This window comes from Pipistrellus kuhlii, unplaced genomic scaffold, assembly GCF_014108245.1.
Source record: "Pipistrellus kuhlii isolate mPipKuh1 unplaced genomic scaffold, mPipKuh1.p scaffold_m20_p_26, whole genome shotgun sequence".
NCBI lineage: Eukaryota > Metazoa > Chordata > Mammalia > Chiroptera > Vespertilionidae > Pipistrellus > Pipistrellus kuhlii.
The window spans coordinates 8,512,169-8,580,930 of record NW_023425525.1 but is presented as its reverse complement, the minus strand read 5'-3'; the positions used below and the strand labels follow the sequence as shown (position 1 = coordinate 8,580,930).

Here is a 68,762-nt window from a genome sequence, read left to right as displayed (position 1 = left end):
AACAACTCCAGCTGTTGGATATAATGGTGCTGGGAGGCTCTGCCTTCCAAGCTGGGACATGCACCTGGCCAAGAGAACACCGGGTCCTCTCGTTAGTCCCGGTCTCGAACCTGTCCAAATGCTGTAGGCCCTCTGCACCCTCCAAGCCCGTCAAGGCCATTAAACACAAGGACGCCTGGGACACAATACACAGATGGGGCTAAAAGCGGTGCGGGGTTCTGGGTAGATCCTCCAACTGAAAAAGACTATAAGTGAAAGACTAGGAAAACACAAGTCTATTGTCCGGTTCAAGAAGGGCATCAGCACTCACTTGTTAGCTGTGTCGGCGCCGGGTTATGGAAGCTGGGAACAACAGGAGAGACTAGCTGTGCAGACCTGTGCTCAGGAACCCGGGACTCACTATCTGCATGGGATGGGGAAGACAAAGGAGTGTCAGCCCCAGAAGGGGAGGGACAGGGGACAAGCCCCTCCAAGCACAGGTCTGATTGGGCCTCTTCCCCTGGAGCAGGGATGGCTGCACACCTCTCAGCACTGACATCCAGCATGAATCAGACGGGGACACAGCCAGCCGCTCTCGGTTCACGAAACTGAGCGGTGGAAATTGCCCCCGGCCCTCTCCGCCATGTGGCAAACGGAAATCCCCACCTGCTGGAGGTTGTCATTGTCACCCAGGCGGTGTCTGCTCCTGGGGCTGCCTGCAGCCCTGGGGCCTCCCAGCCGCTGCCTGAGCTGTCAGCCGACTCCCAAACAGGCTGATTATCCCCATCTGGGAAAGCAAAACCTGTCAGCCGCCCGCCCGCGCCTGCGAAGAGGCCTGTCTTCTTAGTGAGCAGTCATCGGAGGAGCTCTCCCGCCCTGATCTGCAGTGGGAAGTGAATAAGCTCCCTGGCTTTCTCCTGACGCAGGGGGCAGGCTTCCACCATCACCTCCTCCTCCGAGAAGCCCTCCGGGCCTAGGCCTACCCTGGCCAGGCTCACCGCAGGCTTCACAGAACCCTCCCAGGCATTGGGCGAGTTTCAGTCCATGTTCTCCTGTGCAGCTCGAGAGCTTCGGCCTGCATTTCTAAAAGGGGCTCTTGGTGGTACTGTGTGTGGCTTCAAAGGAAACGGCTCTGGGGTAGAGGATTGCCGACTCCTGCAGTGAGAATTCTGCTCCTGGTGGGACGGGGCGACCTGGGCAAGGGAGGCAGCTTGCCTCTCATGATTCCCGGCCCCTGCACTGGCCCCTGGGTTCCATCCACCTGGGATGGCCTCAGCCTCCCTGGCATGCCTCCATGTCTTCAAACCCAGCCAACCCCAACCAAAGCCCAACCTTCCCCAGCCCCCGGGGCGTCTCTGTATCTGCACCCGGCACGGGGTTCATTTGAGGGGAATCCTCACCCCCTCTCCCAGCCTGGGAGCTCCCAGGGGCAGGGATGTGTATCCCCAGCATCCAGCCCAGGGCCCAGGCCACCTTCATCTCCAGGGAAGGTGCTGAGTGACGGACAAGGTACGTCTCCTCTGTCCCAGCCTGACCTCCCTGCCTGCTTCCATCTGTGTTTGCTGCTGGGGCGCTCCTCCCGGCCTCCTGGGAGGGGAACCAGCCTTCTCTGAATGCCCCCAGCCAGCCGGGTACAGGGACAGCCCACCGTGACCTGGCCTGACACTCATAGCACCACGTGTGTTTGGAGCCAAACTCCCCACTTTACAGATGCAAAAGCTGAGGCTCCCAGAAGACACAGGTCCTCAGTGACAGAGCAAGGACCTGCGTGGGGTCCACGTGGACCCCAGGGCTTTGCCCTCAGCTCCCAGCACCAGCTGCTGGCTGCCTCCCTCCACCACGGGCACGGCTCCGGGACAGATCTTGGATCACTGTGGCCTGCTGGTGGCACAGAGACATCTCTCTTGCTTCCTGGGCCAGGGCTCACTCTTCTCCATTCGACCTGGGTTCCAATGACCAAGCCTCGGGCAAGAAGCACTGCCCCTGGGTTGGCTGTGCGCGGTCGGCACCATCAGCTAAGTGTTAAGGGGCATATGCCAGGTGCCGGGGGGCACTGCTATGTATTTTTACAAGCACGGATGCACGATCAATTTCCCAGCAACTCTGAGATTTGTGCTTCTATAACCTCCACGTCCCAAAGGAGGAAACTAAGGCACAGAGGGGTTAGCAAACTTGCCTAAGGTCACGGCGAGTACGTGGCTGAACCCATATTCTTAACAGCATGCAGGCCAGAAACAGAAGCTGCAGCTAGCCAGCATGGTGCCCTGGGGACAGCTACCAGCCCCCCACCGGATGGCACAGTGCAGAGTGCCAGCTCTCTGCCCAGCCTGCCTACCCCTCCTGAGAGTTCACCACCCTCTTTGCCTCCACTGCCCCCACCCCAACCCCACCTCACTGTGAGTTCATCAAGGGCAGGACCCTGAACCAGCCTTTTACTTCCTCCCCAGGGGGGCAGAGACTAAGCTCAATGAGCCCAACGGAAGGAGCGTGAAGACTTGGCATCTGCATTTACGCTTACCCCGCCTGCTTCCAAGCAGATGCAAGGTGGCTTGGGATCTTGAGATGCATAATTAGGACAACACAAACAGAGCTACAGCAGCCAACCAGCCGCCAGGAGACGGAGTTCTCCAGGCGGCTGCGAGGCCCAGGAACTGGGGTTCACGTCCCTGCTTTGCCACAAGCAACCTCACGGAGGTGGCTCCTTGCTCTGAAGTCTCAGCCAACCTGCCTGCGAAACAGGTGGGCCCAACACTTCACAGAGATTGGGGTCGGAGGGTAGTTTTCCTAACTGTTGGAGCCCTGGGGGTATATCGAGGTCACTGCCATGGCTACTGGGAGTGGGTCGGGGGCACGGGGGTCAATGGTGGGCCCAGCCCATCACCTCTCGGAAAGCAGAGTGACTTGCATGCCTCTCAGGCACTGAGCTCCTGCTAGAACAGTTTGGAAAACCACCCATAGAGGACATTCCCGGAAAGTCCTCACGGGTATAGAGCCAGCTCCTCTCCCCAGCTGCAGGCCCCTGCCCACACCAAGCCTCCGTTCCGGGCATAGCCGGCGGTCCCAGAAGGACACGTGAGCCAGGGGTGACATAGGGTGCCCTTAGGGAGGAGGTACAGTGCACGGGCTCACCCCCAGTGAGGATTACAACAGAAGCTGGGGTCCTTCTTCTCCCTAAACAGGCATTTCCCAGGGCCTCAGGCTGGGACTTGTGGGCTGGTTGGGGAGCTCTGGGATTCAGGCGCCCTCAGCTCCTCAGCTCCTCAGCTCAGCTCACACCCTGGGCTCAGTGAGTGTGAGGACACCGTCTCCTCCAGGGCTTCACATCAGCTATGGGAAGGCGGGCAGCAGCTCTGTTTGGAGGAATTGATTGTGTTGTCCTAATTATGCATCTCAAGATCCTAAGCCACCTTGCATCTGCTTGGAAGCAGGCGGGGTAAACGTAAATGCAGATGCAAAGTCTTCACGCTCCCTTCCGCTCCCTTCCGTTCAGGTCTTTCAGCCTAGGTCTCTGCCCCCCTAGGGAGGAAGTAAAAGGCGGAATCTGGGTCCTGCCCTTGATGAACTCACAGTGAGGTGGGGGTGAAGTGGGAGAGTGGAGGCAGAGAGGGTGGTGAACTCTCCAGGTCGGATCCTGTCCGCCTTCGGGGACTGGATGGCCCCGCCTCAGTGGCTTTGCCTCAGCGCCGCCCGGAGGGCCTGGGGCCGCCCACGCGGACTCAGGGCTGTGCTCTCAGCTCCCAGCACCCAGTGCCAGGGCCTCCCTCCGCCATGGGCACGGCTCGGGGACGGATCTTGGATCGCTGTGGCCTGCTGGTGGCACGGAGCCATCCCCCTCCCAGCCAGTGTCCCTGTGACACACGTGCTGGTGTGCTCCGTCATCTCAAAGTCTCGTCTCAGCCTGAGTCTCCCCCAAAGTCTACACCTTCCCCACCAGCCAGACCATCCACCGATTGGTTATTCACACAAGAGGTCTGAGCTGCAGCATAAGTTCAGGCTCAGTCTGTGAGGCACCCATGGCCCCTGGGAAGGGAGAGTCCTGGGCCCTGGGAGTGGGGTTCAGAACCTGGATGCTCAGGCCCATGCTGGTCTAGTCCTCTGGCTCTGAAAGAGGGAGGGGAACGGAAAGGTGGTAAGAGAGCCAGGAGGACAATGGCCAGGCCCCGGATCAGGGGGCTGGGAGGAGAGAGAGATGCTGGGGGGTCCGCTTCTCCATTCCAAGAGCACAAGATGGAGAGGCTCCCTGGGCTGTGGGGGCCCAGAATAGTGCACCCCACATTTCTCCCAAGACAGCTTACAGACCCCAGCCTGTCTGATGGGTGCCTAGCAACAGCATGCCAGGCTGGGTCCTGGGATCGGGGCTTTTCCACCAGCTAACCCAGGCTGTGACCCCGAGGCTCCGGGACCCCTGCCAGCCTCAGGCCTCGCTGCATTGCCCCTCTGCAACAGGGGGCACCGTGAGCCTCCCTCTGCCTCCCCGACCCCACTCACTGCCACTCCTACTCTGCATCCCCTTAAACGATGGGGGTCCCCACCCTTTTCCCACTCAGCAGAAACTCTCAGGCCGCACTGACCTGTGCCACCCCCTTACTTTGCAGCAGAGAACCAGCAGGACCGAAGGACGTTGCCCAGGGTCTTAACAAGGTCTCACAGCAGGAAAATGGGCCAGGCATAAAGTCTTTGACATAAATCATTGGGATGGTCCCTGTGGTTGGCTGGGAGACTGGCGAGGGGCGGGGGGGTGGAGGGGGGCGCGGAGAAAGCAGGCATTGCTAACCATGACAGGTGCATCCAGCCCCTCCCCAAACCATAGCGTAGCAGGGGTCCTCAAACTTTTTAAAGTGGGGGCCAGATCACGGTCCCTCAGAGAGCTGGAGGGCCGGACTATATGAACTACTAATTCCTACTGTAACACCTCGGCTGCGTTCACTGCCCAAAAAACCTGGCGGGCCGGATCAGACTCCTCTGCGGGCCGCATGTGGCCCGTGGGCCGTAGTTTGAAGACGCCTGGAGAGATACCCAGGCAGGGATTGCAAAGGAGGGGCTGGCTTTCCCTGCCCACCAGGCTCAGAGGGCATAAGCCAGCTCATGATGGGGCCAGCCCCAGCGAGACTTTCCCTCCCCTTGCCAGCCCTCCACCCCCCTCCCTCTGCCCACCCACACCCAAGAGGGGTCCGACACTGGCTTGCAGGCTGAAGGTTGGCAGAAGGAGAGGGAAAACACTAGGAAAGAACAAAGAAGCCAGCCACGGACCCTTCCAGGGCAGGCCTGGGCGAGCTGGCAAGGAGGAAAGTGCTGTGAAATCCATGTCCACGATTTCATGAACGTCTCTGTGGCCTGAGAGTGAGCAGAGGCGGCCTGGGACCTGCAGAGTCTTCATCTAATAAAGCGGAAGGCTTGCCCAATAGCACGTTTTAGAGGAGCTGCAAGCACAAGAATAAAACTGTGTTTTCAGCAGACCAAGACCTGCTGTTCCACACTCTCCTGTAAGACACGAGGCTGGCCCAGGCCCAGTCAACGGGAGCTAACATGGTTCCCCCAGGCAGCTCAGTCCTGGCTGAGCTGGGAGGACCAGGGCAGTGGTCATGTGCTCCCATCAGCACAGGCCTTCTGGGGCTGTCTTTCTGCTCACTGGCCCTGCGTACCTCCAGCTGTGGCCCCGCCGGCCATCCATTCAGTGCCTCTGGCCAAGCAGCTCTCTGCCCTGTCTGAGCCCCAGTGCCCCTCTCTGTAGCAGGCCAAGGTCATTGCTAAAGGCTTGGCCCATGATAACCCTTCAGGGGATAGCAGAGGCTCCCTCATCTGTGACCTTGAGAAGGCCCTGAGTCCAGGGGGGCACAAAAGCATAGTGAGGAAAAGGTGAAATTCGGGAAACTTTATGTAATCTGGGTTCCTGGCTTCTCCTGCACTATTAGCCAGCATAACTACGTGACAACAGTCAGCGGGAGTGGGTAGGAGCAGTGCCTGTCAGCCAGAAAACAAGCTGACCAGGTGGCTACAGTCTCCACCATTCCCTATCGCCCCTCCGTTCCTAATGCCAGCTAGCTGCCGTCTACCACTGGGCAGCGTGCTGTTGTTTTAGTAAAAACCAATGTATTTGTCACTGGGTTGCTGTCAGAAGTGGAGACTTGGACTGGAGGGACATAGGTTTTAAGGAAAAAAAAAAAAAATCAGCAAAGGGAGACTATTTCCTCGGAAAGATGCTTAACCGCCAAATGCCGGATCCTGGATCCTGTTTAACATCTGGGCCCGGGCTTACAGTGGTTGAGTTCGTGTTCTCAGCTTCCCCTGGCCCTGGCCCTGGCCCTGGCCCTGGCCTGGCCGCTGCCCCCACAGGAGTAAGGGGTCAGCACCAGTGCCCAGCCCCTGCATATTCCTCTGGGGGCTCTCCTCTCTCCTCTGCTCACACCCAGAGCCTCAGGTCCCAGGAGGGAAGGCCCACGGCCCCGCAGGAGGAGGAGCCTGTGTGGTGCAGATGCCAACGTGGAGCCAGGCCGGACAGGAGGACGTGGGGGCCCACAGGGCCGTCCTGGACCAGCCCTCCTCTCTTTCACCCCTGAGTCTGCGGCCTCTGCAGATCCCCGCTTGGAGACAGCAGGATAAATTCACCCACCCTGGCCCTCTCCCTCTTTCCCTCTGCTGGAGTTGCCATGACAACCAGAGTTCAACCTCTATGCCAAAAACACTGAGAAAGCAACAACAAAAGCTCCAACCTCAGCCTGGAGAAAAGGGGCCAAGGGAGGGCACGTGGGCCAATGCCTCTCCTTCTCCCACAGCCCCGGAAGGAAATGCGGAACTGAGGGTGGGGGAGGGGGGTGCCACCCACCAGAGGCAGGGAGGGGGAGGGCTGTGATGGTCTGCAGGATTTCTTCCTTTCCTTCATTTTCCATTCACCTGCTCACAGCTCACAGCTGTCCCGGCAGTTTCTCCTCAGGATCCATCTAGTCGGCCTCCACTCCGGGCCGGTGGGCAGAGGACAGAGGGGGCAGTGAGGGGCCCAGGAAACCCTCCCCAGCCCTGGGAGGTAAATACAGAGGGAGCCCAGGCTCCCTGCCTCTGCCTGGCCCACGCTGTGTGACCTCAGACAAAGGCACGTCCCTCTCTGGTGCCCTGAATCCTCCACTTCGTCCCCTTCATCCTCAGCGCCCATCATGGAAAGCCAGCTCAGGAAGGAGCCAGAGGCTCGCTCACACTGCGCATGTGTGACCCTCAGGGCTCTGAGGGATGGTCTCCCCGGGAGGGGCTCCTTAGCACACCGTGCCCCAGGCTCGGAAAGGGGGAGGACAGTTCTGAATGAGAGCCCAGGAAGGTGTGGAGGGCAGCCCCTGCAGGTGGGGACAGGAAGCCCTAAAGGGTATGTCTCCAAAAAGAAAAGAAAAAATGAATTTATAGATGGCCTGAGGAGGCTGACAGAAATGAGAGCAGTTTGGGCGTTTTGGAGAGTTTGGAAAGAATTCATGGCAGGTACCTGAGAACTAAGTAAGCAGCCAACACACAAAATACGTTCAGGAGAGAGCAAGCCCGTCTTCCCTCTTCTGAAACACGTCCTCCTGGGTTCCCGAAGGCCAGCAGCCCCTCAGGCAGGCTGCGGGCCCTGCTCGGGAGACCTGAACTCACCCCACCCCCAACAGGAAAGTCGGTTTGCCATCTGACCACCTCCACCTGACCGTGCCCAGGCACACAGGCTTCTGGTCTGCATCCGAGGGGCCTCTTAGACCGAATGCACAGCCGAGGGTTGCCAGGCACTTGAGAAACCCTCCAAATTAAAGAGCAAGGTCCAAGCCAAGAAAACACAAAACCGCAATGAGAACTCTAGTGCAAACGTTTTTAATGGGGAAAAATTGCCCCCTGGCCAATGTGGCTCAGTTGGTTGGAGCATTGTCCCTTATACCAAAAGGTGATGGGTTCGATTCCTGGTCGAGGCATGTACGGGAGGCGGCCGATTGGTGTTTCTCTATCATGCCAATGTTTCTCTCTCTCCCTTCCTCTCTCTGAAATAAAATTGTTTTAAAAAATAATATACCACTAAAAGAAAAATCGCACCTAGACACAAAGAAGTTTTGAAAAAAGAACAGAGAACAGAAATGAGCTCTGAGAAATTAAAATAAAAAGAGTAATACATTTAAAAATCAATCAAAGGGTGGAACGTTTAAAAAAAAAAAAAAAAAAAAGAACATAGGGGGAAATATTACAAAACAAAATGGATCTCTATTTTAGGCAGTCCAACATCGGACTAAGGAAAATGTGAGAAAGGGAGGACAGAGGAAATGGAGAAGAAAAGTGATCAAAGAAATTACACATAAACACAAAGGAATTGAAGGACGTCCGTTTCCAGAATAGGAAGGTCCACCCTGTGCCCAGCACCACGGATGCAGAAAAACTCAGGGTGAGAATCAGGGCGGTCATGAAGAGATCTTAGGTGCTTCCCATGTGACGAAGCAGGTCACTGGACACCAGAACCTGACTCTGCTGGTCTGGGAAGGGCCTCGAGCTGCAGGGGGAACTAGGCAGGGGGGACCAGGGTCCTGCAGGGGCAGGGGCAGAGCCTGTATTTGAAGCTGTGGCATTTTGTTCATCGTGAATTTTAAAATTCGTATTTATGTTTTTTAAATATATTACATTAAAATGTTATTTACCTTGATGACCCAGTTCAGGTGCCTCTGAAGTTGTGCACCCCAGGCGGGTGCCTCACTCTCCCTACCCTAGTCCTGGCCCTGGAACTGGCATTCTCGCCTGACCACCTGGCCAGGGCCTGAATCCTCTCTCTCAGCCTCCTCGGGCATGGAGCAGGGCTTCCCACAGCACTGGCTGCTCGGCAGGGGCAGGGCGGGCGGCAGGCAGGGCAGCGTGGTTTCTGGACCCCTCCCCTTCCCCGGAACCCAGCAGCAGCCTGCCCTTACTGGCTCCCTCTGCATGGGAGGGTGGGGGGAGATAGGGGGTGGGGGGTTAGGGGGCAGCCTTAAGATGACAGGATGACTGTCCACCCCACTGTGGACCGGGGAACGTCTACGGAGGGAAAACCCACATCCATGCAACCTCCTCTTTCTGGAAAAGCCATCCAGACAGTCCAGCTGCAGAGCCTTCAGCTTCCTGAGAGAGGAAGTTAACGCCTGCTCATGGCGTGACCAGCTGGATGCTGGATGCGTCTCACCCTGGGCTCAGGGACCTTTGAGATCCGGCGCGGCTGCTGTCCTGTGGTGACTAATGACCGCTCACCACGCGCCAGACGCTGTGCTGTGCTGGGGCTTTAGACAAATTATCCCAGTGCGTTCCCACGCCACCTCACGAGGGAGACACAGTTTTCACCTTCACTGTGCAGAGCAGGAAACTGATGTCCAGAGAGGTCAAGCCACTGGCTGGAGGTCACACAGCCGGCAGGGGTGGAGCTGGCATTGGCACTCTGTCTCCCTGGGCCCCAGGCTCGGAAGCATTGCATCATCCCGCCTCTCCCAGCGGAAGTGTCCAGAGTTCGGGCTGCAGTCAGGCCCACTTGTCTTTGATCTGTGACCTCCTGACCATGGCGTGGTCCCCCCTGCCCCCAACCCCTGACTCCCCGTTCCCTCCTTCCCGGCCCTCTCCTTCAGAGCATCTTGGCCCCCCATTACTCAGAGCTGCGGGAGGCCTGCCAGGGAAGAAATTAGAGCTCGCATCCGTTATTCTATATTTACCACCTGACGACCGAGGAGGATCTATCTTCTGCACAATTAAATGAAAAGAGTTTTAATATCGGCAGGCAAAGGACTGGAGCATCAATGGAGAATCAGGTTAGAGCCAGCAATTGGATTAGCACCGAGCTGCAAGTCAAATGAGGTCTCGGACACGGGAGGGTCATCCTTCTCTGGGTGACAGGCCCTGGGTGGGTGGGGGGCCGGGGACTGGGCTCCTGAGACTGGCCTGACCTCCATCCCTCAGGACCACAGGCTGGGAGGGGCCACCTTTCCCAGAATCCTCTGCGAAGAGCAATGAGGGTCAGGTGTGGTAGGAGAGCTGAAACAGCGGTCCTCCCAGTCAGCCAGCACCCCCGCCCCTGAGGATGGGGCCTCATCTGTGTGTCCTCCTCGCTCATTTCCTCTCCTTCCCCTGGAGCTGTTGAAGCCACCCCCGCCTCTTCTGCCCCCTCCACGTAACCTGTAAACGTGCACACACCAGCCCTCCCTAAGCTGCCTCCTGCCCGCAAGTGCAGCAGGGGCTGCAGGGCCAAGTGTGGCCCCAAGTGAGGGAACCGCGAAAACGCCCGTCAAATAACCGTCCCTTCCTTGTTCCCTCCCCCACCCCCCGAGTTTCTTTCTTTAAGTGTATTTGTGTGGATTGCATGAATGCACTCCAGCTTTGCTAGGGGACAATTTGGGGGCCAGTTCCTGCGTGGCTGAGGGAGATTCTGACACTCTTTGCCTTTGCCAGGCACTGTGGCTGCCCGGATGCATGGCTGGAAAGGCAGGCAAGCCCTTCTGGTCAGCTCCCTGGAGGGGGGCACCCTGCCTCCCACCCCAACCAGAGCCCGGGCGTCAGGCAGTCCAGCCCCGCCTCGTGAAACGCGACAGCCGGTCCGCATGTGCAGACCCCGCAACCAAAGACACAGCCGCCATCTGGGGCTCTTCTGGTTGCCGTCCTCCCCTCTCCCTGACAGCAAGAGCTTCCTGCCCGCCTCCTGTCGGTGTGAGGAGTCCGGGCCTGCTGGCACTGACTCAGGAGAAGACAGGAATCAGCTGGTGATTCCGCAGAGAACACCAGCCGTCTTCCCCCAAACTCGCAAATATAAACTATGGGTTCCCGGTCCGTGTCCCCATCACAGAGGGTAAAACTGAGGCCCCAGGAAGTAAAATGACAATCAGAGAACGAGATATAGGACAAGACTGTCCTGGGACTCCCTAATATTGAGACCAGCAAGTGGAAAGTGTACCGCTATTGCCTGTCGGCCCTCCCTATGCCCTGTTTTGGGCCGAGTTGTGGTCAGCAGTGACAAGAACAGTGCAGGGTCTGAGACTTTACCCTGTTTATGAGTTCACAAGTTTGCCTGCTAATGACGACACAGGGCTCCTGCCTGGGTCAGAGGAAAAGGACTATGAGACTCAGGGCAAAAGCAGTAACCAAAGCCACATGTTGATTAACTCTGGTTCTCCCGTGCCACCCAAGTCCCATGAAGGCAGTGCGAGGGGCCCATAGTGGGTGGGCCGCTCAGTGGTTATGTTATAGGAGAGGAATGCTGAGCTTGGGAGGGTCCCCACTTTTATGTTATGTGGAGGAAGTCTGCTCTCTGCTACCTCATCTCTCATGGTTGCTTGTGGCAAACATGACCTTGAGGACTGGCCCAGGTGGAAAGTGACCAGGGCCTTGCATTCTTGGCATACCCAAAAGGAAAGTTCAGGAATGCCCACGGCCCATGGCAAATTGTCTCTCTCAACAGGGGAAAGGTACAGGAGGAGGAACTGGCATTGTCCCCCATTGCACTCCAGATGGCCATACTCATGGGCACTGCCTTATGAATGCACATGAACCTTGAGTCCTTGGAGTTCCCCCTTTTTACCATAGAAGCAACATCATGAATCGGGGCTGGGTTCCCTGGGTATCCCCCAGTAAAAGCAGATAGCCAAAAGGAATTGTCAAATGAGCCTGAGTAAGAGCATACAGAAATATTGGAGAAATAGATCTAAATTCACCAAAAAGCCCAGAGTAAAACTAGACTCATGTTACTTCATGAGTGTATCAGTTAGGATGAGATAAACTGGGCTGCAGTAACAAATACCCCCACCCCCACCCTGCAAATCTCAGAGGTGTAAAACCACGCAGGAATTTTTCTTATTCATGCTACATGGCCATCATGGTTAGTGGGGGCTCTGCTTCAGACCCCAGACTGATCAGACTAATGATCAGCTGATGTCTGGGCCGTTATGCTACATGGCCATCATGGTTAGTGGGGGCTCTGCTTCAGACCCCAGACTGATCAGACTAATGATCAGCTGATGTCTGGGCCGTTGTCTGCCAGGAACCGAGGCTGAATGAAATGAACAGATGGGCAAGCTTGTGCTGGCTCTTAAAGCTTCTGTCAGACGTGACCCCCATCTCGTCTACTTACGCCCATCACCCAGTGTGAGTCCTATGGCATTACCTCACTTCAGGTGGCTGTGGAGAAAGAGCCAGAGAACACACACCGGTGCTCTCACTGCTCCATCAAGGAACCAGAGCAGGAGGTCAAGCATAGACATCCTGGGTGCGGCCTATGAAAAACTGAACAGAACAGAGTTCCCGTCGGCATGCTCCTGCTCTGGCTCTGCATCAAGAGTGGGTGATGGACACACACATTCTCTACGTTCTCCCAAAATATTTAAGATATTCATGTACCCAAGTTTCTGATTCTCTACTTCAGCTGACCATTTCAGTTCTCTCAATAATAGTCTTGAGAGGCTTATCCTAGATTCCCAGGACCCCAGGGGACAGTTAAGTAGCTCTTTACTGAAGGATTCAGATAAATAAATAAAGTTGCTCCAAACAGAGGGCGGGGGCAGATTTTGGAGGGAAGCCCAGGAGGCCTCTCTCTCGCGCCCCAATCTTTCCTTTCTCTTCAACTCTCTTCTCCATCGGACATCACTACTCTTCCCCTTTGCCATGTCAGCTCTTTGTGCCCCAGTTTTCTCATGCATGAAATGGGGGTGCCAGGGGTGCCTACCCCAAAGGTTTTTATGAGGTTTAATTAAGATGACACGTGTAATATGCTTAAAACATACAGCCTAATGTCTAGAGACGGCCTAATGTTTAATGACGGCCTAATGTCTGAGCTAGAAAAGCATCAGCTATTTTTATCATTATTCCTTGGACACACACCGTCCTCCCGAGATTAGGGAGTTTCTTGACGTTATATAAGCCATGCTGCCTCAGCCATTTGCTGGATTTTTGCGATGTCCTCTTTCTGTAGGTTTTCTGCCGACCAGAAGCGGGGAGAAGGCACCTCTGTCCCTTCAACGTCCCTGAGGAAGTCAGGGAGGGCTCTTTTAGTCGGTCTTTCTGTCCAGACAGAGTTGTGTCTGCTTTCCTTCTGCACCCCTGACAGCAGTACAATTCCCCACTGAGGCCCGAGTTCCTGTGTCGTCTCTGTGAAGAATATCAGCTTCTCCAGCTGCCCCCGTTTTGACCTAATCCATGGGAACTAACAAGCCAGGTGTGTGACCCCGAGGGTGTGTTTGTCTCTTTCCTGGGGGAGCACCTGGACACCTGGACACCTGTGGGAACCGATGTCTGTGCTCTAGGAGGCTTCCGGCCTGTCCTTGCTGCTCAGACTGCTGGCACAGGCCAGGCGGCTTACGGACAGCATTTACTTCCTCACGGTTCTGGGGGCTGGAAGTCCCAGGTCCAGGTGTCTGCAGGGCTGGTTGCTTCTGAGGTCTCTGTCCTTGGCTTCTAGATGGCAGTCACCACTCTATGTCTTCAGGCGTCTTCCCCCCATCCCTGTCTGTGTCCAAACTGTCCTTCTTATAAGGACACTGTCAGATTGGATTAGGGCCTCGCCCCAATGGCCTTTTTCAACTTGAGTCGCCTCTTGAAAGGCCTCATCTCCAAATACAGGTGCTGGCGGTTAGGACTTCGCCACATGCATTTGGAGGGCCAATTAGGTCCAATTACATCCATGCTCAAGGATCAACCCCAACAGCAGGGTGGGGGCAAGCTCTGGTCCATCTCAGTCTGCCTGCACTGGTCTGTGCTGTGAGTTGCCCACTCTGTGATCAGCACCTCATTATCTCCTCCATTACCCCAACTATTTCACTCTGCCCAGCCCGGACCTCCTGCAGGAGGCCTCCCCTGCTCCAGCCCACACTTACCTCCCACCTCCAATCTCCACAGCTGGCTCCCCGACTATCCCCAGAGAATGAATTTCCTGGGTCTCAGCCAACATCCCCACCTCCCCACAGAGAGTAACCCACAGAGGGTGTGCAGAGGGTGGGCATGGGCCCCTGGGGGAGGCCAGAGGTTGCAGACAGGAAGAGAAGGGTCTAACGGGGATGCTGTGTGTGTTGGGGGGAGTGGGGAGGGGTGCCAGGCCGCCCTGGCACTAGAAGTGACATGGGATTTGGGAGCAGGAAGAGGCCTATTGGATCTACTTGTCCTCCCGGCCCCACCCCTGGCCCCAGCGAGTCCTGGCCCAGGCTTCCTCAGTGGGAGATGACGGCTCACAGATGTTCCAGAAGCTCCCAAGGGCTCCTCAGCCTCCAAGTGCAGCAGAGGGTCAAAAAGCAGCCTCATCATTTCCTGCAGAGGAACCGTGGCTAACCACGGAGCGTTGTTTGCAAAGTTTCCGTATGCTTCGTCGCACTTCTGTTTTGAATACTTTTCTGGGTGTCTGTCTCCTTATTGCCCTGATCGTCTGCTTTCTGCATGAGGCTCTATAATGCGGAGGGAGGGGCTAAGTCGGAGACACTCAAGTCTTTGTTCTGCTCTGATATTCGTGTGTCTGTACCCCGTGCCTGGAGCAAGTACCCGGTACCTCGGAGAACATGTGTTCAATAAAAAAATGTGGGAAGAAATGTTTGAATGACCAGGCCAAGCACACCTGGTCCCAGGCCCCTGGGTGCTCTTGAGATTAGAGGGGAAATATCCTGTCAACATGGAAAGACAAGGCCCTTCAGAGCACTGGCTGGGAGGACAGGGAACTTGACCTCTAAGGCCTGGGTTCAAAGGTCAGGAGAACAGAAATAGAGAGAGACCAAGAGAAAGAACAGCCTGGTAGTGAGTCCCCTGTCACTGGAGGCATGCAAGGCTAGTGAGCGAGCAGGATGCTACCCAGAGAGAGCAGAGCAGAGGCCCTGAAGGAGCAGATATTCTCAGACTCCAGGCCTGGCCCTGCCTCTGGCCACCGGGGACCAGGCCAGGCCTCTGGCCTCTCTGGATCTTAGCTTCCTGCTCAATAGTATGTATGACCTTGGCAGCCCCTCCGGCCCTGAAGGTCAGTATTATTGAGCCTTGGGAGAGTCAGCCCCGGAAGGGTGGGCTGCGGTCTCCCGAGGAGGGAGCAGGGAGGGAGTAAGGCAGGCGGAAGCCTGGCGGAGGTACACAGGGCCTCGGTGAGAACCGGCTTTGCCCTGACTCCCACGCCTTCGGCCAACCCCAAAGGCCCCCAGCCCTGAATCGGTGGCCCCAATGGTGCTGGAGGACTGGAGGCAGGCTTAGCAGGGTCAGGGGCCACGCATCCTTTGGGGCAGCCTGGGCTGGAGGCAGGGCCTCCAAATAACAGCCATTGGCAGTGGAAGGGCCTGGGGCTAGGAGACAGGAGGCCTGGGCCCAGCCCAGCCCGCACTCAGATGCTCAGTGTGACCGGGTTGCTGTCCTTCTCCGAGTCCCCGTGTCGGAACTGACCAAGGCCAGGTCCGGGCTGTGCCGAGGAAGGTGGGATGGAGGCGAGGGGGACCAGACCAGTCCCAGCCTTCAGGAGCTCTGCATGTGACTAACCTCTGGGAACAGAGCAGGAAGTGACACATGAAAAGGGTAAACTCTGTAAACTGGGTTTGCCGTCTCTGCCCTGCCTTCCTGCCTATTTGTGAGAGCAAACACCTAACAGCCCCCCCCCCCCCCCTGCATGTCACTGCTGATCTGTCATCTCAGTTGATGATGGAGGTGGCTAGAAGCCCCATGTCACCAGGAGGAAGCAGGCTCTAGGAGTTAAGTGGCTCATGCAAGCTACCCCCTCTGTCTGGGGCCCTCTCCCCTCCATGGAGGTCCCATGGTCCCCACTGCTTCCCTGTCAGGCTCATGTCCTTGCTTCCTGCCCCCTCCACAGCCTCCCTGGCAGGCCGTGAGCTCCAGGAGGGCGGGGTGTGTCCGGCTGGTTCGCCTCTGTATTTACAGAGCCTGGCACCCAGCAGGGTGAAGCGGGGGAGAGGGGGGAAGGAGGGAAAGTCCTGAATCTGTGCTGGATCCCACCCCAAGAAAGGCCGAGAGCCGAGCACAAAGGTCAAGGGGAGGTCTCTTTGGATGACTTTGGTCTCCAAGGATTTGGTGCAGAAGCTTCAGGGAAGGCGTGGGGGAAGTCGGCATTCTGGACCTCTTTCCACAGGTTTCAATTCTATTTCAGCTCACGTCCACACACATTTATTTCTTAAAGCCTGGGCTGTGGTGGGCATAGTCAAACAGGCTGAACACAAACCTTACCCTCAGGGAGCTTACATTCCAATGGAGAGAGGAGGTGGCAAACAAGACCGATGCATGTGTCACGCCGTGTTTTAGTAGCCGGTACCATGAGCAAAGACATAAAGCGAGAAAGTGGCGTAGGACACCTGGTGTGGCAGGGCCCCTGTGGGGTCGGAAGGAAGATGCTCCAGGCAGAGAGCACAAGTGCAAAGGCCCTGGGGCAGGGACAGCAAGGAGACAGGCAGCGAGGCCGGGGCCCAGCCAGTGGAGGAACAGGAAAGATGAGTCCAGAGGGGCAGCCCTGCTGGCCTGGGCAGCCCTCAGGGGGCCATGTGAGGCCCTGGTGCTTACTGTGAGGAAATGGGGAGCTCCTGGAGAGGTTGGCAAATAATAGGGTTTCTTTTGAATTACTTTGTTTTGAGGGCTAGGCAGGGACAACCCCCATATTCTTTTCTGAATCCAGCCTCGGCGTGAACCCAGGTCCAGCTAACTCCAAACTCAGCGCTCACTCTGGTCCCCATGCCTCTGAGAAGGGAGCTGTTAGCTTTGGGGGCCAGAGGCCCGGGCAGGCTCTCCTTTATCTGGTCCTCCCTTCCCCTCCTGCGCCCCAGCCAGCCTCCTCAACCACACTGCCTCGGGGAGAGGCCTCAGAGGAACTTGGTGGGAGCCCCACTTGGGGTACAGAAGGGGGAGGGGTGACCATAGAGGTGAGGTGGGGGCATCCGTCTATGATCACCATCCACCCGTGATCAGAACCTTCCTGCCAGCCCTCTCTAGACCCAGATTCGAACGCAGCTCCGATGTGTGTGAGATACTGACTTTGAGCAAGAAGATGAAGCTCCTGAGCCTCAGCTTCCCCATCCGTGGAATAGGGAGAACACGCGACTTAACAGATGGTGCACTCGAAGTGCTTGGCACAGGGCCCAGTGCACGGTGAGCATCCATTCACAGCCGTCCCTTCTGTCATGGCTCAAGGGCACTGCTCTCTCTGCATGACCCCCAGACTGGGCTTGGCTCAGCGGAGGGGGCACAGGGGACTTCTGGGCGCGGCCTGGTGGGAGGTCCTGGGCTGGCGGGGCTGATGCAAGAACCTAAGTAGCACACTGGAAGCGAGACAGCGCCCCGCAGGCCTGTTCTGCAGGCGCGTGGTTTTGCTTCACCCACAGCGAGAAGCGCATTCTTCATTGAGATGCAGCATAAACAAGCGTCGATATGCAAAGTGGAAATTAAAGCTTCATGAGGCAGCACTTGCCCTCACCAGCTCAGATGCACTCTCTTCTCCGTTCTCTCCCATTTCATTAGAATTATTAAATGCTGGTCACAACCCACACAGAGAGAAGATTAACGAGCTAATGGGAAGCACGGGCCCCGGCTCTGGGACTTGGTGGGCCTGCATTCGGCCGGGTTCAGGGCTGCGTGGGCTGGCAGAGCGCGCGTCCACAGCCATGGGACTGTCCTCAGCAGGGCCCCGCATGGCCACCGGAGAGCTGGAGAGAAGAGCTAGGGGCAGGCCCTCTGGAGAGGTGCCCTCGGGGGAGCAGGGGACTGTGTCTAGGCAGCAGAGACCAGATGGCCACCCGCCAGATGGCCTGCACAGTGTGCATCTGGACTGGGAAGGACCGAGGGACTCAAGGGCCAGAGAGAGGCCATGTAGCATGGTGGTTAGCACAGAGCCTTTGCTGCCAGACTGCCTGGGTCCAGGTCCTGCCTCCATGGCCTCCCAGCTCTTCAGCCACTGACAAAGCGCATACCCTCTCTGTGTCTGAGTTTTCTCCGCTGTAAAGTGGGATGATGGTAGCCCCTCAAAGGGTTTTCTGTGTGTCTGTGTGGGGAGACCTGGAACAGCCCCTGGCACTGTGGACATGCTTATTGTTCAGTCAGATGCAGGTGCTTGCTGGGTGTGTGCCGGCATATGCCATAGGAGACCTCTGGGTTGTCTCCCTCCGACGCCCCCACACCAGTAAGCCAGGTGCTCCTTGAACTGGGAGGTTTGAACCCAGAGAGTCCAGCTCAGGCAGCATGGACAAGGGTCCCCCATTACCGCCCTCTGCAGAGGGAGCTCCCTGCACCCCAGTCTTGGCCCTGGAGTCAAACAGCCCTGCATTTAAAGCCCAGCTCTGCTGGCTACAAGCTTTGTGACCTAAAGCTTGTTACCCGACTTCTGGGAGGCCAGGCCTGGCATAGGTGCCCCTGGCACCGGTGCCGCTGGCACGGTCCTGACCTTGCAAGGCTGCTATGAGAGCTGAATATAGTGAACCTGGAATAAACCAGCCACGGGCCTGACACTTCACTGGCTCACCACACACACAGAAGCTGCCCTCCTCCCCGTGGCTTCTCCACCCAGCCCCCACCCCAGGCCGCCCCAGGAGCCCCAGCTCCCAGCACAGCCTCCTCCCGGGCTCTTCTGGGCACAGTTTTGTGAACCAGGCTGTGGCAGCAGCAGCCTTAATTCCAGTTCTGTGCTGGGTAATTTCCCGTGATTACAGGCCTGTCGATGAGCAAGCACTGCAGCTGCTAGGAAGCCAGCGGGCCTTGGCAGGGCAGGGCTGGAGCTGTACACACACACACACACACCACCCCCACCCCACCACACACCACCCACCCACCCACACACACACACACACACACACACGCACATACACCACCACACCCCCACCACACACACACACACACACCACCCCCACCCCCACCACACACACACACACACACACACACCACCCCCACCACACACACACACCACCCCCACCACCCCCACTACACACACACACACACACACACACGCACATACACCACCCCCACCCCCACCACACACACACACACACACACACACCACCCCCACCACACACACACACACATACCACCACCCCCACTACACACACACACACATACACACACACACACACACACACACACACACACGTACCATCTTCCCAGGGGACCTCAGCCACACACTGATTCCTGCGAGAAGGAATTGAAACAGCACGCAGGCTCCTGCGGCCCTCCCTGGGATGGAGGATGGGTCTGGCATAAAGAGACAGGGACAGGGGAGGCCTTAGGACCAGGACTCCCCCCTACACTCTCCCTGCAGAATCTTCCTGCTCCCCCCAGTGAGGAGCGCTGGGAAAAGTGATGGCCCGCCCTCCTGGTTTGGCTCAGTGGACAGAGCGTCAGCCTGCAGACCAAAGGGTCCCAGGTTCAACTCTGGTCAAGGACACATATCCTGGTTGCAGGCTCCTCCCGGTCAGAACTCGTGTAGGAGGCAACCAATCAATGTGTTTCTCTCACATCGCTGTTTCTGTCTTTCCCTATCTCCTCCATTCTCTCTAAAAATCAATGGAAAAATATCCTGGAGTGAGGACTAACAAAAGAAAAAAAAAAAAAAGGAGGGATGGCCCATCTTTTCTGCTTTGAGACCTCTGAGGGCTCCATGTGTGTGTGGGTATGTAAATGTGAGTGTGTGTCTGGGTGGGGGAGGGGGTATGAGTGTGTGTGGATGTGAGGCAGGTCAGCAACTGACAAGTATTTATGAGACCTCTGCGAGTCTTGCCCTTGACCCTGGGGTCAGCAGTGGACAAGAATAAGAGAGGCCTGATCCTACACGTGAACACCTGTAAGGCACAGCTGGTCTTCATTATTTGCAGCTTTCACGCGTGTGAATTTGCCTCCTAGATGACGCGGACTAACTAGTACCCCCGAAGTCAGTACTCACAGGGCGGTCAGTCATCCTGCACAGAGTGGTAAAGACCTTGAGAGGCCCGATGCCCGTGTCCCCGTGCTGCTAACCAGCGTCCTTTACCGGTCTATGCGGTGCCAGGTTTTTCTCACCTGGGGGCTTCTCGGTGGTGGTTTTGCTGATTCCAAGGGCCCCCCCCATCCCACCCCCACCCCCACCCCCCTCCGTGAAGAGCTGAGTGCTGCCCGGTGTTCTAGGTGCAGGAAGCCTGAGATGTGCCTTAAGGATAAAGCGTGTGTTAGATCAGCTCCATTCTGTCACGAGGAGCAGTGCTGTCGGCCACGAGTTTGCTGTCAATGACTCAACCATACACTGATGGTCAATGGTTCAACTTTGCGATTTTTCAACTTTATGACGGTGTGAAAGCGATAGTCATCCAGTAGGAACCGTACTTTGAGCTTTGAATCTTGAGTTTTGATATTTCCCTGGCTAACCACGTGCAGTGTGGCAGTCTCCCGGGACTCGGGGTGGGGACCGGGCACGGAAGCTGCCAGGCAGCCCCGCATGACAGGCCAACAACCCCTCCCCCAACCCCCCCTGGTCTCCTGTGTCAGCATTTCTGGATATTGTGTGTTGTGTTTTCGCATCCCATCAGTCTACAAAACGCCCATCTGTGGCTCCGACCTGAGGTGAGAAGAGGGAGAAGGCGATGTCTCCTGAGATGAAACTCAGTTATGTAACAAGGGAAACAGAAGTGTTCTGAGCAAGTTTGAAGGAGGCCAGGCTGGCCTGGCTGGCTTGGCTCAGTGGTTGACCTATGAATCAGGAGGTCATGGTTCAATTCCCGGTCAGGGCACAGGCCTGGGTTGTGGGCTCGATCCCCAGTGTGGGGTGTGCAGGAGGCAGCCGATCGATCAATGGTTCTCTCTCCTCATTGATATTTCTCTCTCTCTCTTTCTTGCTCTCCTTTCCTCTCTGAAATCACTTCTTGTATAATAAAAGCCTAATATGCTAAGTAGCTAAGTATCTGGTCGTCCATTCAACCAATCAAAGCATAATATGCTAATGGTAGGCTAAGGCTGCTCAACAATTCGCTATGATCTGCACTAACCACCAGGGGGCAAGAGCTCTGGCCGGTTGGTTAGCTTGCTGCTGGGATCCAGCCGATTGGGACAGAGTAAAATGGGCTGGGCATGCTCTGGAGCCCTCCCACTGTCCCTCCCCAGCTGGCCAACCTCCCGCACCCCTCCCCAGCCCCAATTGTGCACCGGTGGGGTCCCTCAGCTTTCCTGCACCCTCTCCCAATCCAGGCTGAGGGATGCCCTCCCCCAAGTGCACAAATTTTGTGCACCAGGCCTCTAGTAAAAATATAAAAAGAAACAAATAAACAAATAAGGAAGCGAGGCTAAGCTGTGACATTCAGTAGATTAAATGTGTCCAACACCCGCTGCCTCTGCCAGGGGACTTCCCTGACTGCTCTGCCCCACGGCCGACCCCTGACATTTGAACCCCCACAGCCCCACTGGCCTGAGCTCAGGCTTGGTGGGGGGCACACATGGGGAGTCTCCTGTGTGCCCTGTGTGAAGATCCCCCCACCCTCTAAGGCACATGTGTCAAACACAAGGCCCGCGGGCCAAATCCGTCCCGCCAGGCCTTGCAATGTGGCCTGCACCTCGCTGTCATCACTGCACTCCTCTGCGTTTCCATCACAATGACAGTTTATGACTGTTCAGTAAACCATTCGGCCCGCGATTTAGGCTGGATTTTAGATTTTGGCCCCTTCTCTGATTGAGCTCGACACCCCTACTCTAAGGGATTCCACGGGGTCCTGCCCACCTCCTCAGCCCTGTCCTCCAGGCCACTTCCTGTGCCCCATCGACCCAGAGCCAAATCCCAAGAAACCCCTTTGCACACAGCTGCTCCTCCAAAGCCCGACCTCAGCCCAGCAGTGTGTGCTCTGGCAGCTGCTCCTCCACCAGATCTTTTCTTTCTTCCAACACTACTCATCCTTTTCGGCCCAACACCCGCTGCCTCTGCCAGGGGACTTCCCTGACTGCTCTGCCCCACGGCTGACCCCTGACATTTGAACCCCACAGCCCGCTGGCCCGAGGCCCACAGCCTCCATGCTCAGCAGCGCACAGCGCCCACGCAGGGCTTAGGCCTCCTGGCTGTCCTGTACCCTGTGGTCCTGGGCCCAGGCCAGCCAGAGGCCGTGCAGGGGACCAGAGGCTGAGGCCAGAGCCCGAGGTGAGGACTGGAGGCTGTGCTCGGTGAGGAGTCCAGTTGGGCCCAAGTTCAGTCGGAGGAAGGGGCTGCAGAAAGAGCTGGGGTTGTGGGTGGGGCTTGGGCTTGGCCCGGGGTCGAGGCCAGGATGGAGCGCCAGGTCGGCCTGTGCTGAGTCAGCCGGTGTTGGAGGCAAGTTTGTTCCCATGGCTGCCGGGCTGAGCGGCTGCCAGGGCCCTTCGCCTCCGCCTGACGCCACAGGCCCACGGACACCAGGAGGGGCCCTGCCTGGCAGGGAGCTGTCCGGCCAGAGCCCAGAGCTGCTCCGTGCCAGCGCCAGGCCGGCCTGAGCTGTGGGCCACAGCGGAGCGTGGTGACGCCACCACAGCCAGCCTTTCCCATCCGGTAACCATGGGAATGCGCGCAGGGCTGCGGATGCTTATGCAACACCTCGAGGCAGGGAAACAGCCTGGCCATCAACACCAGCCCTCTGCCTGCTCGCCCGCCTGCTCCTGGGGACGCCTGCAGGGAGGTCTGTGAAAGGGGGAGGGAGGGTGTCATCCCACCTGCCATCCCAGGATCCACTCACTCTCTCACACACACACACACACACACACACACACACACACACCCTTTCTCTGGAAGGGATGTTGGGGCTAGGATGGCCCTATGGGTCTGGGGGAAGAGGTGGTTGTGGGGGTGGGCAGAAGAAACTAGGGGAGAATTCTGACAGATGGGGAGCTGGCCACGTGAGAAGCTCCAGCCACGTCCTGCCAGCCCTAGGACCAGACGTCCACTCAGAGAGACGGGCCAGCTGCCCGGCAGGCTGCTGTCACTTCCCACAGCTGGAAGCAGGGCCTTGGAAAGAGAAAGACAGTCCGAGACAGGAGCAGAGAGGTAGGGAGTGAGAGAGACAGGGGCACAGAGACAGGGAGAGGGAGACAGAATCTGAGACACACAGACACAGACATACACACAGATACACAGAGACACGAAGAGATACGGAGAGACACAGAGCAGGGAGAGCACCAGAAGAGAAGTATCCACACACACACTCACACAGAAGGGAGAGAACAGACTGTCAAAAAAATAAAAAAATAAATAAATAAATAAATAAATAAATAAAAAACATTGCAGCTCCTTGCTGGTTTCCAAAGCCTGACTCCCCCTGTGAAGACAGCCCAGTTCCTAATGGTCCCACTGCGATTTCGCTTTCCCACCCTCCTCGTTCCTGTCGGGACCCCCATCCCCCCTGCGCCCCCACAGACCAGCCTGCCTGTGGAGGGCAGCAGCCGGCAGCGGGGAGGAGTCAGGCCCTCGGCCAGCCAGGCAGCAGCACAGCGCACCAGGACCTCAGGCGGCCCACCTGTCCGGGGAGCGCCCACCCCTCCAGGGACCGCTGTGCGGTTACTCACTCTGCTACCTTCTGCCGGAGACACAGCAGCTCATACCGTGAGGCTGAGGAGGGAGCACCAGGCACTCTGCACGGTGGTCCTGAGAGCCAAACCCCTTCCCCGCCAACGCTGCCACTGGCCCTGGCTTCCTCGCCTGCCCTCTCCCACACCTGACGCCTCTTGAGTGCGAATATCCTGCGTGTTTGTTTGCAGCTGTGCTTGTGGCTCCAGCGGCTAACTAAGCAAATATTTATCAAGGGGTTGAACGGGCCACTGGCAAATTCAAACAATGGAGATCTCACTTTAGGCCCTTCTGACTTGCAAGCCCACCACCCTCTCCTGCACACCCTTCCTAGAAGCACTACTCCCCAAGCTGAGATGAGCTACACTCTTGCTCCCTGCCCAGCAGATGGTGGTGCTTGGCCTGGGGGAAAGGGGGGAATCTAGGGTCTATTAAACCATCCTGGGCCCCCACCTCCAGGAAGCCTCCCCTGGCTGCTCCTGTCCTCACCCACACCCTGTCCTCTGAGCTTCCACCGCCCAGAGTCTGAGCCCCACACACCTGTTCTTATTCACACCCAGGTTATAGCTCATTGGTGATCTCCCCAACATCTCTGGGGGGGTTCTCCAGGGACAGGAAATGGGCCCCTTATTGTTATTCTTGCCCCCTCTCCTCCCCACAGTGTAGAGGATCCCGGGCTGTCCATAGCAGGAGGGAAGCTTCTTCCTTCCCCTTAGGAAATTCCTTTCAGGACCCGAGTAGAATCTGGCAGGAAGAGGCTGCAGTGGATGATGGGAAACCCTGCTTTCCCGAAACAAAACCAGGGGCCCAGGGAAACCTGTTTCTGCTCTGAACCCTGCATAGACTAGGGCCTCATCCCCGGAGCGGATTCAGCCCAGCCAGGGTCCTTGGCCAGCTCATTCTGCCACCTGGTGGCTAAGTAGGGCATTGCTCATCTCAACTCCCCCACTGCCTGCAGTCCAATGTCCCTTCTGGAGTCATCAGAATCATCTAATGACTGACTCCTTACCGCACAAAGGGGGTGCTGATTCTCCAAAGTGGGGAGAGATTGCCAGTAAAGGGATCAGTCCAGAAACTCTCACTGTAGCCTCAGTCCAGGGATCCCCATGGTGGAAGAGACTAGAAAGTGCAGGAATTTGCGGCTCCAGTCGAACCAGAAAGAAACAAGGAGCCAACCCCAAGCCATGGGTAAAGCTTCTAGAGAAGGGACAGTCACATGAGTGAACTCCCACCACTGCCACCACCACCAACTCACTGCTAACACTGACCGCTAACTTCCCATTAACACTAACCCCTATTGACTGCTAACTAACACTAACCCCTGACAGCCAACTAACCACAAATACTAACCCTTGACTGCTAACTTCCCACTAACACTAACCCCTACTGACTGTTAACTAACGCTAACCCTTGACAGCTAACTACCACAAATACTAACCCCTGATTGCTAACTAACACTAATCCCAGGCTAACTATCCACTAACACTAACCCCTACTGACTGCTAACATGAGTATCAGTAGCAGTTAAACTCTGAGAGACCACTCTATCAGGCAGACAAAGACATTAATGATACTAGCGATGTAGAAACTAGCTTTCTTACTTGGCTTATACAACAATTAGAGGCCTGTTGGATTAAATTTGGGCACAGAAGGAGGGGGTCCCCCAGCCCCGCCTGCACCCTCTCCAATCTGGGACCCCTCCGACATCCCTCTTGCAATCTGGGACTGCTGGCTCCTAACTCCTCAGCTGCCTGCCTGCCTGCCTTATCAGCCCTAACTGCCCTCCCCTGCCAGCCTGACTACCCCTAACTGCTCTCCTCAGCTGGCCTGATCACCCCTAATGACTCCCCCCTGCCGGCCTGATTGCTCTAACCACCTCTACCTCGTCCCCTGCCATTGTGTCTTTGTCCGGAAAGAAGGCTGGATGACTGGAAGATGTCTGGTCAACCGGGTCTAATTAGCATATTACCCTTTTATTAATAGATACTTGGGCCAACTTTTCCTGGAGGAAATTTGCAACCTGGAATTAAAAGACTTGCTATGTGAATGACATTCGCTCAAACGTTTATACTTTTTTGAGATGTGCATGAAGAATTGTATGCAAGAAAATTTATCACAACTTTTATTTAAAAAAATTGGGAGCACCCTCCAGTAATAGATTGGTTGCATAATGATTGGCTAAATAAAGAATATTAGACTTCGGGGGGGGGGGGAGACGGGACATATGTAATACTTCAAAACAATAAAGAATTTAAATTAAAATTCTGCTGCAACCACCCATTTGCTCTTTTTAATAATTTCATTGAGACATAATCCACATGTCATAAATTTCATCCACTTAACGTATCCAATTCAGTGGTTTTCAGTACATTCACCGCAATGGGCAACCATCACCACCACCTAATTGTAGGCCGCTCCATCACCCCTAAAAGAAACTCACAGCCTTCAGCAATCAGTCCCCACTGTCCTTCCTCCCACCCCTGAAAACTTAACTACTGTCTATCTCCATAGATTTGCCTATTCTGGACATTGCACATAAATAGAATCACACACCGTGTGGCCCTTTGTGACTACCTTCTCTCACTGGCATACTGTTTTCAGGCTTCGTCCCTATTGTATTTTGTATCGGTGTTTCTTTTTTTTTTTAACTATAATATTCCATTGTGTTAATGTGCCTCATTTTGTTTACCGATTCACCAAGTGATGGACATCTGGCAAATATGAGTAATGCCGCTATGAATACCCATGTTTGTACATAGACATGTGGCTTCAGTTCTCCTGCCTACACGCCTAGGAGTGGGTCGGCCGGGTCCTATGGCAACTCATTGTTGGACTCTTGGAAGAACTGCCAGACTTTTCACCTAAGCACCGGCACCATGTGACCCTCCTGCCAGCAATATCCACGTTCCAATTCCCCACATCCTCATGAACACTTGTTTTTGCAAATTTTTTTTTCTTCATTTTAGCCATCCATCCTCGTGGGTGTGAAATGGTATGTCATTGTGGTTTTCTTTTGCATTTTCCCAGTGACTAAAGATACTGAGCATCTTTTCATGGGCTCATTGGCCATTTTTAAAAAGCATGTATTTTTATTGATTTCAGAGAGGAAGGGAGAGGGAGAGAGAGATAGAAACTTCAATAATGAGAGAGAATCACTGATTGGCTGCCTCCTGAATTCCCCCCACTGGGGACTGAGCCCACAGCATGGGCATGTGCCCTGACCAGGAATCGAACCGTGGCCTCCTGGTTCATAGGACAATGCTCAACCACTGAGCTACACTGTCTGGGCTCATTGGCCATTTTTAAATTGTGTCTGTTGCCTTGGCCAGTTTGGTTCAGTGATCAGAGTGTCAGCCCAAGGATTGAAGAGTCGAAGGTTCGATTCCTGGTCAAGGGCATGTACCTCAGTTGCAGGCTCCATCCCTGGTGCTGGTGAGGGCCTGTACAGGAAGCAACCAATTGATGTGTCTCTCTCACATTGACAACATTTTTCCTCTCTCTCTCTTTCTCTCTCTCTCTCTCTTCCTCACCCCCCTCTCTCTTGCCTCCACTCTAAAAAATCAATAGAAAAAAAATACCCTCAGATAAAGATTTAAAAAAAAATGTGTATCTTAATCTTAAGCATAAGAAACAAGATACAAATGTATAAATATAATATGACCTCAGGATGTTTTGAAAATGTATAGAAAACCTTTTTTCAGAAAACACAAAAAATATCCATGGTGACTCCTTTGGTAATGAGGTTATGGCTGGTTTTTATTTTCTTTTTTAATCCCTTTCCTAGCTCCCAACACTATGCACTGAGTCTGAATTACTTCCATGACCTGAGACTGAGGGAAGGAATGCATGGTAGGGCGTCAGACGGGGGCTGCACCTTGACCTTGGTGTGACCCTGGCTTTCTGTGGCCGCATCTCCTTTCTCTGGAAGCCCCGAGACTAAAGCAGAGGGTGTCCTGCAGAGGAGGGTGGCGGGAAGGCTCCCTGGCGGCCGGGGAAGGGCCGAGTCTGAGGGCCCATCTGCTCTGGGTGACCAAGACAGGGAGAGGTTTCTCTCTGGTCCGCAGTGCCCGCTCCTGCCTGATCTCTGTCCCGAAATCTCCCTCCACCGCCACCAGCTGACAAAACCCCACAGACAGCGCCCAGGACTCCTTTTCCTCCCTCCTGCCACGGACTAGGGTGGGGGAGGGATGGGCCGTGACAATGCGTGACAGCAGGCTGGGGGCACAGGAAGGCGACCTGGACTGGAGGAAGCGTCACCCTCGAGGAAAACCTTCCCCGGGAACCCAGGCATCCCCAGAAGAACAGCCCAAAAGGCTAACGGGCACAAGGAGAGATGCTCACTCTCTAGTCATCGGAGAAATGCAAATTCAAACCACGGAGATCTCACTTCACGCCCATCTGACTTGCAAACGTTAGAAAGCTGGGTCCCGCCAAGCGCTCCGCGCTGCTGGTGGGAGCCCAGACTCCGCAGGCGCCCTGCAGCGCCATCTGTCACTGCCGTCACTCTCAGAGGAGCCCTCACTGACGGCCGGGGCACGGCTGCTCCCAGGTCCCTGGGCGTTCACCTGGAGGGAGGGGGCGACACCGCGTGGCACCGGACAGCTGCCAAAACACGGGACCAGATGTGCCCACGGCACCCCTGGGGGGAGAGGTCTCTTAAAACCCAGGGCGGCGGGGAGAGGCATTGACGCCAGACGTCAGGCACATAGCCGACCGCGGGTGTGTGAGCTAAAAGGACAGACACACAAAACGCTCCCTGTTTCGCAAGAGCACTCAGAAACACAAACGTTCGCATAAACACGTGGGGATGTTTGCCCGCAGAAGGAGGGAAGGGGAGCGGAGCGGGAAAGCAGGGCGAGTCCGTGTCCCAGGGGATTGAACAAGGCGGTCCCTGCAGACAGGCCACGGGGGTGCGTGGCGTGGACCGAGGAGCGGTGCACGCGCTTCCAGACTCAGGCATTCACGCACACGGGTCTATGCATCACACGTTTATTGGCTCCTCCGGCCTCGACGGACAGCTCGGGCGCTGGGAGGAGGCCCATGAGAAGAACAGAGACAGAGGAACCCGGGGCACCAGAGTCAGACACACAGGGACCCGGGGGAAAGAGCCAGGGCTGGGCAGCAGCGGGGGTGGGGCTGTGAACTTGGGGCTCCCAGGAGGTCCCACTCCTTCGGGACGTGCTGGACCCGCAGTAGCTGCCCAAGGTCAGGTGCAGCCTGCAAGCACGTGACGTGGGCCAGCCTAGCACACAGATGTCACCGCCTTGGTCCTCGGGCGGAAAGCCACTGTCCACTGGGCATGGGTCCTCCGGGCTGGCAGGAGCTCGGGGTTGTGGCCGTGCCATCGTCGTGAGAGCTCGGTCCTCACCTCCAGGGACAAGGGGGAACGTGAGAAAGCTCCCACCGCCGCTCCTCGACTCCACCCCAGGGGCCTGCGAGTGCGGGAGAGGCCACGCAGGAGAGACAGGCAGGCTCCCGACGGGAGAAGCCACAGTTGGCACAGCCACGGCTAAGTACTGCCCCTGACGGGCACTCCTTCCTCCTTCCTGGATGTATTTCTGGCCATGCCCTTTAGCTCCTGTCTCTACTTTTAGCACTGCCTTTGTCCGGGCCCGGATAAAGACACTGATGGGTGCTTTCTCGAGTTTCTGGCCAGGTAACTACTCTGTCCTCCCTGAATAGCTTGGACCCATGGTCGGCAAACTTATCAGTCCACAGAGCCAAATATCAACAGTATGACGATAGAAATTTCTTTTGAGAGCCTAATTTTTTTTTTAACTTAAACTTCTTCTAACGCCACTTCTTCGAAACAGACTCGCCCAGGCCGTGGTATTTTGTGGAAGAGCCACACTCAAGGGGCTAGACCATCCCCCGTGCTGGGGTTCAGCCCGCCATTGCCCACGGAGCTGAGCTGTGGCCCCTGGGAAACCTGCCCAGAGAACATGGCCTCAAGGGAGAGGTGGCCCCTCCCGCCGCCTGAGGACCTGCTGTGCAGAGACTGACAGTCACGGAAAGCTAAGTGGCCTGGGAGGGGAGGGGAGGGGAGGGGAGGGAGGCGGGTAGGGAAAGGTCTGCATCCTCACTTCTCATGGGGCTGTTGGGGCAGAGGGAACTGAGGCTGCGGTGAGGGCCAAAGGGCCACAGATTTCTGTTCAACATCAAGGTGAGCTGTCCGGCCCCAGAAAGGGCTATTCAGAGGGAGCAAGCTCCCCGTCACCAGAAGTATGTAACCATCTGGTTCTCACCACCGCTTCCTGGGAATCGGTGGAATCCCCTTTACAAGTGTCTGTGGAATCCTCCTTCCACAAGCCCCGCTGGCTCAGCCAGAGCCGTTCCTCTCCCTGTAGCCCCAGCCCATCGCCAGGGTCTGGAGTGTGAGCAGAGAGGATCAGAGGAGAGGGGGCCAGTCAGACACAGGGGTTGCAGTGAGGGGAGGGCAGTGCCCCACAGCGGGGGGAGGGGGTTGTGAGGATGGAGGGGGGTGTTGGAGGGGTAAAGGGGGGGTTGTCAGGCACATGCACCCAGGTCTCCAGCAGAAAGCAGAGCCCACTACAAACGCATGGCCACTAGAGGGAGCCCCCAGCTTTGCCTGTGACCACAGGGCCGGGCCTGGCCATCTGGAGCCCTGAGTTCAATCCTCCCACCTCTCCCCACAGAGCCGGTCTGTCCTAAGGAAACTGTGCCAGGTGTCTTCTGCTGGGGTGTTTCGTTGGCTCCTCTGCCATCTCTCCGTGTGTCTACGTGGCAGAGACACCATCTATTTCGTCTGTGCTGTGCGTATCCACCTCTGTCTCGGCTGTTCTCTCCCCATGCCCCTGGCTCTGCTCTCCATCATCCCACCTGTTTCTGCATCCTTTTCTTTTTCCCTAGGTCCCTGTATGTCTACCTCTGACTGTCTTGGTTCCTGCGTCTCTTTTCTCTTCCTCCTCTCTGGATCTGGCTTATTCCCTCTCCCACTCTCCTTTTATTCGGTTTTTAGGAACACAGGGCCCACCCCTGATCCCTCTTCTGATCCTAAAAGGCCTGCCCTGCCCCCTGCTGGATGGCGAGTAAAGGTGGCCCAGCCAGGAAGAGGGATGGGTAAACGATGTTAATGGGAAGCATTCAGGTTCAGCTGGATCCAGCTCAGGACAGATTCCTACCCAGGATCACAGGAGTCAAGGTTTGGCCTGAGCCGGGATGGGCAGGGTCTGAGCAGGAGGCAGGAGTCTTAGGACGGTGGCAGGGAAGTATCGATGAGAACAGCCCGGAAAGTCACCTACCTCTTGGTTGAGGAAGCAATACAGGACGGCCACAATGAAGCCCTGTGGGGCCAAAGAGAAAGGACCCGTCAGAATACCTCTGCCTGGCCTCAAGGTGTTTGTGGTCTTTCTACTCCCTTCCCCTCCCAGGCAGTGGTGTGAGCCGGGTCTTTGAGGAAAAGGGAAGGCAGTTGCGTCACTTACTATGTGCCAGGCCATAGCCTCATGTAATCGTTCTAGCAAGCCTGCCGATTCTGTACTGTTGTCTAATTTCTCAGACTTTCTTATCTGTGCATCCCCTAGTATTGAGCGCAGAGCCTGGCATCTGATGTGTGCTGAGCGAGTACTGAATAGATTGGATGGATGGATGGATGGATGGATGGATGGATGGATAAATGGATGGATGGATGGATGGATGGATGATGGATAAATGATGGATGGATGGATGAATGGATGGAAATTGGATGGAATGGATAAAGGGATAATGGATATATGGATGGATGAATGAAATGGATGGATGGATAAATGGATGGATGGATAAATGGTAGATAAATGGTAGATAAATGGTGGGTAGATAGGTACAGGGGTGGCTGAATGAATAGGGAGATGGACAGATAGAAAAGTGGGCAGATACTGGTAGTTAAATAAATAGATGAGTGGCTGGAAGGAAGAACAGCCAGCTTCGCTGCCCTGGCAGCAGCCTCTTCCTCGCACCAAGGAGGCAGAGTGCCCGTGGGGCCTCACCTGAAAGGAGCCCAGCCCCAGCTCCAGCGGGAGGCGGAGGCCCAGGCCAGCGCTGTCCGGCAGGAAGTTGAAGATGATGTAGTGAATTCCAAACAGTGGGATGAGGAGAAGGGTGGACTTAGAGAGACGCCTGCAGGAGAGGACAAGCCTCAGGCTCCCGAGGCTAGAATTCCAAACTTCCACCTGCCCCCGCCCACTCTCTCTTCTCTTCCCCTCCCCCCCAGCTCCGCATATCAACACTACACCTTGGGGAACACCATGCCCCCTGCATGCACCCTGGACCTCCTTGCTTTGGGCCCCTGGATCCTGCCACTCCCTGTGCCAAATGCTCCTCTCCATTTATTCCAGCCAAAGTCCAAGCATCTTTCAAAGTCCAGCTCGAAGACCACTTCCTCCAGGAAGTCTTCCCTGACCACCCACAACCCCCTCTAGAAAGGATCTCCTTCTGCAGGCTCTTGGAGACATTGATCCCAGCACTCATCAGCCTATCTGGCCTGGAGACTGGCTGTTTGGAGCCTCTGTCCTCCCCACCCTACGATCTCCTGGGAGGCAGGGGCCAGAGCTAGTCTGTCTCGGGGCCCATGGGGAGGAGCACAGGCCAGGTCCGCGAATGGCTCATTGCGGGTAAAACAGAACCACCCTGACTCATGCCCCAGGTATGCCCGGGGATCCCCCATTACGTGCGTGCACGTTACCAGTACTGAGACGGGGCGTGGAGGCTGCCCTGAGCTGGCTCCAGCTTCCTCAGCAGGATGCGAATAATATTGAGGAAAAGCCCAAAGTTCATCTGGAAGCAGAGGTGCGGGAAGGTGGAAGGCGAAGGTCAGGGGTGGCCCCGGGGACCCGGGGTGGAGTCTCTTTGGGGAACCAGAAACCCCGAGTCCTGGAGATGAGTGGCCAGATTACAGAGCTGTGCAGGAGGGCGGGTGCACAAGTCATTGCTCTGGAACGTGGAGCCTGAAGCCCGGGAGGTCCACGTGCCCACTTCTGAGGGAGGGGGCTCAGGGCCCCCCGTCTCCACCCTGGGCCAAGGTGGGAGGTCAGGCCTTGCCATCCTGCGTTCAGCTCCTCCAGGGGCTCCTCCGGCCAAAGCACCGGCCTTCACCTCGCACAGTTGCTGAGTCGGGGGGATGGGCACATTGGCCAAGGCCACACCAACCAGTCCTGGCTGCCCTAGTTCCTCTTGGGAGCAGGTGGGAGGTGTCAGCCGCAGCGGTGCCCCCCTGCCCACCCCACCTCTCACTGCAGATGTAGATGCAACCAGGCACCAGCCCCGTCCCGAGTCTGAGCCAGAAGGGGCCTGAGTGCTGACCGAGATCACCCCCTGGTTTTCCCAGTGGGACTGGGTCCAGAGAGGGCCTCACAGCTGGAGTCCTATTTCCCACTATGTAGGGCCCCTCGGTGGACCGGGGGAGGGGTTGCTGGCTAAAGCAAGAGGACATTGGCCCCAGAAACCAACCCCAACAGAGAGGACGATGGGCCCTTTGATGATCCACCAGTAAGGGGAGCTGTCGTTCAGGTCCCAGCACCTGTGGAGAGGATAGGCCAGGGCTGAGGCTGGTGGCCTTTGCCATGGTAACCCATGCGCCTCCCTCCTCCCCACCCTCTGCCTGCTGGCCTCCTGGCTTCCGGTTCTGGCTCTGGGGCCTCCCGGCCCTCCGTCCCCACCACAGACTATCTTGTTTCTCAGAGTTGGGCCCCTTTCAGAGGGGCGCCCCAATCCATGCCAGGCTCACCCACTGTCTCCACCTAGAAGGATAAACTCCTGGAAAGTCAGTCTGTTTGCTAACTTCTTGCTGCTGCCAGCACTTCCTGTTCCAGGAGGCCCCCACGTACACCCACCCCTACCCTCAGATCTCCCTGAACTCCAAACCCTAAGAATCTGAGGCCCCTTCCCCCTCAGGCTCCCATCCCTTTGGTGCTACCACATTGCCAAGCCTGGGAGATCCTGAGGCTGGGCGGGGCCCTCCTCCTCCCCCACGCTGCCTGAGAGTCCAGCCCACGCCCCCCGGGGACTTGGCACAGGGGTGACAAGGAGGTCCCCCAGACTCACGCAGTGTCCTCGAAGGCCAGCTTGCAGCCCACCCACGTGCCAGTGAAGAGCAGGGGCAGCCCTGTGGGGCGCAGAGGGAGGGTCTGCATCTCGGCCTGGAGACCTGCCCCCGCCTCCCACCACCAGGGCCCACACCACACAGGGTACAATGGAGGCGGGACCGGGGCAGAGCCCAGGGGCCTTTTCCCAGCAATCTCTCCAGCGCTCCTGAGTGGCTGCTGGGAATCCCCACCTTCCACCTCACCCACCAGCTCTGGGGACCCACCCACCCCAGCCGGCGAGCACCAGCCGCCAGAAGGCCCTCTTGGTGCTGGGCGATGTGGAGGCCAGGAGGCAGGTCAGGTAGACGGCTTCCGCCGACAGCCAGCTGAAGTTGGTCATGGTGGCGAAGTGGGAGCCGGCCACCGAGGCCTTGCACAGAGCCTGCGGGCCGGAGCACCCATGGGAGCCCGCCCACAGCTCCCTCCCCACCCCAGGGCCCCTCCCCCTGGCTGCCCCAAAGGGGATGCGGGGCTGGCACGTGGTGGCTGAGGGCACAGACGTGGGACCCGACCGCCTGGGCTCACATTGACCCCCTACTAGCCGGTCACCTCCCCAGGCCTTGGCCTTGCGTTTGTCAAAGGAAAACGTCCAGCAGCTCTCTCGTGGCCGCATGGGACCGGGTGGAAACTAGATATGACTGCCGCTACCTTCACTCTCTTGAGCCCCGTCAGTCCCCAGAGCTGTCGGCTGGGAACTCCATGTATTCATGCACGGCTCTGTCCTTCAAACATGGGCACATGCGCCCACACCTCCATCCCGGCCTCCGACCCTGCAGGACCCCTCAGCTGCCAGGGCAAGCACCACCTCTGAGCTCAGGTGGCCAGGCTTGGCCCCAGTCCCACCACTGAGCAGCCAAAGGCATTGCCAATTGTCACCCACAAAAGAACCAAAATGGAAATGAGTGCGGGAAAGGTGACGATACATGCAAAGCACTCAGTGTAAATCCCAGCACAGAAGCGCTCCACGTACACCATCATTATCATTTCTCCCATTGACGCCGGTCATCACTGGTTCGCTCGTTCGCTTATCCATCCATTTCCAGCACCATCTTCCGGCGCCTTCTAAGGGCTGGGCCTGCACGCTCCCCCCAACTGCCTTTGCTTTCCGTCTCCCCGCACTCTCCCACCTCCCCTCCCCCATGATGACCTCCCTGCTTCTTGAACATACAGGTTCTCCTGTGTGTGCGATGCTCTCCCTGGTCCTCCCAGGTCACAGGTCCTCCCTCCCCTCCCCCGTCACTGCTGCCCACCCAGCTCCAAGCCGTCCCTCCCTGAGGTCCTCCCTCGCTCTCCCCCAGCTCTCAGCTCCCTCCAGTCGGTGCCCCCATAACCTGGTCCATTCTGTGCCCTCGGAGGGAGGCACCCACTCAGCCCAGGCCCTCACCATGGACGGACGGATGGATGGATACTCAGGGGCAGGGTGAAATGAAACGGCTGGCGGAGTGGCATGGTCTAGGGTGGGGTATGAGTGGAGAGCGGACCATGGAAATAGCATGGACGGGCACCCTGGTCCGGGAAAGGGCACGAGGCTTTGGGGTGGGGAGGTGGGGCGGTTCCTGTTCCCTAGTGGGCAAGGCCCAGCCCAGCTTAGCCAGCGGGCCTGGGCAGGCTCCTAGCCGCCCGCCGCCCGCCCGGCGCCCCATCCACCAGCCCGGCGCCCCACTGCGGTGGTTACGGTGGAGACACTGCAGTGGTCCGTGTCCTCGCCATGGAAGAGGGCGGCGTCCCTCAGGAACACGGCGCCCGCCTTGAGGATGAAGGTGGCGAACAGCTGGGTGTGGATGTAGTTCCGCGGGCAGCGGAGCCTCCTGCAGGGGCGGAGGGGTGAGCAGCAGATGGCGATGGGAGAGGGCAGCAGGGCAGGCGGGAGGAGGCTGAGCAGGGCGGAGGAGGGGAGGGAGGAGCCCAGTGGGCTTGGCTGGATTGCATGCCATTGGGCTGGGCTGACCTTGAGTGTTAGCCGGGCAGGACAGCTGACTAACCCCCGGCCGGGGCTCAGGGAAGGTGAGGGGACAGGCACCCCCAGTCCCTGCCTTCAGGGAGCTCATAGTCTGGGGACAGGGGCGCAAGTGGCAGGATCCTGCCCAGGGGAGCCCCCGGGAACTATGGAGAACAGCACAGGCCAGGTCATGGGGCTCAGACCCTAAAGCCTGATTCGGGAGGAGGGGAGGTGGAACTTAAAAAGGTCCGTGGTCAAAGGGTTGAAACAATCAAGAAGGGGTGCAGGAGGAGGCAGGGAAGATTGCTAAGAGAGGGAGGGAGCTGGGCTTTGCTGTAAACACACGGGGGAGAAAGGAGGCAGGCTTCTACATTCACAGCAAGTACAACCCGCTCCCCGTGAGCAAAGCTGAGCGCTGGGAGGGCATGCCGGGAGCGGTCTGCGCGTGGGGAAAGGAGGGAGAGTTAGACATCCACGTGACCAGGCGCAGAGCCAGGCTCCGTGGACAACGGGGAGGCAGCCCAGGTCTCCGAGCAGGTGACGACGCAGAGGGCGAACCTGAGGGCCACCAGGATGGCGATGGCCAGCAGGAGGGCCGCGGTGGAGACGCTGTGGCCCAGGGTGTAGATGACCTTCACCGTGGAGAAGTACGATTCCTGGGGAGAGCAGAGACGGAGAGAGGCAGACACTGTGTCTGTGGGGGAGGGGAGCTCCCGTCTGGGGCCAGGGGTGTCCGTGGGGCCCCAGCAAGCTCCCCGTGGACTAACGGCGCGCGTCCTCTGCCTGACCCTCTGCGGGTGACAGCGGGCGGGGCAGGGATGCTCTCTGCTCTCGGGCTGGGTCCGCGGCTGCAGAAACTCCGCATTCCTGGGCATCGAGGACGCCCAGGAGGGCCTTGGCTTGTTTATGGACATCCCGCTTGCTTGTCGGCTCGGGAACACCATGTCCTCAATCACAGGGAAAAACTCACTCCCGACTGAGTGTGTTGTCCACGTCCAGCGTAGACCCCGGGGACAGAGACAGGGGTGCAGGCAGAGGATGGAGCCAGGGCTCGGCCCCTTGGGAGGAAGAGGGGGGCAGGCGATCACGGCCCCTCTGACTCAGCCTTTTCACCAGAGAAATGGTCAGACGCATGCTTTCCCCTGCAGGGCTGAGGGCAGGCCTGTGGGGTGACGGGCGTGGAAGCACCTCAAAAAGCCTTGCCCCGCCGAAACCGGTGTGGCTCAGTGGATAGAGCGTCGGCCTGTGGACTGAAGGGTCCCAGGTTCGATTCCGGTCAAGGGCATGTACCTTGGCTGCAAGCACATCCCCAGTGGGGGGTGTGCGGGAGACAGCTGATGGATGTTTCTCTCTCATCGATGTTTCTAGCTCTCTATCCCTCTCCCTTCCTCTCTGTAAAAAAAAAAAAAAAAAAAAAAAAAAAAAAAAAAAATTCAATAAAAAAATATTATAAAACAAAAAGACTTGCTCCATTCAGAGGTGTGGGCGTGTCAACTGCCATAGAGGGCGTGGTTTCCCTCTTACCCACACCACAGCCCTCAGCGCGCTGCCCACAGCTGAGGACCAGACGGGGCAGGAGCTGTTCCAGGACTGTGACCGGAATCACCAGAGCCCCCTGCCCTGGGGGCCTGGGCACAGGGAGGGTGGCCAAGGAGGGGGTGGCCAGCACATCTCCTGCCTGTCCTCCGTGTCTCCCCCCTCCTACAACGTGGCCCGCCTGCCACCCTTGGGCAGTGTCTGCAAACTACCTGGCTTGCAGACACTGCCTCCTTCTGGACACCTGCTGTAACTGCCATCCCAGCCCGCTGGCTGCAATGGAAAGGCAGTCCCTCCAGGCACAGGGTCCGGCACCCACACAGGCATCCATGGCCATCTTTCCTGCAAGAGGCTTCTTACCTCCTCTGTGGGCAGCTCGAGGGGCACGGGGCAGGCCACCGGGTATGGCGGGAAGGGCTCGGACCAGCCGGTGATGGTGCAATCGCGCTGCACGGCGCCTGGGGGTGGGCAGACGAGGGGGTGGGGAACAGAGGCCTGGTCACACCTTCTCCCGGGAGGGATGGGGCACCTCGGCCACCGAATGACCCTGGAGGCGGCAGTGAGAGGTCCTGCCCGGGACACACCCGGGCCTTCCTCTCTGGCCTGGAGTCACCACGGGTCAGATGGAGTGTCATTCCCTCGGGAGGCAGAGTCCTGAGCTGTGTGCCCAGGGCCCTAAGGGCAGGGGGAGAAGGAGGGACTGGCCCCCCGGACACCCAGGCCAGGGAGTGGAGGCAGAGTAGTGAGGGCCCCCACCCCATTAGGCAGGCTCTGCCCACTGCACCCCACAGCCAGCCCCCCTGCTCACATGCAGGGAATGATTCGATTGGTGCCAGGCCCTGGTCTAGCACCTCCAGTGCTCCGCTCAGGAGCCCTCACCCCTGCGAGGTCACAGGCCAGGAAGCTGGAGGGGGGGGAGGTAAGCAGCCTGACTTGCCCAAGGTCACACTCAGGAAGAGGAAGCTATTGAAAGGCAGGTCTGCCAGCCCTCACCAGGGAGTGTCTGCCACATTCCTCTGGCATCAGCAGAGGAAAACACTGACCCCAGTCCCCCCCCCCCCCCCCCCCCGCAGCCCCTCACCTGGCTCTGAGCTGAAGTGAGAGAAGAAGGCCGGGCAGGGCAGGGTCACCCACTCGCCAGAGCCCGCCTTGGGCCAGCACAGCAGCCCGTCCCAGGTCACGGGGCAGCCTAGAGGGGTGGGCAGCGTGGATCAGCCCAGGGACAGCCCGCAACACCCTGAGCGTGAGGCTGGGGGCGACAGAGAAATCAAAGAAGCCACCCCCACCCCCCTCCAGCCCGTACCCCGTACCCCAGGTGGCGTTGGACTCCCCCTCTGCTGCCTGCAGACACGCACTCTCATCCTCTCTCAGCTGGGCAATGAGGTCACACTCGGGGTGCACATGGCCCAGCACCTGCAGGAAGGAGTCAGTGGGGTGGGCCGAGCTCATGGGGTGCCCTTCTGGGAAGGGAAGGGAAGGGAAGGGAAGGGAAGGGAAGGGAAGGGAAGGGAAGGGAAGGGAAGGGAAGGGAAGGGAAGGGAAAGGAAGGGAAGGGAAAAGAAGGGAAGGAGGGAGCATGGGGGTCAGGAGTTCTCCAAGCCATGGTGCCGCCTGCTTGGTGGGGAGAGACTCCCGCCCTGGGAAGGGCAGTGGGGACCTCCTGGGCTCCAGCTCACACCCCTGTGCCCCCGAGGCTCTGGAGCGCAGCCAGAGGCAGGAGGGGCTGGCTGGCTACTCACGACTGGAAATGGGCTCAGCAAGCAGAGGGTGCCAGCCCCCCAGGCCTTGCTGTCCATGCTGGGAGCTCGTAGGGTCCCCTCCACCAGCCTCTGAGCCTGGCCCTGGCCCCTCCCCTCCCGGTGGCCGACTGCACAGGAGCAGCCGCAGAGGGGACAGCCAGCTGAATATTCAGCGGGACTGCAGGACGCCGTGCCCAGCTCCGCCGGCTGGCATGGGACTCCGTGTCCCCAGCTGGGAGGGGCTGAGCCCTGCCACTCCGCCTGTAGGTCCCCTCGGCGTCTGTCCTGACAGCAAGGGCCCGGGAGGTGACAACAGGCTTCATCTTGCCCCAGAAAGTGGATATTCTTTGCGACCCTGCTGGACCATTCTGGGGAGAGTCCTCACCCCTCCCCATCCCCCATGAGGGAGGCTCAGAGAAGTCAGGGAGCTCCTAGCCTCAGCCAGGCCTGGAGGGTGGGCTCAGGGCTGCAGGACCCAGGAGGGTCAGGGCAAGGAGTCATTGGGTCTGGATGGAGAGTGGTGGTGGTGGGGGAGGTAGTGATCACGCCCCTGCATAAGCTGGCAGGACGTCATTTCACAAGGGTGCCAGCCTGTGTGGCGAGGGGAAGCCCATGGGCAGCCAGGCCCTGGGCTTGAGGATGGAGAGCCAATGCAGAGGGGAGTCCAGGGCCCCTCGGGGCAACAGGGCACGGGGCTTGCACAGCCTTCAGGTACTGGCCATGCGGAACGGGGCAAGACTGTTAGCAACAGAAACGGAGGACGTCCACAGCCCTCAGCCATTCTTCACACCTGGCACCTGATGGCTCTGATCTGTTCAGACCTCAAAGCGGGGAAGCCCCGTGGCCATGCTGAAGGCAGGGCTCCGAATGGCCCTGGTGCGCGTGGCATTTGGAATCTGAACGCATTTTCCCCGGGTCCCGTGGTCCCGGCGTGGGAGGTGCTGACAGTGGTGTTCCCGGAGCTGGCCAGCTGGACGCCCGTGACCCCAGACGTGTTTACAGCTGTAGCGAATCATGAATGATGGAGGTCCCTCGCCCGCCACGTCTGGTCTGAGGGATGGTTTGCATCAAAGGGGTTTTATGTTTCTTTTCCATCTGTCTTCGTCGGCAACAAGGTGTTGAGGGAAGTATATTAAAAAGAAAACACGAGCCCCCCAGAGCCCCCGAGCCCCCACCTTCACACGAACATTCACATGTGCTTCCCCGTGAACAAGGCTCAGGGGGGCGCCAGGCACGGGTCCAGGTCCCTGCAGAGAGGGCCTCTGCCACAGACGGGGTTGGGGTGGCGGGGGACTCACAGGCGGGGAGGGCAGAGCCCTGAGAAGGTGACTCAGGGAAAGCTAAAACCTCTGTCCTTCAGCTACAAAGAGGCAAGAGCCCAAGGACAAATGTTACCAGTAATACCTATTGATCGTTAGTGTCTGTGTCGTTAGCATTAATGATGATTAGTAATTGATATTGATACTTAATAAGCATTATAATTATCTGAATCAGTGGTACTTAACAGGGAACAATTTATCCCCCAGGGACTATTCCTTGATATTTGACCGTTTTCTTGATCACAGCCCAGGGTCAAGGTCAAGGGTAAGTGGGAGGGAGAAGCGGGAAGGTGCTCCTGACTGGAAAGGACAGGAAGGAGGGATGCAGGTGAGCATCCTACCATGGACAGGATGGGCCTCGCACGGTAGCAGGAGTTATCTGGTTCCCAGAGACAGTGGGATTCAGGTTGAGAGCCGTTCCTGCTTTCAAAGGAGCCCCAAGCCCATGACCCTGCTGAACAGGCCGGGTCACTGAATTCCCATCTTATCTCTGAATCTCCTCACAGTTCAAATTCTGCCCCCACCACTTGCTCACTGGGTGACCTTGGGCACATTATTTCACCTTTCTGAGACTCAGTTTCCCCACCTGGAAAATGGGACGATACCTTGCGAGTAGGGTTGATTGGATGAGTAGTCAAGGAAAGGCATATGAAGTACCTCGTACAAAGCCTGGCCCAAGGGGATAGTCATTAACGGCAGCACGGAAAAGGATGAACTCTCAGCAAATGAGGTTAGAACAATGAGGCTTTGTAAGGACAAAACAAGGTTAAGTCTCTAGCTCATATTTGCAAAATATAAATTCTAGATGTTTTAAAGGCCTAACCATAAAGCAACAAAATAAGATTGTCTTCCCAATGATGGAAATTTGTTTTTATGACTGTAGAAGAAGGAAGACCTTTCTAAATAAAAAATGAAAATTATAGATTAATAAGTTTGACCACATCAACATTTTATTTTTAAAAAATGTATACTCAAGAATGGACAAATAGGTAAGACTACAAGCAAGCCACAGACTGAAAGAATATTTGAGACCAATAACGACAAAGAGATAATATTAAAAATATTTTTAAAATGCATACAAATCAATAATAAAGAGAAAAATAACCCAATAGAAAGTGAGCAAAGGTTATAAACAGACAATTAAAAAAAAAAAGAAAACAGTAAAATGCAAGACCAATAAACAGAAAGAGATGCTCAACATTAGCAATATGCAACAAAAAAATAATTGAAGTAATAATGACTACCCTTTTCACCTACCATACTGCATAAAACTGTCATGTCTGATAATGTGATATTTGGAAATAATGTGGGGAAATGGCACTTCTCTGCTGTGCAGATCGGAGTGAACACTGATTGATAGACCCACTTTGCAAAGCACCGTGATATGATCTATTGAATCGATAATTGAACATGTCCTACACCCCAGAAGTTCCACTGTTGGGTCTTCGCTCCAGAGGGCAGCATTGTTTATAATACATAGAAGAAAAGAAAAAAGAAAAAGAAAAAAAAAAACAAAACAGAAAACAACACAAAAGTCCAACAGCAAAGGAATAGCTAAGTAAGATGTAATATATTCCCACAAATGAGACCTTGTAGGACATTAAAAGGGTGAACTAAATCTAGTTATATCAACATGGAGAGAGTTCAAAATAACACATTTGAAGAGCTTCTGCTTCCTGCCAAGACAGCGTAACTGGGACTGATTTACCCTCCTCCTGCTGTAACAACAAGCGATCCAAACAAAACACACAAAATATTGACTTTAATAGTTGAAGAAAAAGAGCACATATGAGCATCTCAATTGATGCAGAAAGCGCATTTGACGTGTAACACCCTTTCAAGGTAAAAACATTCAATATGCTGAGAATAGAGTGAGCCTCCCTGACATGAGAGAGGCCATATATGAACTTCCACAGCACATCACATCCCATGATGAATGACCGAAAGCTTTTCCCTCAGCTGAGGAACAAAGAAGGATGTTTCGTTTCTCCACTTCTAGTCAACATAGTACTAGAAGTTCTAGCCAGAATAATTGGGCAAGAACAAGAAATAAAAATACCCAAGTTGGAGAAAAATTTCTCACAAGTCAGGAATTGTGAGATAATATTGCTAAGATGACAGTACTTCCCAATCTGATATATAGGTTCAATGCGCAATCCTTATAGAAATTCGAAAGGCATTTCTTTCAGAATAGAAAAACCCATACTAAAATTCACATGGAATTTCAAGGGACGCTGAAAAGTAAAAAAAAAAAAAAAAAAAAAAAAAAAAAAAAAAGGGGCGGGGGGGACAAAGTGAGAAGCCTCATACTTCCTGATTTCAAAACTTACTACAAAGCTACAGAACTCAAAGCAGTAAGGTCCTGGCAGAAAGATGAAAACCAATAGAATCAAGAACCCAAAATAAACCCTTGTCAATACGGTCAACTGACTTTTTTGACAAGGCTACCAGGATCATTCAATGGGGGAAAGAATAGTCTTTTCAACAAACGGAGCTGGACACTCTGGAGACCATGTGCAAAAATGACGTTGGACCCTCCCTTACCTTATACCAAACAACAAAATTAACTCGAAATGGATATAGACCTACATTCAAGAGCTACGACTCAAATTCTTAGTGGAAACACACAGGGAAATCTCCGTTACTTTAGATTTCACAATGGCACCCAAAGCACGGGAAACAAAGAAAAAGAGATAAATCGGATGCTATAAAAATTAAAAACGTTTGTGCAGGCAAAGACACTATCAAGAGAGACAAAAGACAACCCATGGAATGGGGGAAGTGCTTGTCAATCCTACATCTGACAAAGAATTAGGATTCAGAACATGTAAAGAGCTCTTACAACTCAACAATAGCAACAAAATAAGCCAGCCAGTTTAAAAATGGGCAAAAGACTTGAACGTACGTTTCTCCCAAAATGACAAACACATGAGAAGAAGCCCAGTGCCATTGGTCATTTGGGAAATATACATCAAAACCTCCGCGAGATACCTCACCCCCGTCAGGACGACTTTCTTGTTTTAAAAGAAAATAGCACGTGTCCATGAGGATGGGGAGAAACCGGAGCCTTCATGCAAGCTGGTGGGATGTAAAATGGCACAGCTGCCGTGGGCGCCAGTTTGGCAAAAGGTTCAACATAGAATTGCCATTCATCTCAGCAATTTCACCCCTGGGTACATACAAGAGGATGGAGAGCAGGAACTCCGGCAGTGCTGGTACCGACGCAAAGTTTATAGCGACATTATTCACAAAGGTCAAAAGGCGGGCCATCAGCAGGCGCCTGGATAAGCAAAATGTGGTGTATACCTGCCATAGAGTGTTACTCAGCCATAGACAGGAATGACGCTGACACATGTCGTAACGTGGGCGAACCTTGGACATATTATGCTGAGTAAAATAAGCTATGACACAAAAAAGACAGGATGGCGTGATTCTACTTATATATGAGGTATTGAGAGTCATCGAAGTCACAGACACAGAAAGTGGAACAGAGGTTACCACGGCCTGGAGCGATGGGGGGAGAGGCATTGTTACTTCATGGGTGTGAGCTTCTGGGAAATGAAAAGTCCTGGGAAAACAGTGGGTAGTGATGATGGTCACATGACCTTGTGAATGTACTGAAGGTCACTGAGTTGTATACTTAAAATGTTTTAAGTGGTAATTTTATTATATATATATATATATATATATATATATATATATATATATATACACACACACACACACACACACACACACACACAGTTTTTAAGGGGAAAAATAATCGATTACTTAAGGCAAAGGTACAATTAATATCTTATGGGGTTTGTGGGATATATGAGAAGCAAAACGTGTGAAATAATAGCAGAAAAGGAGTAGAGCAGGATAATGAAAGCGGGTGGTTGTGAAGTTCTTGTTTCACATGAAATGGTATAATAGTGTGAAGGCAGGGTGTAATAAGTTGAAGATGTAGATAGGAAATTCTTGATCTCCCACAGCAAAAAAATAATAAATGAATTAAATAGAGAGATATGGCTAGTTAGCCTGGAGATGAAATGAATCATATGAAAACTGATTAATCAAAGGAGAAAGGGAATAAAAATGGTACAGAGAGCAGATGGGACAGACGGAGAGAAAAGAGCAAAGCTGGAGGGGAACCCGGCAGTGTTAATTAAAAAACTAAACGTAAATGGGCTCATCGCCCCAAAGAAGGAAATGGTCGGGTTGAAAGAAAAACCAAAGCCCGACTCCATGCTCCCTGCGAGAAACTCGTTTTCAGAAAAAGAAGCAGCGCTATACTATATGTGTTCAGTTAAAAGATCGCAGTTCCTGCTGTTTCGTTTCCCCCGTTAGGGGGTGGGTATCGGAGACCTCAGGTCCAGTCCGTCTGTCCCAAAGCAGGTGGGCTCCCGGAGGGATGGACAGTTCTCAGAGCACTACCCACAGCACAATCCCCAGGGCACTGGCCACAGGAGCTTCTGTCCTGCCTGTATCTGGTGCCCCCAGTGGTCAAGATGCGCAAACGCAGCCCCTCCTGATGGCTGATAGGGCAGCAGCCCTGTCTCAGGGTGGCTCCCAGCTTGCCCACTGCTGGTGCTGGTGCTGGTGCTGGTGCTGGAGCTGGGGCTGGTGCTGGAGCTGGAGCTGGGGCTGAGGCTGGGGCTGGTGCTGGAGCTGGGGCTGAGGCTGAGGCTGAGGCTGGAGCTGGGGCTGGGGCTGGGGCTGGGGCTGGGGCTGGGGTCAGGGTCCTGAAACTGGTAACAGGCCTTGGGGAGCCGCTTGCCAGATGCCCCTTGCTGGGCTGAACTGGAGGCAGAGGGTACTCAGGACAAGGCCAGAGGGACCCCAATCCCTGGCTGAGTTTTAGCTCCTCACCCTGCTCCCCAACTCTGTCCTTTCCTTAGGAGTAGGAACAGCCTAGCCCAGGATCAGGATCAGGATCCCTACAGACAGAAGCCCTCTGAGAGGGCACCCCGTTAGCTGGGGCTCTGCAAGGGCACCTGCTGTCAGAGCCATCGGCCACTGTCACACGGGCCTTGTGACCAACTCTGCCTGGGACCACGATCCGAGTCCAATTTCTCTTCAGGGCTGCAGCTCAGCCTGCCGTCTATTTGGGGTCTGAGGTGGACCAGGCTTGAAACTCGGACTGGGAGGTCAAGGTCAGGGCCACATTTGGGGCGGAGTCGGGGCTCAGGAAGAGAAGCAGGGCAGAGCGGCCTCTGGGTGCCACTCCTAAGGCCACTATGACTCCTTAGCCTCCACATGGCAGCGCGGGCTCTGCCTTAAGGCTCCCAGGTCACAGCTGCGAAGCGAGTTTCCTGCCGCACAGAAACCATGGCTCCCGCAGGAGCACCTGCTGAGGCGGGCGGGTGGGATGGGCGGGCGAGGTATGGACGGCAGGGTGTGGGAGGGCCTGGCCTTCCCCAGGCAACGTGAGAACAACGTGACACTGTTTCCCTCTGACGGAAGAAGGTGCTTTGATTTGTGCATGGATAACTCATCTCTTATAAACTTGAATCTTGGCCCCAGACTTTGCCCTCTAGAGCACGCTTTCTCTCATCAGGCGTGCCGGGGGTTTGGGGGAAGGGGGGGCGGGCTCTGACCGGGAGACAGACCAGCCGTCCCTGGCATGCGCCCAGCGAGGACAGCGGTCCTTATTTTGCAGAAGAAACTGGGGGCCCAAGCACGCAGGGGAGATGGTCCTCTGGGGGCTCCCGGCCCCGGTGCTGCCTGGGCCCGATGCACGCTGTCCCTCACCGAAAGGTTTTCATTCCAAGTGTCAGGGGCTTCTTTGGTCTTGGAGAGGTTTTACACACCAACTCAAGGGGCAGGAGCACGTCTGGGGGTGCAGATGCCCCCGAGCCCCAGACAGAGGAGAGAGCGAGTGGTACCACCCACACACCGCCCCACCTGCCCCTGCCCCTGCCCCCCCCAGACTTCACTGAGGAGGCAGAGCACCCCCTCCAGGCAGAGGAAGAACCTGGCTGCCAAGGAATACTAGACCGCATTGCCTCCTCTCCTTGCAGGTGGGGAAACCGAGTCCAACGAGGGCGGGAGACCTCCCCAGGGTTCCCCAGCTGGTCAGAAGCAAAGCTGGGGTGCTACCTGGCTTGGCCTGCTCCCAGAAGGGGTGTCAGAAGCATAGCTGGGGTGCTACTTGGCTTGGCCTGCTCCCAGAAGGGGCGGTGCCTATGAAAAGTGGCCCTGGAGCCAGAGGAGGGAGCCAGGGCCAGGGCTGGGGGCTGAGGAGGGGTGAGAGCAGTACTGCCAGAGGGGACCAGAGGCGGTGGGTGGGAGGGACCTGCGAGGCATGAAGCTCTGGCTGCCTGCGGTGCGGCCAGAGGTCAGGAGGGGACAAGAGGGGCCGGAGAAAAACCAGAGGTGGCAGGTGCCCCCCAGCAAATGGCCGCCTGCCCGAGGCCAGGTTCACATGGATAAACCTCAGGAGCGGGAGGGGGCCATCCCAGAAAACCATCTATAATGTGCCACCACTTTTACCAAGTGCAAAGGAGGGGCAGCAAACAGCAGAGTGAGTAGGTGTGCATATCTGCAGGAAACACACCTTTTTTTTAAGCCCAAGAGCGGCAAACACAGCACTCAGGACAGGGGCGCCTCCAGGGCTCAGGGAGTGGACGCAGGTGGCTGGGAAGGGTGTGGCTCCTGAGATGAGCGATGAGCTTGCAGCAGTTTAAGATATTATTAAACTCTCTATCGTCTTCAGTGCAAACACAGTTCTTACTCTGCGTCAGGCCCTTTATAAGCACCCTGTTCCATCCTCAGCTCCTTCAATCCTCGCAGCAGCTCTGGGAAGGGGGGCAGGGGGGAATCCCCACTTCACAGGTGAGGAAACTGAGGTGCGTGCTTTGTTGGAGAATCCAGGCCCTGGTTCTCACCTGCGCAGTCTGATTTCAGAGTCCAGGGTCTCAGCCGCTCTATCAGCGACGTGCATTATTGTAGACGCGTGCTGTTTTTTTTTGTTGTTGTTGTTTTTAAATTCGATAGAAAATGGGAAGAAAGGAAGCCCCTTTGTTCCCGATGAGATACAGACGTCCTGCACCTGCTCCCTCCCCCAGAGGGACCCTCTCCCTTCGCCTCCGGATCCCTGCTTTCCCTCCCCCTCCCATCTACCTACCCACCTGCCCACCGTGTCTTCTCTGGTATCCCACATTGAAGACACTGCTTTTGTGGGCACACTGGGTGGCAGGAAGCTACCCTGCCCTCTGGGAAGCAACCCTGCTGAGCCTGGGCATGGGGGGGGGGGGGGGGAGGGAGGGGTCTGCCCCTGGGGTGGGAGGGAGAGCTGAGTGCAGGGAGGGGCTGGGTGGCCACACCCCTCCTCCCGCCACCCCTCCGAGGCCTCCTCCTGGCCACTCCTGCACCTAGCCCTCCCCACCCACCCCAGCTCAGCCCCTCCCGGCCCCCTTATTTATAAACCATCTGGCCCGTGTCCCTGCCTGCCCCGACTGTTTGTGCAAAGCCTCAGCTGCTTCCCCTGATAACCCGAGGGCAGAGGTCCCGGGAGCCGGGAGGGGCTCCGGGCCAGCGGAGTTCGGGGTGCTCTGCCTCCCCCTCCCCTGGACGCCGCTGCAGGGCCTGGTGCGTTGCACGCGCTCACAAATCGGTAGCTATCCCCACCTAAAACCCGAATTTCTGTCCTGCCCCCGGGAGCCATTCCGACTGCCTGGCCGGCCCCTCAGTCAGCGTGGGAATTCGGAGAGGAGACGGCAGAGCCGGGAGAGACGTGCCCTCCTCCCTGAGAGGCAGCTGGTCTCTCTAATGCACCCTCTGTCCCAGGAGCAAGGGGAGAGGGAGGAGGGGGGACCTTGGCTCTGACCCCCGCTCTGCCCTCCTCGCTGTGGAACTTTGCATCGGCTGCCTAACCTCTCAGATTCACAGTTTCTGCGGCTATGAAGTGTCAGCCTTGTCTGTTTGTTGTTGTTTCAAAGCCAGCACCCAGAACAGTGCCTGACACCCAGTAGGAGCTCAGTATGTTTCCCAGGCGGATGGCGGAGGGAACCCCTGCCTCTCAGCTCCCGTCTGAGAATCCGGCGGAGCAGTGCAGGTGGAGCCCTGCCCAGGCCACGCATGGCAGGGACATTGCGAGTGGCAAGTCGCCCCTTCACTGACCACTCGGGGGCCCAGCCTCCCTCTGACCCCAGCAGGGAGCCCAGAGCCCAAGGAATCTGCTGAGAGCACCCAGCTGCCTCCTCCCCAGCAGCGCCTCCTGCCTGTGGCCCCATTTTCTGCCCACCCCGTGACCCCATCTCCCTGCCCACCCTGTGACCCCATCTCCTGCCACCCCGTGACCCCATCTCCCTGCCCACCCCGTGACCCCATCTCCTGCCCACCCCGTGACCCCATCTCCTGCCCAACCCATGACCCCATCTCCCCGCCCACCCAGTGACCCCATCTCCTGCCCACCCAGTGACCCCATCTCCTGCCCACCCCGTGACCCCATCTCCCTGCCCACCCTGTGACCCCATCTCCTGCCCACCCCGTGACCCCATCTCCCCGCCCACCCAGTGACCCCATCTCCTGCTCACCCCGTGACCCCATCTCCTGCCCAACCCATGACCCCATCTCCCCGCCCACCCAGTGACCCCATCTCCTGCCCACCCCGTGACCCCATCTCCTGCCCAACCCATGACCCCATCTCCCCGCCCACCCAGTGACCCCATCTCCTGCCCACCCCGTGACCCCATCTCCTGCCCACCCCGTGACCCCATCTCCCTGCCCACCCAGTGACCCCATCTCCTGCCCACCCAGTGACCCCACCTCCTGCCCACCCTGTGACCCCATCTCCTGCCCACCCCGTGACCCCATCTCCCTGCCACCCCCTGACCCCATCTCCCTGCCACCCCATGACCCCATCTCCTGCCCACCCCGTGACCCCATCTCCCTGCCACCCCCTGACCCCATCTCCCTGCCACCCCATGACCCCATCTCCTGCCCACCCCGTGACCCCATCTCCTGCCCACTGTGTTCCCTCCGGGTAGGCTGTGGAGAAACAGTGGCCCTGGCCACCCTGGCCAGACCTGGGCACTCCTTTGCTCCCTGCTCTTGTTCAGCGGACGTTTCTCTCCCCGTCGGGTGAGGCGCGGGGCGGGCAGCTGAGAGCCTGTGGTCGGAGCAGCCTGGTCACCATGCCCTGGACACTCGCTGTGCCAGGGAGCTCTGGGGACTGCGAGGCCGTTGCAGGGCGGGTTGGGGCTGCCCACCGGCGACAAGGAGTGGCCCCAAAACAGGCAGCCGGAGGGGAGGTGTAGGAGCACAAGGGACAGGTCCAGGCAACGCCTAGCCCAGTGCGCACTCACTGCCCCGCTCGGCGCTGAGAGAGCTGGTGTGCGGGCCGGCCAGCCTGGCCGCCTCGGGGCCCTGGCTCTGGCAGCTCCAGAGGAGCACCTGCCGGCTCGGCTCAGCCCCGGCTTGCACCCCCTTTGCCCACAGCCCAGGAGCTTGGCAGGGACGCCAGCCCCAGCGGCTTCCCACCCACCCAACGGAAGCCGGTCAATGATTCACCGAGCTCCTCTCCGGGGGCCGCTCCGGGCACTCCGGGCCCCTGCCGCTGGCTGTGGGACAGGCTCCCGGGGTGTCAGGACAGAGCCCGAGGGTTAATCAGTGACGGCTCAGAGGAAGTCACTGTGCGGAGGGGGTGCCTCCGGGTCCCTCCCTCCCTGTTTGTACCTCCTAACCTTTGTAATCTCCTGCTTTCCCTTAGAAACGGGCTGTTTCTATCTCTCCCTGCCACCTCCCCAACTCCTTCCCTCCGTCTCTCGGGCACACGTGTGCACACCCTCGCTGCCTCCCTTGCCCCCTGCAGCCCCGGCACCGTCACTCTGAGCTCAGAACTTCTCCCACTGCCCTCAAGAGAGAAAGCAAGCCACCTGGGTTCGAAGCCAGGACTCAGAGGGCTAAGGGCCTCCCTGAGACCACACCGGGGCGCCGTGTCCAGGCCGTGTGCTGCAGAAAGCAATGCTCTGACACGGCAACACCAGCTGCTCCCGAAAGGGGTCTGCGGGCACAGAAGGGCGGCGGGCCCTGGCTCAGAGAGTGAGGGCTTTTATCGCAGGACTTGTCAGAGCCTTTCCCGTGGTCTGTGGGCCGGAGAGCGAGGTCGTTTCCCAACGTACCTCATCCCCGGACAGAGCTGGGCTCTCCCTCTGCGAGGACCACGAGGGCGGTGACTCACCGGAGCCCAGGTGCCCGGCCTGAGCCCAGGCCCATGAGTCACACCTGCTGCTGGGAGCCCCAGGCTGCTGAGCTCCCCTTCAGACCCAGCTCTCCAGGATTTCCTCTCGGGAAAAACTCCCGAAGGGCGGCCTGGGGTGGCTTCACACTCAGGGAGGAGGAGGGACCCGGGCAGGGAGCTGGGAGCCCTCGGAACTTTCTGGAACTGAAGGCGTGGGCCCCACGGAGGCATTCCTGGCCTTGGTGTCGCTAGGCCCCACATTCCTGGAGGCAGATGCCACGGGATCTCCCAGCCCAGGAAGGCCCCGCCAACGGCCGCGGACATTCTTGGAGTTTGTCTCAGATGGAAGGAGCCGCAGTCACGATCCAGGGGCATCCGAGTCGTGACTGCGTTTAAACCCACCCCTCCCCGCCCCTCTCCCCTTCTCACCTGGGGGCCCTGGGATCCTGGGCGCGGAGCAGACGCCTCCCGGGATCTTCGGAGAAGCAGGAAGGAGACAGGGGGAAGCGCGTCCCTGTCTTGGCTGCTGAGACCCAGGCCCAGCGCGGAAGCACAGGTGTAAGATCAGAGTCAGGTGCACGTGTTTCAGAGCCGCAGGTGTGTGCTCGTTGCCGAGGGCCCGTGCCAGGGGCCTGCGGAAATGAAAGGGTCTGTGCCTGGGACCCTGGGTGATGCTGCCTTCAGAGCCAGCTTCGGGCAGCAATGTGATGGAGACACAACACGAGCTTCTTTTTCACACTTTTTCTAACTTGGATCTCACCGGGTGGACACCTCTGGTGTAGACATGGATTGGAAGCTTTGGTGCCCACCCAGAGGTGACAGGCCACATGCAGAACAGCCACGCGTGTCAGTGGCACCAGTCCCCAGAACTTCCCCAGGGGATGGTGCAGGCGGGACAGGGTCCCCAGGCCCCCCCTGCTGATGACGGGTTGACCCCTCAAGTCCTGGGCGTGGAGAGGCCCAGAGGTGACCAGAGGCTGGGGAGAAACCAGGGTGCAGCGGGGAAACTTGAGGAGCTCACACCAGATGGAAGTATTTATTTCATTTTTAAATATATATATTTTATTGATTTTTTTACAGAGAGGAAGGGAGAGGGAGAGCTAGAAACATCGACGAGAGAGAAACATCAACCAGCTGCCTCCTATACACCCTCTACTGGGGATGTGCCCACAACCAATGTACATGCCCTTGACTGGAATCGAACCTGGGGCCCTTCAGCCTGCAGGCCTACGCTCTACCCATTGAGCCAAACCGGTCAGGGCCAGATGGAAGTATTTCATGCTTGGGACCCGGTGAGGCCGCACCGACCCATAAGGCTGAAGGTCAGTTATGCCTGCAGCTCGTTCCCCACCAATACACTGGGACAAACAGACAAATAAGCAAAACCCCAGATGCGGAGAGTGGGATTTTGTTGGAATGAGGGAGAGCCGCCCAGCGGAACGAGTGCATTCATTTCTGGGTGCCCTTCACCGGTGGCCTCTGCACCCCAGGGCTGGGGGCACTGGCGGGAACCAGCTCCTGAGAGCTGGGAGGAGGAAGGTCCTGCAAGCCCAGGCCTTGCCTGCTTTCCCACCTCCAGAAGCGCCCCCTTTCCAGCCACCGGGACAGGGAACCTCGCTGCCTGTGGGTCCTCAGTCCCCAACAGTGGCCCTGCGCCGGCCCTCAGCTGGCAGGGCATTCCGATCATCGCCCTCATTGTATGCTAAACCTAAAGCAAACAAGGTGTCATGCCCAGCAGCTCGTCCATAAAACATTAATCACTGTCCTCCTTCTGGAGAGGCCCCTGGCCAGGGAAGGTGTGCCCCACGGGAGAGATGGAAAAACCCTAATGGGCTGCACGAGGCCGGCCACGCCAAGGACAGGGGCCCTGGCACTTGTCCCTCCAGTGCTTTTCCAGACCAGCTCCCGGCTCTGGCTCCAAGGATACTGGTCCCCGGCCTGGAACCCAAAAGGAAGAGAACCCTCTCGGCTGCTACCAAGTCCCCCCGCAAAGGCGATGTGGCCCTTGGGACCAAGTGGCAAATGGCTTCCGTGAGCCATCCACAGATGTCCTGTGTCCCTCTTTGAGCCCACACAAGCTTTTGAGGCAACTCAAAAGGCTGGGGACCACTGAGGCTGGATGGCGTCCCTATCTCTGGCTGGCCGGTTGACTGACCCCCGTGCAGGTAGCTTCGCAGGTCCATTCTTCTCCCGTGGACCCCTCAGCACCTCTCCGGGGCCTTAATCCTGGAGGAGGAAGGGAAATACGAGTTGCTGGATGCTTAGAAACCCAGGACTGGCTGACCCAAGGCTTGAGGTCATGCATATGTGCACCTGAAAAGCAGCTTCAGGCAGATCTGCACAGTGACCACAGAGGGACTTCAGGTCGTTCCCTCCAAAGGGCTTTGGGAAATGGTGCGATCTGAGCCAGCTTCCTCCGAGGCCTCGGAGCAGGTGGGGCAATTGTGGAAGGGCAACTCTTTGCTCTTGAGAGTTTAATGGAGAGACAAATATTCTAGGATTGAGGCACTGCTGGATGGCATCCTGCTTCCTGCTGGGCCAAGTGCAGAGGGCATGGCCTTCTGGGCCGGCTGAGCCACCTCCATGTGCACATCTCGGGACCACAGGGGAGTCCAGTGGGGAAGGGGCCTGCTGGCTGGTCTCCGCAGAGACTCAGCGGATGGGGTGGTGGTGCCCCACCCACCGAAGCACCTCATGTGTGCAGTGGCTCGATGCTTGGCAGCTGGAGGACAACGGTTGAGTCATGGAATCTTCCAGGAAATTTACTCTCTCCATTAAAGTTTGATGAACAAAACTGACAAGGGCTCTGGTTGTTCTAGAAGCCCCATGCCAGTTCTAGTTATTCCCCTAAAACCTCTCTTCTGTGCTAGGCTTGACAGAACATGAGCAGAGTGGAGTCAGGCATGACCCTTGAGAGTGGGGGTATCTGAAGCACTGAACGCACAGGCTGGAAGATGACAGGGAGTCTGGGATAGCCTGGCCACAAAGCTCTTGCTCCTAGACTTGCACGGATTCTGAGGCCCCTTCATAGTGCACTAATAGTCCTCAGCTTGCAGCATTGCCCTTCCCTTTCCCATGTACTCTCCTGGGAAAGAACAACCTCTGAATGAGCAGGTTTAGCAGACATTTTCCTTCCAGATAGAGGGTCAGTCAGACTAGAGGGCACTGGGGAGGCTGTGATGGTGCCAGTGCCAGGAGAGCAGCCTGGGGCCAGGTGGTGCCAGTGTGTCTCAGGCAGACTCTGTGTCCAGCTGGCCCCGGAAGGAAATGCTTCTCCTGGTGCTAGAATCCCCTCCAGCCAGGTGGTCTTTTCCCTTCCTCTTCCCTCTTCACACCTTCCAGGCAGGGGAAGCCTGGCAGCCCAGCTGGCCCAGAGCTAAACTTAGCGAAGGTCGTGACAAAACAGGGGAGCACCACAGATGGGAAGAGCCCCATTGCTGAAGCCAGACAGGGGGCAGGTTCAAGTCCCGATTCTGGCCCCAGCCTTTTGTGAGAGCTTGGGCCCATCATTTCATCTTCAGGGGCCTCAGCATCCTCCGTAAATGGGGGCAGTCATCTCTGCCTTCCAAGGATGCCATAAAGATTAGAAAGACTGCATGCGAAGTCCCAGGGGAGTTTCTCACAAACAGTAAGCTCCCGCCTGGCACTAGAAGTTATAACTAAGCCATCAATTGAAAGGCTCTGCCCTGGAGTGGCCAGGGCCGGTCCAGGAAGAGTAGGGGTTGAGGTGGGGGTGGCCGGGGCCCATGGTGGGGACTGAGAGGGCTTCGTGCCTGCAAGGACAGGACGCCATAAGAAGACAAGCCAAGCTGGGCTGTGAGAGCCTCGCACACGCTCCCAATCCGGCCTGGGCTGCCATGGGCAAGTGGCTAGTCCATATTTTGTCAGTTCAAGGGGCCTGGGGTGGGAGACAGGGCCTTTTTCAGCCCACACTGGCCTTGGACTGCAGGAGGACAGGGAAAGGGCCAGGCAGAGGGGTCCTTTCCTGGCTCATGGTCCCCTCCAGATAGAGGCCAGCCCACTCTGACCTCTCTTCTCTGACCAAAGCCACAGACCCTCCAGGCAAAACGCCCATTCGAGGTGGAGGTGCCCACAGAGCTCCGGGCCTGAGCTGTCTCCCTCTGAGCTTCTGCAGGTCATGGCCTCTGCCTGGTGCTCACCCCACTCAGCTCAGCTGCGTGAGCCCGCCTCCCCCAGGGGACTGAGCCTTGGGCCCCAGTACCCAGCCCAGGGGTGGGTGGGGTCAGAAATAGGAGGGAAGGGACAAGGAGGGACACCTGGGCCATCCCTAGGTCCTCCTAGGAGGAGGGCAGAGGGTCTAATGGGACTGTCACACTTCAGACCTGCTGCTCCCCACCCCTTCGTGTGCTGGAATAAAAACAGGCCCCACCAGGGACAGGACCCTGTACCCCTCAGGCCGAGACCAGGGATCCTGGGGCAGGAGGGCGGGCAGGGCCTCCGTGGGTGCACCCCTCTCTCCTCCCAGACCCGGAGATCTCCCATGGAAACCCGGTGATGAAAGAAAGCCGCAGGAAGCCTGGGTGACATTAAAAGTCATTTTCCTTTATTTATTTATTTATTTTTTAACATACAATGAAATTCCAATTCCCAAGAGACATGTGCAGAGCAGGCAGAAGCAGGGCCTGGTGAACAACAGCAAGGACAGGCAGGGGCGTAGGCCTGCCCCCACTCCCCTCTGGCACAACCCTCGGGCCCGGGGCCCCTGCCCAGGCTGAAACAGAGAAGCTAGGGTGAGAGGGGCCAGTCTCATGGGCCAGGTAGTAGCCAAAGACATGGCCTTGGCTGATAGGCCTGGCCAAATCATGACCTAGCTGTGGGCCCTTGGGCCTCGGTTTCCTTATCTGTAAGGTGGGCTGGAAGTCCCTGCTAGGGAATGGGAAAGAGCGTGTGCAGATGGGCTCAGGGACTGTTAGGGCCTCCTGCTTCTGGGTACCTGGGTATGGTGTCTCCGTTTTGTCACCATCGTGGCTGTGGGCACGTAAGGGACCTGCTCTGGCTCTGATGGGATTGAATGGACTGTAGATGGCTGCTCTTGAAACCAACCTTGTGCTCTGAACTATACGTACTTGGGCTGCAGCCGCAGGTCCTTCATCAGGTCAAGGCCAAGGCCACGGCCGACTCTCCCTCCAGGTAAGTGAGGAGGGAAGGCTGTGGCCTGGGTCACACGGGGGCCTGGGTCACACGGGAGCCTGAATGCCTCCAGCCAGGAGCTCAGCAGCAAGGGGGCAAGCTGCTCCTCGCCCCTCACCATCAGCTGGGGCCTTGGAAACCCCTGAAGTCCAGCCAGGGCATCTGCTGCCGTGGGCCGAGCCACGTCTGTCCCCACTGTCCTTTCATAAACACATGCTTGTGTCACAGGGACCTGTGTCTCCTCCGGCAGGAGGGAGGAAGCAGAGAACAGGGTACTGGTCCAGGTGATGCAGCGACAGGCGGAAAAGACCAACTAACACTCAGCGAGGAGACCTGGGCGTTCCTCCTTTGACCTCTAAGTGCCCTTCCCTGGGCAGCAGCAGGCCCTGTCTGGTTCCAGCGGCTGGCCTGGCCACTGCTCGCTGCTTGGAAGCACGCATGTGTCCTTGCTGCATCTGTGCTGGGGGAAAGAACCCACTGGGCGCGAGTGGAAGACGCGGATGCAGACAGCATCTTCCGGAGCCCACAGTGCGTCTACACTCACAGAACCCCAGAGAGGGACCTCGGGCCCCGGGCCTTCTCTGTCCCTGACCCTCTCAGACGGGGGCACGGGCCAAGCTGGTCACCGCTCGCTCCTAACCCACCCCTCCCGGGGTCTCTTTCCCCGAGAAGCACCTCTGGGGGCAAAGGGCAAGTGACAGGAGAAGGCTGCACCCAAAGGCGCAGAGCGATGACAGCGGGGCCCCAGGCACCTGCGGCCAGTGAGCTGGGGAGCTGCGTTGGGGTGAGGGGCTTTCTGGCACACTCTGAGGGCGGGTGCCTCTCTTTCAGCTCCTCTGGGACCTCCAGGGAGTGGGCGAGTGGGCAGTCTGGGTCTCCAGGAAGCCCCAAGGCCAGGCAGCAGAGAAAGAGAAAGAAAGTGATAGGAAGAGCCCAAATCAGGCGTGGCCACGCACGTCCCTCGGATCTTCGGCGAGAGACTTTGGCCAGCTCGTCAGAGTGTCTACAATATGGGTTCCACCCGCCCCTCCCGCCGCCCGCCCCTGCCCCCTCCCCCGGTGATTGCGGGGCCAGGCCCTCTACTTGGGCTTCATCTCCACCCGGGAGTGGATGTCCTCGCCGTCCAGGTCGTACTCCTCGGCCTGGCCGCTGGTGCACACCTTCATGCGGTCCGAGAGGTCGCTGCTGCGCGGTGCCAGGATGAAGTCGTAGATGAGGACGGCCAGGGCGGCCCCGATGAACGGCCCCACCCAGAAGACCTGGGCGGAGAGCGTGCTCAGCGGGCAGGGCCAGCCTCCCTCCGGGCCAGCCTCCCTCCGGGCCAGCCTCCCTCCGGGCCAGCCTCCCTCCGGGCCATGGACGGTCCCCGCTCCCGGGGGGGGGGGGGGGGCTGTCCCTGCGCTCCCCGCCCCACCACCCACCGAGGGGTTCTCTCCCACTGTGCCAGGCTGCACCCCAGCTTCCTGATGCCAGTGCCCCCCACGTCTGGCCCAAGCCCGGACAGTGGGAGTGGGCATCTCCCTGCCCCCGAGGGGCCCCGCTCAGCCCCTTCCTGAGACTGGCCACTGTCCTGCCCCGCTGCAGAGAGAGGGTCACAGAGGCTAGATGGGTGAAAGGCTGGCCTGGAACAGACACGCCAACAGTGCCCAGCCGGTGTGGCTCAGTAGTTGAGCATTGATGTATGGACCGGGAAGTCACGGATCGATTCCTGGTCAGAGCACACACCTGGGTTATGAGCTCCATCCCCAGTAGGAGTAGGGGGCGTGCAGGAGGCAGTCAATCATTGCTTCTCTCTCATCAATGTTTCTATCTCTTCCTCTCCCTTCCTCTCTAAAAAGCAATAAAAACGTATTTTTTTGAAGCACACCAACAGTAAGAACAGCTAACTCCATGGAGCCCCGAACCCGTGCTGAGCTCAGCTTGCGGGCGGTGAGGCCGGTTGTCCCCCCTGGCGGGTAGCGGGTGCCGCTGCACCCAGCTTCACAGCTCAGGAAGTGGGCTGGAGAGGCCAGCAGCCTGCCCAGGTCATGCCCAGGTGGAAAGTGGCAGAGCCGGGACTCAGGCCTGACTCCCGACCTTGCTGCTGGCCGAGCTGGGAGGGGACCCCAGCCCTCGCTGTGCCAGGCCTGGCCCACGCTCTCCACCTCAGCTCTGCGTTCAGACCCCCTGCCCCGGCTCCTCGCAGGGCCTCTGCTACAGGGTGGGGCCGGGCTTCTGGGCTTCCGCGGCACCATGGCCTCCGCCCACTGCCAGGGCAGCCCTCAGCGCTTACCCAGTGGTCCTTGAAGTTGTTACTGATCACAGACGAGCCGAAGGACCGGGCAGGGTTGATGCTGCAGCCCGTGTAGTCGATCTGTGAAGGGAAGCACGTGGCAGAGGGAGGGGAGACAGAGAAACACACAGGGGGAGTGGAAGAAAAAAACAGAGAAAAGCAGACAGGTGACAATCAGCACCAGAAAGATGGTCAGGAGGCCCCTGCCCTTCCCTCTCGTAGGCAGAACCTGCCTCCCCACCATCCTCCCTCCTTCCCTCCTTCCCTCTCCCCTCCCGCCGAGGCCCAAAGAGCTGATAGCCCCACAGAATAGCTCAGTCTGGGTCCCTTCCCCTGCCCATGACAGGATACCCCCGCAGCCCCTGCCCAGCCTTGCCCTCTCCACCCCACCCCCACCCCACTCACCGCCAGCAGGTGTCCCAAGGCCACGGAGAGGCCTATGGCAAGTGGGGCTGAGCCCCCCAGGTCCCGGCGCCTCCGGTCGGTGGTGGCCAGCACGCACAGCACCAGCTGCAGAGTGGCGATGATCTCGATGCCCAGGCCCTGGCCCGCGTTCACGCCGGAGGCCAGCTGTAGGGGACAGGGACAGCGAGGCTCCATGAGGCCCGGGCACTGTGGACCAGACCCTCTGTGCCCTGAGAGCCCACCACAGCACCCGTGGCTGTGCCCGGAGGGGCTGGGCCCTCTCCAAGCACACACAGCAGGTGTTGGCACCGGCCTGTCCGTCTCACACCAGCTGAGGGAGCGCCAGCTGGGCCCTGGCACCTGCCCAGAGGCCGGGGAGGCTGGGGTGAGGCGGGGCGGAGGGGAGGATGGGAAGGGAGAGAGAGTGTCTGCATCCTTGGTCCACTGGGACCGGGGCCATAGGCGAGGCCCAGGCAGGGAAAGAGATGGTAAGGGACCCTCAGTGACGGGCATGGGAGGAAGCAAAAGGGTGGGAGGGCCCCGCTGGAGACATTGCTTTTTCCCAAAAGTCCAGAACATTCTACCCCTTCCCTGGCTGCATCCAAACCTCCCAAAGCTGAGAGGTCCTGCTCAGCCGGCCCAGCTCCCTCGGTGCCTCTCTCCTTCGGGCCTGCCTCCTCCCCACCTCTGTCTGGCTCCCCTGATCCGGAGCCTCTCCCACTTCCGGGCGGCACCTTCCCTGCCTGCCCCCCCCCTCCCTCCCTGTCCAGCCCCCTCCCTCTCTCTGGCCACACAGGCCTCTGCACCACATCAGCTGTCACTTGCCCCCGGGCCGCTTTCAGTGGCATGACTCATGGAAAAGGAAGGGACTGGGAGCTGCTGTGAGGTCCCCAGAGCCCACCCGCTGCGGCTGCACCAGGGAGACCCTTCCTCAGGAGCCCCTGCCCGGCCCCCTGGGACCAGGTGCCCACACAGAGGACCTGGGCCGCATCAGCACAGGCCCGCCCCCAATGATGCCCGGATGTGGCCCCATGGGCTGCCTTCTCCCAGGCAGGGCTGGGGTGTCCCAGGAAGCCTACACGTGAAGGAGTCCCGTCCTGAGGGTAGGGGCTGTGTCTCCAGGGTAGTCGGGGCTCTGCAGAATCCCAGGTGGGGGGCCCTTCTCCTCCCTCCGGAGGCTTTCCCAGCCACCCAGGGAGGGCGGCCCACAGAACAATCCTCTTCCCGCCTTTGTCTGCAGCCCTGGGTCACAGGGAAAGTGACTCACAGCCCAGGCTGGGCCAGCCCTCGGGCTCCTCGGCTCGCTGACGCCGTGGCCACGGCCTGGCCGCGCTGGCCCTCGGTATCCCCGTCTATAAACTAGATCGGGGGGGGGGGGGGACGGGGACGGGGACGGGACGGTCCCGGGGCGTTTGGTTCCGGAGAGCTGTGGCTTTGTTCTGGTTCTTGTCCCTCTTATCCAGGGACTGGACAGGCAGGAGGGAAGGGCCTGGCTGTGAGGGGTGTGGAGGAGACAGGGGGGAGGTCTGCCTGGTCCGGAACAGGCTCCGCGGAGGCCCGGCCGGTGAGGCGGGGCCCGTCACACTCACACCTGCCGCTGCCCTCCGTGCCTGCGCGCCCGGGAAGCTCAGGCCCCCCTCCCGCCGCTCCCCCGCTCTCCAGGGTCGGCCTAATTGCCGGCTGGCGGGAGGCCCGAACCCAGCCCTTGCACGCTGATTAATGGAGCCCTCGCTCTAAGTGGCTCCCGCCTCGTACTCCCCCATCCCAGCCCGCCGCGCTCACAGATGTGGCCTGGATGAGCTCATCTCCTCCCCCGGCTCTCCACCAGGTCTGAGCATCCCGGGCCCCGGCTCTCCCCAGGGCACCGCTTTCCATGCGAGGGGAGCAGGGACCGGTGCCCTGCCCTGCCCTCGGAGTCCACAGGAATGGGCCGCCCGCCCTGGGGTCTCCAGGCTGGCCCTTCCTGGCTGCCCAGAGACCCCCCAGAGCCACCCCAGCTGATAATCCTCCCCTCCCAGAACCTAGTACCACCACCACCACCCTCAGGAAGCCCCCCCGATTGCTTCCCTGGCTACCGACCGCCTCTCCTTGGAGGGCCACGGCGCCGGCGTCACTGACATCTGGAAAAACTTGATGATTCAGAACTGGAAAGGGGTAGTGAAACCCGATGTCCAGGAAAGAGCGGGTAAAAGTTCTAAACATATGTTACTATTTGCAACCCATTAAACTGGAAACAATTAAACGCGCAGCCAGTCCCAGCTGCGGTCACTCGCCGTGGAGAAAAGTACACGTTTGCACACCCACCCCGGGCCCTCCCGCCCAGCCCGGGGCTGATCGTTCGCTGATGAGGAAAGGAACAGCTTTGTGCGTGCAGGTGGGAATAACAGAAAAGCCCACGCGTCCCCTGGGACACCCCTGAAAGGCGCGCGTGTGCGTACCAAGCCCACGGAAGCCGGCTCTCACTGCGCATTCAGACTCCTCTCCCTCCCGTTTCCCCCCCTCCCTCCCCGCAGCTCCAAGAAGCCTTCCCAGGTCCCTGGCCAGGAGCAGCTCCTGTGGTTACCCCGCCAGCCCTCACTGAACTGCCCGAATCTTCTGTCTCCTATGGGGGTCCTCACCCACCCACCACCGCCCCCGCCCCCCGGGGCTGAGAGCTCAGTGAGGGAGGGCAGGAGGCTCCCCAGCTCCCTGCCCAGCCCCTGGAGGGACACTCGCGGTGCGGTTTACGGTTTACGTAAGTGGTGAGGATGCTAATTATCTAGATCTGGCCCCTCCGGGAGGCAGCCGGATCCGGGAAGCTCTCTGGCCCCCAAGGAAGGTGCCTTTGCTTTCTCGCTGGGGGACCACAGGCCAGTCGTCAGCTTTCGTGGTCCCTGCGGGCGGCCGGTGCCAGGGCCCCGTGTGACGGTGGGTGGGGGGTGGAGACCCAGGGAGGAGGCTGCACAGCCAGGATCCTGGCCCCGGGTCTGTGCCTCCCACACGCCCAGGCCACGGCGCTGGCGGCCACCGGCCAGGCCCAGGGACCCGGCTGCTCCCAGCGTGGACTGGGCAGCCGGCAGGAGACGGCTCTTTAGCTGCCAGTGTGTCCTGGCACCAGAGTGGCACAGGGCCCACCTCTCCAGGCAATAAGCCTCAAACCCGCTCTCCTGCCTGTGGGCAAGCTGACCAAGGTAATTCTGAGGCCCCGGCCCTCTAGTTGGCCTGGACGCTGGCACCCCCCGCCTGGGGGCTCCAGAGCCAGGCCTGCCGAGGCTCTGAGCACCTTCTCTAGAAGAGCAGGGGACGGGAGACAGCGAGGCCGCCACCACCCACGGCACAGCACTCTCATTGGGGGCGTGTGCTTGATTTAAGGAGAATATGTCAGCTTTGCACCTCCAAATTTGAGAATATTTTCAGCCTACTCGAGACATTCAGACACACCTGCTGTGCATTGGCCGGTGGGTCCACTGACTCCGAGAATCCCCACCACATGGGTCCCGGGTCCCGGAGGCACGTGGCCCTGGATGGCCGTGCTGGGTGGCATGGCTGGGGGTGCAGGCGTGTGTGTGTGTGTCCCTGTGTGTCGCACACCCACACAAAGGTGCCCCTGCTGGCTGGGAGGGGGAGGAGACGGGAAGGAGGCCCCCCGAGTGAGGCAGAGCAGGTCTCAGAAGGCCCTTTATTTGCTCGCAGAAGCCATTCCATCTTCCTGACAAGAAACAATACACAAAGCAATGGCTTCCTCCAGCCTCCCTCCCCCGCCCCCCAGCAGCCCCTGCCCTGCGGCCCGAGAGGAAGAGCCCCTGCCCCACCCTCAGCGTGCCAAGGCCTGAGGGGAGTCACGCAGACTTGAGAATTGCCCCACACTCATGTGTGTGTGCCCCCCTGCGCCAGGTACCAGTGTGTGTGCATGTGCATGTATGTGTGTGTAGGGAGGTGAGTGTGTGTGTATGTGTGTATGTGTGTGCCTGTGTATATGTGTGCGTGTATACGTGTACGTGTGTGAGTGTGTGCATGGGGGTGAGTGTGTGTGAGTGCGTGTGTTGGTGCAGCTTAGGTGTGTCCACTTAGGAAAACGGGGGCCTTGGATTGGTTGCTCCAGGACCCCTCCCTTCCCGACGTGGACCCCCACCTCTGAGACCTAGGATCACCTCCGGTGCAGAGCGCGTCACAGGACCTCTGCCGCCCTGCTGTGCCCGCGGCACAGATCCTCCGGGCGGGGCTCTGAGGACAGGCCGCCGGCTGGGAGGCAGCCTCTGCCGGTGGAAACAAAGCGGCCCGTCCGAGCCGACAGCCTCCGGGCGGCGGGTTTCAGGTGAAGGAACTGCTCGTTTCCCCCCTCCCGCCATCTTCTGAGGCGGGTCAGCCTCGGCGTGCTCACCCACCGGGCAGCACTGTGGGCACAGAGCCCCCTGGGCCCTGGGAGAGCCCTGCCTCAGGGAGCCTGGCCATGACACCCCCCCCTCCTCCCCCTCAGGTGTGGGCTGCGCCCCGGACACCGCGCTTCCAGAGGATGGGGACCCGGACCCCGGGAGGTTCTGCTGTAAGAAACGGGGCTTCCTAAGCCCAGAGGCGAACAGGGGCACTGGGCTGCCTGGGAGAGCCCCCTGGTTGGGTGCTGAAGGAACACCCACTGGGTGGGGCCCTAGAGAAAGCGGGGAGCACTGTCTGGGCCGAGCTCAGGCTGGGAGGCCTGCACGGTGGGAGGGGGCTGTGGCTGAGGAGGCAGGGCAAGGTGCGTCCCCTCAGACCGAGGCGCCGTGTCAGAGCGGCACCCCTTCCGATGCGGGTTCCCCCGAGGGCCTGGCCAGGCAGGGGTGGGGCAGCCAGGGGCCAGCGGGCCGCTGAGAGGGCTCGGAGGGTGAACGGCCTCAGAGGTCCATGGGGAGGGAAGTCTCCACCGCAGGCCTGCTCTCTGTGCCGCCCCCTCCTCTGAGCCAGGCTGGAAACCATAATTACAGGCCCAGCTGGGCACCACCAGCCCGGCTGCCCCGCCAGCCCCGCCCCGCCCCAGCAGGCCTGGCGGACAGGGTCCTTGGGAAATTCTGGCCTCCCTTTCCCCAGCCCACTGCCAGCTCTGGAGGAGGCAGGAGGGGTCCCCAACTCTGGAAGGGGTGGTGGCATGGGGGCCTCTCACTCTGGTTGGGGAAACTGAGGCCCGGGAAACCGGAGAAGAGGCAGGTTTAGGGCTGAGGTCAGGCCTCGGGTGCAGCAGGCAAAGGCAGTCAGGCCTGAGTTGGCAGGGCTAAGGAAGACCCCCAAAGAGGGGAGTTTGTGCTCTGCCTGAGCCCCCTGAGGCGCTGACATGGCAGGCACTGGGATGGCAATCCCTCAGGGGCACAGTCAGACCCTGGCCTGGTCCTGAGCCCTCCAGAACCCACCCTCCTGCCATGACCCCCGTCCGGCCACAACCCACAACGCCCAGGCCACAACCTCTCACTGGCCCCTAGCCTACGCTGACAGCCCTTCCCTCGTGGGTCTCCTCACTGAGGCTCATGTGACACCTCCTCCCTGAAGCCTTCCTGGCCCTCCCCGCCCCGCAGGTCAGAAGTCGCCTGGCCACCCTGACACCTCTTATCACACCTGCCTCCTGCCTCCTATCACAGGCAGCTGTGCACGGGGCTTATCTCGCCCAGACCCAGACCGTGGGCTTCCCCGGGGCAAGGAGCGGCTGGCTAGGCCCGCACGGAGCCTGCAGCGGCCGGGCCCTGAGAGCGGGCGGCCGAGGGGAGACAGGGGGGGATGGGGGGGGGAGGCGAAGGAGCCAGGTGCTCACGACGGCATCCTCTACACCCAGAGCGCAGCCCCGCCCCGCTGTGTCCCATCTCACAGACTGGACCCAGGGCCGTCCAGGCAAGGCCGTTGCATGGAGTCACACCGGGTAGCAGAGCGGGCGGGGCACTGCTCCTGGCCCCCCAGCCTCTCACCTTGGCCAGAATTGGAGTTTGACCCTTAGGCCCAGCCGGGGGTCCTGCAGGCCCGGGGTCCCTCCAGGGCGCACCCTGAGCCCTGACTCAGTGGGGAGAAAGTTCCCCGGGGGCCATCCCTGACTCACACCAACCACTTCCTGCCACTTTTTCCCCTATTTTCCTTGGAAATCTCCATGCCAATGCCTGGCTCCACCCAGACTTGGTTAGGGTGGGGCCCCAGGCCCAAGGGGAGCCCCCTCTCCCCAACACACTAAGGTCTGGAGGAAAGAGTAAGCTACCAGCTTTGTAAACTGGTCTCTGTGCCTCTTGAGGCCCAGGGTCTGACAGGCCAGCCCCCGTGGCGGGCGGGAGACTGCTGCAGGTGGACAGGGCAGTGCTGGGCCCCAGCACAGAGCTCAGCTCACTCCTGTCCAGCTCGGCCCCTGGGCCTCAGCCCAGCCCTGGGCAGGGTGATAACCGTCAGCCCCCCGGCGCCTGCTGCGAGCGCGGGTGTGGCCAAGAGCTATCAGACACCTAGGTGCCCGTGTGCAGCCTCGGGCCCTGGGCTCCACGGAACCGCAGCGAGTTAGCAGCAGATAGGACTGCCCCCAGACAGGCCTGGCCCCCCAGAGGCTGCCCCCTCCCCCTCCTGCCTCCAGCCTGCCCAGCCCAGGGATGAGGGTGACTCTGGAAAGTGAAGGCCAGAAAGGAGACGAGACCCTGGGGCAGGGTGTGGCCAGGTCAGACGGCATTTGCCTGGTGCACGGTGGTGGAGGGGACTGAGCTCCCCTGCAGAGGCCTGTCCCTGGAGAGGGAGGGTCAGGAGGGGCCGGGAAAGCCTGGGGCCCAGCTCCTCCCCTCGGAGGACCACTTCCCAGCCCATCAGGCCGGCTGAGCTCCAGGGGGAGCCTCCCTGCCCAGAGGGGCACTCCCAGAGGTGGCCTGGCTCTGCCCTCACTGGAGAGGCTGAGGCTGGAGGGCCATGCCCCTTCCGCCCTCCTGGCATTGCCTTCCTGACTAAAGTCTAAACTCCAGCAGCACGGCTAATCGTTAACCGTGGGCCGAGCGGCGCTGGCTCTCCCCAGAGCTGGGCGAGGTGTCACTGTGACACGAACGCTAATCCCCTGCCCTCTGCACAGATCCTGCCGCCCGGCCTGAGCCTTGGCAGGGAAGCCCGAGGACAGTCCCAGTCACCACCCAGTGCCATCTCCCGCCCGGTCCCCACCCTGCCCGCCCTGCCCAGGGCCCCGCCAGCCTCTCTCTCCACAGGAGTCCTAAGTCCTCCTCTCTGCTCCCTGGCCTCTCCCCTCCCCGGGAGAGCACCCCCACCAGGTGCTCCTCCACGTCCTGCAAGCCTCAGTCAGCCTCTGGGCCAAAAGCCCCCTGCTGTGGCCCAAGCAGGGGGCGGAGCATGCACTTGGCCTGGGGTCTGGAAAAGCCCGGGTCTGCGGCAGCGGCAGCGGGCAGCTTGGCGGCAGCCAGAGGCCAATTAGCTGTGCCAAGCGGCCCGAGAGGAATTCTTTTCAGCGGCTGCCACCCATTGCCAACATCTGCTTGTCGTTAGTGCCCCTAGCCCAGGCCCCTCTCCAGCCAGCAGCCGTAGGCACAGGCGGGGACCCCCTCTCCCCCACCCAGGCTCACCCAGCCCACTAACATGCACACACACTCACACACTCACACACACACACACACTCACACACACACACACACGCACGCTGGCAGAATCGGACGGCTCGGGAGCGCACGGCTTACGCTCACAGGAGCCCCATGCCGCCGTCCACGTGGATCACCGTCCACACACAGACACACGGGCCACACCTCCCGTGCCCAGCCGCAGAGGGAAGCCCAGGCCCGGGCAAGAGGTCCCTGCCTGTCCCGCCCTGCAATCCAGGAAAACCACCTGCCAACCGCCCGAGCGCCTTCCCGGCCCCCGTCTCTCCCAGTCCTGGGGCCAGAGGGGCGGGAGGGGGTTTCCCTGAAGGGGGTTTCCTAACGCCCGTCTGGGGTGGGATGGGGATGCCAGACCAGCAAAGTCTGGTGTCCGCCTCCAGGGAGGGCAATGCCCACCTCCGGCTGGAAGAGGGGACCTGTGGGGCTCCCTGGAGATCAGTGGGAGGAGATCAGTCCTCAACTGCCCACGCCCCTGCAGACCTGGCTGCCGGGCACCTGGTTTGGGGGAGCTGGGCACATTGGGACTGAGTTTCCAGGGTCCAGGCTGCAGGAGCAGGGAGCTGAGTGCACAGGCAGGGCTGAGAGGTGAGGAGCTGCTGGCCCCACGCTGGCTGCCTCCAGGGCTCAGTCCCCACAATAGATGACCTCAGGGGACGTCGGCCAGACTGTTATTCTCGGGACCTCAGCTTCCCAGTGCCCGGCAGGAAGCAGGCTCCAGGCTGCTGCATGCAGAGCCCGGTTCCAGCCCCAACTCCGCGTGACCCTCCCCGTGGCAACCTCTTGTCCACTCAGCGGGTGGAGGAGACCGAGGCCTCTGTCAGCGCCACCCGCAAGCCCACCCTACTCACCGCATTGCTGCCCAGGGTGTTGCCGGGCAGGGAGGAGGTGATGCCCGAGAGGATGGCCGTGGCCACGATGGCCCCCACGCACTGGGCGATGATGTACAGGACGGCGCGGAGCACGCTGATCTGGCAGCTGAGCAGCAGCCCCAGCGTGACGGCCGGGTTGAGGTGGGCGCCGCTGATGTGGCCCACGCTCTGGGCCATGGTGGCGATGCTCAGCCCGAAGGCCAGGGACACCTTCACGTTGTCCTGGGCCGCACCTGACGTCTGGTTGTTCTTCAGGGGGAAGTTGAAGCCCAGGGCGGACCCGATGCTGATGACGATGAAGAGGGTCATGGCCAGGAACTCGGCCACCACAGCCCTCCAGAAGAGCTTCTTCTTGAACTCGCTGGCCATGCTGGCTGGCTGGTGGGGGCTTGGCTGGAGACCTCTGCCTGGTGTCTGACTCCCTCGGAGAGCTGAGCCACGGCCCTGGCTGGGCCTATTTATAGGGCCCCCGGGGGAGGAGGGGAGGGGGGAGCACAAAGGGAGGAAGGCCTCTCCTGCTCCTGGCCCGCCCCACACCGCACGGGCCTCCTCTGGGCGATGGATGTAGACACAGCGCTGCTGTTGGCCTGCCAACTTTTTTCCCTTCCTCCTCTCACCCCTCCCTGCCGCTCTCCCTCCGCCCTCCGCCCTGCCCAGCCCTGGAGGCAGGCGGGAGGCTGCTGCTGCTCTAATAGGCTTTGGGAAATTCCTCCGAGTGGGCCCCCGCTCAGGGGGCTGCAGAAATCCAGGTGTCCTGCCCTGTGTGCATAGCTTAGGGGGTGCCCCAGGGCAGAGCCAGGCACTCCAGAAAGGGGGTGGGGGGATGGGGGACTGGGCAGGCTGGGCCCAGAGGGTGGACATTGCCCTCCTTGGAGGCGGGCACCATGACTTTGCTGGTCTGGCATCCCCATCCCACCCCAGACTGGCGTTTAGTCTGGAATCCATGCGTCCAGGCATCAGAGGGGCAGCCCGGGCCTCCTGCACCTCAGTCCTGGGCTGGCCACTGGATGTCACCCCAGGGATGTCCCAGAGTCCCGAGCACATCGCCAGGCCTCAGCCAAGGGGTCGCCGAGGCATCAGGAGTCTGAGAGCTGGTCTGCAGACCAGTCCGGCTCTGGGACCGAGGCCAGGCCCGAGCGAGGGGAGGGGGCTGGGAGCCCCACCCCAGGAAACCTCAAGCCTCTGGGGCAATTCCCAGCGGCGATTCAGGGGCAGAACCACAGGAGACAGAGGAGGGAAAGGGGAGGAAGGGAGAGTGAGGAGTGAGGACAGACAGACGGGGAGGAAAGGGGAGCAGACACAGCCCTGCAGGGAGAGGAAGACAGACAAAGAGGGAAGTAGAGTCACAGAGTGAAGGAAGTGAGAGAGAGATCCCCAGGCAGAGACAGTGACGCGGGCCAGGGAGGAGAAGGAGAGACGAAGAACGTGCCTGGGGTGAGACTGGCTGAAAGCGGGGAGACCCGACTGGGCCCAGAGAGCAGAGCGAAAAGGGGAAGATGTATGAGGAGTGGGAGGCGCGAGGAGGAACCAGACAACACACTGAATGAGAAACTGTATCCCCTGGCCAGAGCCCTAAGGCCTGGCCCCAGGAGAGAGCACCCCACCCCGGCCTCTCCCGCCCCCTGCCTGCCCCACGCAACCCTGTGTGTGAGTGGTGGCTTGTCCCCATCTTATAGGTGGGAAACTGAGGCCCAGTGCAGAGAAGGATTTCTGCGTTCTGCAGGTACCGGGGCGGGCAGGGGTGAGCGTGTGGGCTGGGGCCGCCTGTCTGGGGCCAACTGCAGAGATGACAGCAGGCCCCTCCCCTGGCCACCCTCCCGCCCAGACCCAGCAAGGAGCCACCAGGGGTCAGGCTGGCGTTTGCTGGGAGGAAGCCCGCTGGGGGAGGAGATGGGGGGGGGAGTGCCTACCCCAATGCACCAAGTGCCTGCGACACAAGCAGAAGTCTCATGGTTGCCGGCGGGTCCTGTCTGCTCAGAGAGACCCAGCAGCTGTGGTCAGAGGTAATCTGTACCCTATTAACTGTGTGTGTGTGTGTGAGAGAGAGAGAGAGAGAGAGAGAGAGAGGGAGGAGAGAGAGGTAGAGAGGAGAGAGAGAGAAAGGAGAAGAGAGAAGGGGAGAGAGAGAGAAGGAGAGAGAGGGGAGAGAGAGGCAGAGAGGAGAGAGATGTAGAGAGGAGAGAGAGAGGTAGAAAGGAGAGAATGGAGAAAGACAGAGAAGAGAGAGAGAGAGAGAGAGAGAGAGAGAGAGAGAGAGAGAGAGAGAGAAAGAAAGAGGGGGAGAGAGAGAGATAGAGAGGAGAGTGCCGGCCTACTGGGGCCACT

General features: G+C 58.7%; 2 protein-coding genes and 1 long non-coding RNA gene across 3 annotated transcripts in view; 1 reads left to right on the top strand and 2 right to left on the bottom strand.

The window, feature by feature from the left end:
• Nucleotides 1–28,381: 28,381 nt before the first annotated feature.
• On the bottom strand, nucleotides 28,382–38,791 carry GHRHR (growth hormone releasing hormone receptor). Its single transcript, XM_036453752.2, has 13 exons — nucleotides 38,695–38,791; nucleotides 38,266–38,368; nucleotides 38,037–38,144; nucleotides 37,316–37,413; nucleotides 35,978–36,075; nucleotides 35,156–35,288; nucleotides 33,709–33,862; nucleotides 33,440–33,500; nucleotides 32,846–32,915; nucleotides 32,082–32,173; nucleotides 31,387–31,516; nucleotides 30,664–30,705; nucleotides 28,382–28,769 (listed from the first exon to the last, which is right to left on the bottom strand). Exons 1-13 carry the CDS (start codon nucleotides 38,749–38,751, stop codon nucleotides 28,644–28,646), a joined length of 1,272 nt encoding a protein of 423 aa, XP_036309645.1. The 5' UTR covers nucleotides 38,752–38,791; the 3' UTR covers nucleotides 28,382–28,643.
• Nucleotides 38,792–54,723: 15,932 nt separating this feature from the next.
• Nucleotides 54,724–67,011, bottom strand: AQP1 (aquaporin 1 (Colton blood group)). Its single transcript, XM_036453771.2, has 4 exons — nucleotides 66,417–67,011; nucleotides 58,010–58,174; nucleotides 57,605–57,685; nucleotides 54,724–56,591 (listed from the first exon to the last, which is right to left on the bottom strand). The coding sequence occupies exons 1-4, from the start codon at nucleotides 66,804–66,806 to the stop codon at nucleotides 56,412–56,414; spliced, it is 816 nt and encodes a 271-aa protein (XP_036309664.1). The 5' UTR covers nucleotides 66,807–67,011; the 3' UTR covers nucleotides 54,724–56,411.
• LOC123653025 overlaps nucleotides 66,682–68,762 on the top strand; it is a 21,340-nt gene continuing 19,259 nt past the window's right edge. Inside the window, exon 1 of the long non-coding RNA XR_006742659.1 lies at nucleotides 66,682–66,818. This is a non-coding gene — a long non-coding RNA (uncharacterized LOC123653025). The remainder of the gene's footprint in view (nucleotides 66,819–68,762) is intronic.

What these genes read in the sequence shown, in the direction of transcription:
- GHRHR (XM_036453752.2), bottom strand. Translation starts at nt 38,751, where the DNA reads ATGGACAGCAAGGCCTGGGGGGCTGGCACCCTCTGCTTGCTGAGCCCA. An exon ending in TGCTGAGCCCATTTCCAGTC is followed by an intron (nt 38,369 to 38,694) that starts GTGAGTAGCCAG and finishes TCCTTCCTGCAG; the next exon opens with GTGCTGGGCCATGTGCACCC. An exon ending in ATTGCTTCCTCAACCAAGAG is followed by an intron (nt 28,770 to 30,663) that starts GTAGGTGACTTT and finishes TTGTCCCTGGAG; the next exon opens with GTGAGGACCGAGCTCTCACG.
- AQP1 (XM_036453771.2), bottom strand. Translation starts at nt 66,806, where the DNA reads ATGGCCAGCGAGTTCAAGAAGAAGCTCTTCTGGAGGGCTGTGGTGGCC. An exon ending in ACACCCTGGGCAGCAATGCG is followed by an intron (nt 58,175 to 66,416) that starts GTGAGTAGGGTG and finishes TGTCCCCTACAG; the next exon opens with CTGGCCTCCGGCGTGAACGC. An exon ending in CCTTGGGACACCTGCTGGCG is followed by an intron (nt 57,686 to 58,009) that starts GTGAGTGGGGTG and finishes TTCCCTTCACAG; the next exon opens with ATCGACTACACGGGCTGCAG.